This window comes from Helianthus annuus, chromosome 3 (assembly GCF_002127325.2).
Source record: "Helianthus annuus cultivar XRQ/B chromosome 3, HanXRQr2.0-SUNRISE, whole genome shotgun sequence".
In the NCBI taxonomy this organism is placed as follows: domain Eukaryota; kingdom Viridiplantae; phylum Streptophyta; class Magnoliopsida; order Asterales; family Asteraceae; genus Helianthus; species Helianthus annuus.
Window position 1 is genome coordinate 161,151,555 of NC_035435.2, and position 72,089 is coordinate 161,223,643.

A 72,089-nucleotide genomic window follows, 5' to 3' on the forward strand; every position below is an offset into this window, starting at 1 on the left:
TTATTACATTTTAACCCCCAAACTTGACTTTTAAGGACCATAAGTCTTAAACCAACTTCGTTAAGTCCCCGGTTAGTTATACGATCACCGAAAAGTCATGAATTTCAACGTTGATGCTTTTAACCCCTCACTTACGAATGTTAGCGTATCTTTCTCATACGATAGCGAAACCTTGTGAAATTTTTATCACTTATTCTAGTGAGCATAATTAATCGTTACAAAGCTTCGGGTTCATTAAAAGGTCACTCAGAGGTATAAAATAAAGATGTTGATACTTTTAACCCTTGCGTTTTGTAATCTTTCACTTTCTTCCACAAATGGCTTCGTATGATTTATAATTCATTCATTTAAGGGTATAAACATCGTGTAGGGTTGTTGAAAGGTATAATTATCCAATGTTGACACTTTAAATCCTTTTATACACATACATTCTTCGTTTGTCAATTTTAGTCCCTCTAAATTAATTCTTTACACGTTTAAAGTCCATGACACGTGTCGATATTATATTGGACATGAGTTTACGAGGTGTTACAGATTCGGTGTACGAATGAAGGCCCGACTTTGTCCCACTTTTTTTATGCAGATGATGTCATCTTTATTGGAGAATGGTCCATTCTAAATGCGTTAAACCTTCGTAGAATCCTCAAATGTTTTCATTTAACATCCGGCTTAAAAGTCAATCTCTCGAAGTGTAGTTTGTTTGGTATTGGAGTGAGCAATGCGGATGTACAAATTATGGCAGACCTCCTTCATTGCAAACAAGGTTCGTTTCCTTTTAAACACTTGGGCTTAATCGTTGGGGCAAATATGAACCTTGTAAAAAATTGGAAATCGGTAGTGGACATTTTTCGGGATAGATTATCTCTTTGGAAGGCAAAAAATCTTTCATATGGTGGGCGAATTACCCTTTTGAAGTTGGTTCTTAATTCCCTCCCTACATATTTTTTCTCGTTATATAAAGCTCCAGTCCAAGTTTTAGAGGCTTTAGAAAGAATTAGAAGGGTATTGTTTTGGGGAGGCACGGAAGAGGTGTCGAAAATGAGTTGGGTGGCATGGGAAAAAACGATTGCCCCAAGCGAATACGGGGGATTGGGTTTTGGTTCCCTAAAGGACGCCAATCTAGCTATGTTAGCGAAGTGGTGGTGGAGGTTTAAAACGGACAAAAGCGGCCTTTGGAGGAGGATCATCTGGGCGATACATCATAACTCTCGTGCATGAACTGCAATTCCCGCAAAAATATCTATTGTCGGTCCATGGAAACAAATTGCTAATATGCATAGTAGTCTCTCGCAAGTGGGTGTTGATCTTAAAAATTCCATCTTCTCGTATGTGGCGGATGGGACTTCCACTTATTTTTGGCTGGACACTTGGGTAAACAACTCCCCTTTGTTCAATCAGTTTCCCAGCTTATTCGCAATTGAAAAAGAAAAACTTTGTATGGTGGTGGATCGGGTTAAGACGGATGGTACCGGTACATGTTTGGTGTGGAACTGGTCAAGACTAATGCTCAACAACGCTGAACAGGGAGACCTGCACAGCCTCAGTTCGCTGCTGTTTGGGCTGGGTCGTAGGGTCGGGTCGGACAAGTTGGTTTGGAAACTATGTCCGTCTAGCTCATTCTAAGTGGCTAGTATCAAAAGCATTATGAATGGGTATAATAGAGTGGTTCCGGAGCTTTGTTTTCCGTGGAATAATTGGGTGCCCAAGAAGGTTGGATTGTGGGTTGGAGGGCGGCTATGGATAGGCTCCCGACAAGGGCTGCACTGCGAGTGAGAAACATTTACGTGGCTGATGATACATGCATTTTGTGCAGAGATTTTGTTGAAACAAGTGAACACTTATTTGTGGCGTGTCAATTTGCGCAGACGGTCTGGCAAGTAGTGGCGAACTGGTGCAAAATCCCGCTTATCATAGCATTCAGCATTAGGGACCTCCTTAGTCTTCATGACTTCAGTCCTGGTTCAAAAAAGAAGAAAAAAGCTATCCTCGCCATCGTCCAAACGGCGATTTGGTGTATATGGAGAACACGCAACGATGTGGTTTTTAATAGCGCTAACCCGGAACTCACTAAGGTCGTCGAAGACGTTAAATCGCTGAGCTTTTTATGGGTCAGAAACAGATCTAAAGAGAAAACGTTAACATGGAATAGATAGAAAAGTGCTGAGTTTTTTGGTTAGTGTCTTTCTGTTCATAGGCTTATGCCTTGTGGTGTGCTTTCTCATTTCTATTTGGTGAACTCTTGGTTGTACACTTATACCCTTTGTATGTTTGGAGACTAGCACCTTGCTAGTGTTTTTAATTCATTATGTTGACCGTTCAAAAAAAAATATCCAAGGTAAAATAAATATTTTAGTTACAAAGTTACTAAGAATGCCAAAGCCCACAAGTTCTCAAAAGATAAGAAACTAAATTGCAATGTGGTTGTTTTCGAGTTTGAGACGTGACACTATATAAAGAGAGATTTTGCTTGTATGGAAAGTTGTTTACTTTGTTTACTTGCTACATACATGGAAGATATTGTATGAAGATGTGAAATTTTCTTTTTACATGTGGGATCCTTCTGAATGACCGGTTTGGATATTTTAGTTTTAAAAAAACAGTAGATTCTTTTCCATAATTATTTGGACGCTATTGCGGTTATTATTTTTTATTAAAAAGGGAACTCAAGAAAGATATCTTGAAGAGTCTAGTTAGATATTTTATCAATATAATTTAATTTTGTTGAAGTGTCTAGTTAGATATTTTATCAATATAATTTAATTTTGCAACAACAAAAAAAAAAGAAAAAATTCGATTTTTGTATATATCTTATTGAGGAAAGTTAACGTATAATAGCTCTTAACGTGCGACCGGCATGACCTATAATTATGCGCACATTCATTTGTAAATCACGCACGTTATAAGACTCAAAAACCTCTAATCACGCATGTTGAAAACATTAATCACGCACGTTATATACCTATAATCACGCATGCCCTAACTCCCAGTTCAAAATCGCATTCCGTGTTCTACGGTCTGATGCCATTGTTACTAACCGTTGACTCCCATTGAATTAAAGCTTGGTCATGTTTCTGCATTCTCTGTTCTACGGTCTGAATCAAAGCTTGGTCATGTTCCTTCATCCTCTGTTCTACAGTTTGATTCCGAGTTGTCATTTTGATGACACTTTTTCACAATTAACGATGAATGTGAACCCAATTCAATGAAATTGACCGAACAATGGCCAATTTCAACTGAGTTAGGTTTAACCATTTGGTCAGGTTTAACCACAAAAAAATAACTGAGTTAGGGCTAAAGGACATAACTTGCAAGGGTTGGCAAACATCGAGTACGTTTTCAGTAATTATTGAAAACAAACGACACAGTTTGCAATAAATGACATACATAAAGGACAATTTTTGTAATTTACTCAATATTGAATTCATAAAAATGTATATCATGCCTACGTAATTTATAATCTAATCTCCATCGGTCATCATCATATATCTTATATTTCACAAGTATTTAAAACGAAAACACTTATTTTGATTTAGAAATTAAAGAAATAATGTTATTTTGGTTTAAGATATTAACTGTTATAACGGTCTACTTAATATGGAAGATACTTGAGTTTTGAATTTTGATTTGGAAATTAAAGAAATAATGTTATTTGGGTTTAAGATATTAACGGTTATAGCGGTCTGCTTAATATGGAAAATACTTGACGGTTTCTGGTTGTGTAATTTGGTTGAGATCTTTTAATAAATTAAACTGATATATAAGTGGTCAAAAATTTGTGAATTATACTTAGTTGATTTCATGGAAGATTTATTATATTATATAAGATACGTAATGTATGTCAATGAGATTTTAAGAAGTTAAAAAGGTGGCGTGTTTCCAATAGGGAGCGAGTCATGCCTTACCTAGTTGGCTCAACATGGCCTCCAAATGATGAATTGCAATGTTTTCAGGACCGGATCGGAGGTCGACCCGGTCGTCTTACGGGGTCAAGGGTCGGACCGGTCCAACCGGATTTAAGAACCGGATTACGTCATAATGTGTGTGTGTATATATATATATATATATATATAACATATAAAATATTTAGGGTCAAATTTGGACAGAAAATGTTACTTAATATTTATAGGTATTAATTCTTATATGTTTACCAGAAAACGTTACTTAATATTTATCTATCAATAAGCTATATCTATAATTAAATATATAGATAACGTATATGTACAACATCTTGATGCACTAAAATGTAATAGTCTAGGGTTAAAGTTGATAAATCTATAACTTTGAGGATGGAAGATATTTCATGAAGATGTGAAATTTTCCTTTTACATGCGGGATCCTTCTGAACGACCGGTTGGGATATTTTAGTTTTAAAAAAAAGTAGATTCTTTTTCATAATTACTTGGACGTTATTGCGGTTATTATTTTTTCTTAAGAAGGGAACTCAAGAAAGATATCTTGAAGAGACTAGATAGATATTTTTATCAATATAATTTAATTTTGTTGAAGTGTCTAGTTAGATATTTTATTAATATAATTTAATTTTGCAACAACAAAAAAAGATAAAATTTGATTTTTGTATATACCTTATTGAGGAAGGTTAACGTACAATAGTTCTTAACGTGTGACCGGTACGACCTATAATTACGCACGTTCATTTGTAAATCACGTACGTTATAAAACTCAAAAAACTCTAATCACGCATGTTGAAAACATTAATCACGCACGTTATATACATATAATCACACATGCCCTAACTCCCAGTTCAAAATCGCATCCCGTGTTCTGCGGTCTGATACCATTATTACTAACTGTTGACTCCAATCGAATTAAAGCTTAGTCATGTTTCTGCATCCTCTGTTCTACGATCTGAATCAAAGTTTGGTCATGTTCCTACATCCTCTGTTCTACGGTTTGATTCCGAGTCGGGATGACACTTTTTCAAAATCAACGATGAATTTGAACCCAGTACGATGAAATTACCGAACAATGGCCAATTTGAACTGAAACGAAAAGAAAATTGAAACGAATTGGACGAAACTGATCAAACATTTGATCAACAAAATCACGCATGTTATACAACAAAATCACACACATTATATTACCGGTCGTACGCATCGTACGTTAACCCTAATTGTATTTTACACTTTCTCTACATTATTAGGGGTTAGTTAACGCACAATTGCCCTTAACGTATGATGTATACGCGATGAAAATATCACATGCGGATTTAGTGTTATAACATGCGGATTTGGTTCAGGCGTGATTTGTATAACATGCGGATTTAGAAAACCATAACATGCGAATTTGGAAAACAATAACAAGCGACTTGTCGACACAAATAACATGCGTTTTTTGGTTGTTTTCAACATGCGGGTTTTAGTTTGGGAGGATTATAACATGCGGGATCTACATCACGTACGCTCGTCCGTTAAAACCACTTTCTCTACATTATTATATAATCTACTTTAAAGTAATCAAATTATTCTTTTATATTTTAATTTAATTTTTTTAGAACGGCTGTATTTTAATTTAATTAATAATTAATAACTTTAAAATATTGAATTCATAAAAATGTATATCGTGCCTACGCAATTGTATAATCTAATCTTCAGCAGTCATCACCATATATATTATACTAGGTTATAACCCCGTGTATTATACGGGTTGAATAAATAAATTTTATATACTAAATAATAAAACAATATATCTTTAAAAACCTCCTTTATTGCATGGTTTGAATAAATTTAGTTTTATATATATTAAATACTAAAAAGTTATATCTGTAAGAACCATATGTATTGTACGGGTTGAATAAATCTAAATTTATATACCAAATAAAAAAATTATATCTTTAACCATGTTTATTACACGTGTTGAATAAATGTAATATTGTTTAGCAAATAATAATAAAAAAGTTATATCTTTAAAAACTCTCATGTATTACACGGGTTGAATAAATATTATTTTATATACCAAATAATAAGAAAATTATATTTAAAAAAACTAATGAATATACTCGGTACACCATTTATATGGTGATTACGAAGATGATTATTGAAAAGAAATACAGTGGTCAAACATGTTATTCAAAAAGCAAATAAGCAGTTATTTGAGTAATAAAATATAAAGTAGATTATATTTTAAAAACACCCGTAATAAATCTAATTATATATATAAAGTAATATTAAAAGTTATATACAGTTTATTTAAAAATTATGTAAGAAAATCAATATAATAATTTTTTTAATAATGAAAATAAAAATAAATAATATATTATCACAAATTTTGATTTTGTTGATTAAACTAAATAATATTTATTAGGAGAGTTATCTATAACTAATTAGAATAGATTAAACTAAATAATAATTATCCATAAGAGATTAAACTAAATAATAATTATCTATACAACATGGCCTAATATGATGACAAGTATCCCGAAAATGGTTTCTTTTATTATATAGTATAGAATTTGAGTAATAAAATATAAAATAGATTATATTTTAAAAACACCCGTAATAAATCTATTTTTATATATAAAGTAATATTAAAAGTTATATACAATTTATTTAAAAATTATGTAAGAAAATCAATATAATAATTTTTTTAATAATGAAAATAAAACTAAATAATATATTATCACAAAGTGTGGTTTTGTTGATTAAACTAAATAATATTTATTAGGAGAGTTATCTATAACTAATTAGAATAGATTAAACTAAATAATAATTATCCATAAGATATTAAACTAAATAATAATTATCTATACGACATGGCCTAATATGATGACAAGTGTCCCGAAAATGGTTTCTTTTATTATATAGTATAGATTTCACAATTATTTAATAAGAAAACACTCATTTTGATTTGGAAATTAAAGAAATAACTAGTATTAAGCACCCCCCACGTTGCGGCGGGAGCGAGCACTAATGTCACACTACTGCCAGCGACCACCGACACTGAAGTTGCGGTGTTAATGCGAAGAAATTAAACCGAAACGTAAAACAAAGAATAAAATAACTAAGTTGATCTAGGACTCGCGCATTACAATGAACCCGCGTCTATTTTTTCCCGTTTGACAGGTTCATCGTAATCTATATATAAATATATCATTACCACTATACAAACCATAATGCATACATTACAACAATCATTACATCAACATGTTGCAAATTATATTTATACAAGATTTTGGCTAAATTAATTAGATTATTATAAATAATAATAATTTACAAATAAAACAACACAACTTTGAATGGATAAAACCGATTCAATATGGTAAGATAACGGAACCATTATTTGATTAGGGTACAACCACTTAAGTACAATTTACAACCATACATGCATACAAAACAGATTGAATTTCATAAGGTAATGAAACCATTATTTGATTAAGGTACAATCACTTAAACACAACTTACAACCAATATTTGATTAAGGTACAACCACTTAAGCACAACTTACAACCAAACAATTAAGCACAACTTACAACTAATATTTGATTAAGGTACAACCACTTAAGCACAACTTACAACCAATATTTGATTAAGGTACAACCACTTAAGCTTAACTTACAACCAAACATGCATACAAATGTTTCAAATTAATAGTATATAAATGTTAGTTTGGTTTAAGATATTAACTGTTATAACAGTCTACTTAATATGGAAGGTACTTGAATTTTGATTTGGAAATTAAAGAAATAATATTATTTTGCTTTAAGATATTAACTGTTATAACAGTCTGTTTAATATGGAAGATACTTGACGGTTTCTGATTGTGTAATTTGGTTGAGATCTTTTAATAAATTAAAATTAAATTGATATATAAGTGGTCTAAAATTTGTGAATTATACCTAGTTGATTTCATGGAAGATTTATTGTATTATATAAGATACGTAAAATATGTCAATGAGATTTTACGAAGTAAAAAAGGTGGCGTGTTTCCAATAGGGAACGAGTCATGCCATATCTTGTTGGCTCAACAATGGTGGGTCTAGTGGTATAAGTTTAAAATCTACAAGGAAGAGATATAGATGGTTTATAAGAGTATTTAAAAATAAATTTGTTTGTCTTTCTTAAAAAATAATGTATTAGTCAATATAACTTTTATTTAATTTAAAATATCAAATAAAACGATTAATTATATGTTGGAAATTTTATAATTTACATTGGAGTACTGAAACTGTAACGATATGGAAAAGATTAGTGTTTACTATTGTAACGCTTTAGGAAAATTCCATATCGGTCATGATCAGGAGAGTTTCCTGGTTCATAAGGAATGTCCGACCTCTTAAAACATCAAAGCGTTTTGGGCTTATTTGACTGTACGTGCAGCACATGATAACACCATAGTTAAGCGTGCTCAGATAGGAGTGGTATTAAGATGGGTAACCTCTGTGTCACACCCTCAAAATCCACACGCGGAGTGTTGCCACGAGGCGTGTGACTGACCAGGATCTTAACCATTAGTCATGTTGAACCGATTACTTACGTTGTAAAATTTTTCCCAATAAAGTTTAGTCATTATATTTAATTCTCTAAAAACACAGTTTAATTTAGCAGCGGAAGTATAAAGGAAAACCCATTATAGTTTGAAACCATAAGTTCTTTAATTATGTGTTAACACGAAACTTACGTACCACACACTCCAGCCGATTGCAATGTCCATCCAAAGTTGTACCGAGCAACCTGCAAAGCATGCAGTAGGGTGTCAACACAAAGTTGGCGAGTTCACGAGTTTACCATTTTCCAGTTATATTTTCCAAAAACATTTTTGTTTATTAATTACTCATTTATATCATGCCATGGGGAGCTACCCCATATATAAGCTACTAAACTACGTTATACCGAATCCTTGCGACCGTACGTTTCCGTAGTGCCCGTTTGTCAAAGTCTATCATCATTGACGGTTTGCTAGAGTCTATTAGTTCACGACCGATCCTATCCAGGCATGGTGTAAGGCTGGCGAGACCTAAATAACGCTATCAACTAATAACCCGTTCGCCAGGCCCAGTCGACTAATCGGTATATGTAAGTGGGGACTTCCGTGATAGAGTTTCATTTAGTACACTTGTTGCATCTAATATAAATAGTAATTAATAAAATGTCCCACACAAGGGGAAAGTGTTACCCGTATCCCACACAAGGAGATAGTGATACCGTATCCCACACAAGGAGATAGTAAGTAATCCGAAACCAGGGAAAGTGTTGTTGTTACCGTTTAACGTATCCCACACAAGTGTTGTTTGTATCGTTTCCCAAGCACTGGGAACACATGCTTTAAGTAAAAAGTTGTGAATTCACCTTTTCTTTGCTCGGCAAACCATTTACTTGGGTTACGTTGGTCAACCATACCCTATTATGGTTATTAATATTTATTAGGTTCGTATGTAAGTAATGTCACGTATAAATTACATGTATCTAACACATAGTATGCATGTCATACTAGCATATACGGTATTGGGCTTATCCTAACACATGAACAGTTAAACATCAACAGTAACACACAGCCCAAAAACATAACATCAAATTGTGCAGCCCAATAACGAAGTAAATCAGTTCAATTGAAACCATGTGGTCTCGACTCGAAAACAGGGGTTTCGAGTCGCAACCATGGGATTTCGAGTCGCAATCTAAGAGATTTGGAGTTGTGCATCTTTGAATCGCAACCTTGAGGTCTCGGTTCAGCTTTGAGTCGAGATCAGAAGATCTCGAGTCGCAATCGTCCGGTCTCAGGTCCTTGTGTGGCCGAATGGGTGGAATACATGTTACAAATACTTCAAATGGTATGGTTTAGCTAAGGAATGAACTTTTAGATCATGTGGATGGGTAGGCGCACACTTAAGACCATTAATCTTTGTTTAAAGACCGAGGGGCATGAGTGGTAGATCTATCTGGGTGTTGCGAGTCCCACCCATAGGTCCTTGTGTGGCCGAATGTGGTTGGTACTCATCGGGTCAAAATATAATTTCAACACTTTGACGAGGGTCCACTAGAGTTTGAATTGGAATTTGGCATTAAGATATGGATTTCACTCCTAGCTTAATGGCGAAATTTCGTGCAAAATAAGAATAAGCGGAATGAGAGTCGTTTACCAAATTGTGGGTTTCACGCCTATTTTGGTAAACTCGTCTTTTGTATAAAGAGTGTCTTCGGGTGTATTATGTAAAATGTCTTAGGAAACACATTATGTAAATATTAAGACCAAAAAGAAGATAAAGAAGCAAAGTAGGAAGAATATCATTTTAAGTAAGAATCAAGAATGGTCAAAAATATGGTTCCTACTATAGACTAGGTCGAACATGGCAATTCTACCTAATTCCCTATAGTTATGGCTCTGATACCAATCTGTCACACCCTAACCAATGGCGGAATCATCGAAGTAGGACTAGTTCGAGATTGCAAGAGACTTCATAACACTATTTGTGACAATATTTAATTCAACCATTTTCATTTCATAATCAAATTGTCAAAACACTACAAGGAAAATTCAAATAACAACATGTTCATAACATAACAATAACAAAATTGATACAACACTTTAAACCTAAACGTCTAAGTGAGCATCTAGGCATCATTGTTAATCCATTTCATAGCATCATCAATCCTCAACCTGTAACATGTTTAAAATAAAGTTCAATGTAAAAGTAAAGGCAAGTATACAAGTTTAAGAATAAGTTTAAAAGTTTAAAACGAATCCACATGGAAACTTAGTTTATACAAGATCATCATACAATGCATGCAATATTTCTAGTCAACCCTCTGTTTAAGCAAAAATGATATAATTTAACATGACCTCTCGTTCACGAGTGGTGCGTTACTCCTATAGCGCTATACATGTTAAATGGGGGCTCATATAAAGCTAATGACTATAGTATCACATAAGAATCACCCAAGTATAAACATCAAGTATCACAACATAGCATTCATGTATTTGGATTGTTCCGTGCAAGTATAAAGATTAAAGTTTAAATGTGATTTTATAATTTAACATGTTACACCCCAAAAGTGGTAAACATAAAAAGGGGGTTTCGAGTATACTCACGGTTTTGCAAGTCTTCAACTTGTGAATCCGCGAGTGAGTTGTTGTGGGAGGTTGGAACACCAAGTTCTTCTACACGAAGAAACAAAGTGCATGAGTATCGGAGGATAATGGTAGATTAAAGATTTGGAGGTTGAAACATAAGAACATAAGCATATGAAAGTAATCATCTTTTAACACAAAATACTTGTTTGACACTATGAAACCCCAAGGGTTATAATGTTTTCATGAGTAGGACACCCATTAGAATCATAACAAGTTTTAGGTCTTAGATGATGTTAATCTAGTACTTTGACGAATGAACACAAATTCACCATCAAAGGTTCGAATGTTGGATAGTATATGTAAGTATTATATAGGTTATGTTTTATACATTACTAAGTCCAATAGTTCAAGCATGAGGTAGGAGGATGAATCCTCCATTTAGGAACCTCTTAAGTGTCATAGAATTCATGTAGGAGGTAGGAAGAAAAGACTTCCATTTAGGCACCTCTAAGTGTTCACCACTACACTTGATGTTATGAACATTTAAGGAGTCATGAACTTACAAGTAATACAAGAATATGAACCACTAATCTATGAGAAATCATTAAGCAATGTGTGGATTTTATGTAGGATAACCCAAGTTAATCCTAAATCACACATTCATCAAGTTTTGAGCTTGAACATCACTTGTGGGTTAAACCCTTGAACAAAATAGAAAATGTGTGAGGTTATACCTCTGATTTTGAATGTCTCAACCTTGTTTTTAAGCCTAACTAACCATAGAAGTGGTTATAAGCATAAGGACATAGGTTTGAGATGAGTTAGACTCAAGTTTAAACAAGTGTAGTAAAGATTTAATCAAAACAGAAACAAACAGTGAACTTTGGAGCCTTTTTGGCGACGTTCCAGCTCTGATTTTCTAGGGAAAACCCATGGAAACGTAGCTAAGGTCAATCCAAAGTAGTAGGAAAAAGAATCGAGTGAATCGGAAAAGAAATGAGTAAGTTATGCTCACTTTAGTGAAGAGGTATGCTTCTGCTCGAACACTGATTTGCAGCTGCGATTTAGAGAGTTTTAGAGTGGTTTGGAAGTGTTTGCAAAATGAAAATGGCTTGGAGTATGCTTGGTATTTATAGGGGAAGGTTGTGGTTGAGTTAGGTGAAGAATTAAATGCATTAGAGGCAAGTTTACACTCAAAAATCACTAAATCCCGCTCAAAACAGCGAGCTGAACAACTTTTCTGCAGATTAGTGGCTGTGGCGGCCCATGAAGGAATTCTCCTCCACCCGTCGCGGGTGGCGACGCCATGCAGCCGAGAAAATGTTGGATTTTTACCACTTTTGATCCCTAGACTTTGGTATATTGATGTTTTAAGTTGTTTTCAATGTGTTTTAAGTATGAGAAACATATTTAAAAGTTTGTAATGTAACTATATCATGAAGCTAATATAAACGAGTATAAACAAGTATGAACGTCGAGAATAAGTATCGAATTTGCGCAAATTTAGCATATAAGGCACATGTTTACAAGTTTGACGTATTTTGCACATATTGTGATTATAGTGTCGTATGTTTGATAAATTTAAATGTACGAACAAGCATGAAATGTGTGTAACATGAATGCAAAGAAAGTACGAATTTCATTATGATCCAAGTCTTGGATTTTACAATGATTACAACGAAAGAACGATTACAAGAACACAAGACTTCAAAAAATAGAAATACAAACAACACTTTCTAATTATGGAAAGTACGAAAGAGCAGGGTGTTACAACCGGACCGGAGGTCGACCGATCGTCTTACGGGGTCAAAGGTCGGACTGGTCCGACCAGTTCGACCGGATTTAAGACCCGGATTACGTCATAATATATATAAAAACATAGAAAATATTTAGGGTCAAATTTGGACAGAAAACGTTACTTAATATTTATAGGTATTCATTCTTATATGTTTACCAGAAAACGTTACTTAATATTTATCTATCAATAAGCTATATCTATAATTAAATATTTAGATAACGTATATGTACAACATCTTGATGCACTAATATGTAATAGTCTAGGGTTAAAGTTGATAAATCTATAACTTTGAGGATGGAAGATATTTCATGAAGATGTGAAATTTTCTTTTTACATGCGGGATCCTTCTGAACGACCGGTTGGGATATTTTAGTTTTAAAAAAAAAGAGTAGATTCTATTTCATAATTACTTGGACGTTATTGCGGTTATTATTTTTTATTAAGAAGGGAACTCAAGAAAGATATCTTGAAGAGACTAGTTAGATATTTTATCAATATAATTTAATTTTGTTGAAGTGTCTGGTTAGATATTTTATCAATATAATTTAATTTTGCAACAACAAAAAAAGATAAAATTTGATTTTTGTATATACTTTATTGAGGAAGGTTAACGTACAATAGCTCTTAACGTGCGACCGATACGACCTATAATTACGCACGTTCATTAACGTATGATGTGTACGCGATGAAAATATCACATGCGGATTTAGTGTTATAACATGCGGATTTGGTTCAGGCGTGATTTGTATAACATGCGGATTTAGAAAACCATAACATGCGGATTTGGAAAACAATAACATGCGGCTTGTGGACACAAATAACATGCGGTTTTTGGTTGTTTTCAACATGTGGGTTTTAGTTTGGGGGGATTATAACATGCGAGATTTACATCGCGTACGATCGTACGTTAAAACCACTTTCTCTACATTATTATATAATCTACTTTAATTTAATTAATAATTAATAAACTTTAAAATATTGAATTCATAAAAATGTATATCATGCCTACGTAATTTTATAATCTAATCTTCAGCAGCCATCACCATATATATTATATTTCACAAATATTTAATTAGAAAACACTTATTTTGATTAAAAAATTAAAGAAATAATGTTAGTTTGGTTTAAGATAATAATTGTTATAACTTTCTACTTAGTATGGAAGATACTTGAATTTTGATTTGGAAATTAAAGAAATAATGTTATTTTGGTTTAAGATATGAACTGTTATAACGGTCTGTTTAATATGAAAGATACTTGACGGTTTCTGGTTGTGTAATTTGGTTTAGATCTTTTAATAAATTAAAATTAAATTGATATATAACTGGTCTAAAATTTATGAATTATACTTAGTTGATTTCATGGAAGATTTATTGTATTATATAAGATACATAATGTATATCAACTAGTTTTTGCCCTGCCCGCGTTGCGGGGCACTAAACCGAATATTCTCTCTTATAATATGTATGTCTATTTTTCGTTTACTTGTACATCATACTCATAAACGATCTTAAAATTTTTTTACATCGAGTCAACAAATTAAAAAAACACTACAATGCTTTTGCTAAAAAAACTAAAACGATGGAAATAGTATAATTTTAAATTGTGAGTAAAATTGTAATTTTTCGAGAAAAATGAGCGTGTGCCAGACAGACAGCCGCTTGACACAAATAAAAATTAAACCTACTCAAACAAAACACTATTATAGTTTTGTAAAAAAAAAAAACGACGGCATGACCGCAATTTTACATTTGTGGCAAAATCGTAGTTTGGCTAGGAGAAAAAAAAACCAATGGTAAAACTATAAATTTAAATGTGGCAAAATCCTAATTTGACTGGACCAATGGGGAAGTGTCAGGCAGCTGCCTGTCACTATTCCCCTCCATGTAGTTTAAGCACGCATATAAAAAAAGTTAACCAACAAAAAGTTTTTTTTTTCAAAAAACACAGGGGCTAAACACCTATATTAGCAAAGTTGAAGGTTTAAAAGAAGACTACAAAAAGTGACGATCAACTACTAAAAATTATAAAAGTAGAGGGCTAAACACGTATATTACCGAAACTGAAGGTTTAAAAATTAAATAGAAAAATAACAACCAATGAGGGGTGCCAGGCAGCTGCCTGACACTATTCCCCTCATTGTGTTTTGTAGTAGTAGGTAATGAGATTTTAAAAAGTAAAAAAGGTGGCATGTTTCCAATAGGGAACAAGTCATGCCTTATCTAGTTGACTCAACAATGGTGGGTTTAGTGGTATAAGTTTAAATCTATAAGGAAGAGATATAGATATCTGGTTTATAAGATTATTTAAGAATTAATTTGTTTGCCTTTTTTAAAAAATTATGCATTAGTCAATATAACTTTTCTTTAATTTAAAATATCAAATAAAACGATTAATTATATGTTGGAAAATTTATAATTTACATTGGAGTACTGAAACTGTAACGATATGGAAAAGATTAGTGTGTACTATTGTAACGCTTTAGGAAAATTCCATATCGGTCATGATCAGGAGAGTTTCTTGGTTCATAAGGAATGTTCGACCTCTTAAATCATCAAAGCGTATTGGGCTTATTTGACTGTGCAGCACATGAAAACACGATAGTTAAGCGTGCTCAGATAGAAGTGGTATTAAGATGGGTAACCTCTGGGTAGGGTAACTCTTCACCAGGGCAACAAAAAACAAAGTCATGAGTTTCTGTATGGGCAACCCATCGGGGGCAAAGCGAACAATATTGGTGGTGTGAGGGGTCAGATATTACAAATGGTATCAGAGCCACTCCTGTGTCGTGCGGGAAGGTGAGGGCAAACCTCATCGAGGACGATGAGTCCCTAAGGAGGATGATTGTAACATTACCAAAAAAGATTAACATGGATAAGTGTAACGCCCTAGATAAATCCCGCATCGACTTTGGACAGGAAAGATTCTTGATTCATAAGGGATGTCCTGCCTTTTAAATCACTAACACATTATGAGCTTAGTTGACCGTGTAGCACATGAAAAACTGCACAGCAAAACGTGCTTAAGTATGAGTAGTACTAGGATGTGTGAACTCCTGTGAAGTTTCTACTAGGGCAACAAAAAGCAAAGCCATGGATTTCTGAATGAGCAACTCTTTAGGGGTTAAACAGACAAATATTAATGGTGTGAGACACCGAATGTTACATAAACTATTGAGTCTAAGTGACTCAAGCTTGTCACTCATCGAAAGCTCGATTAGTTAATGTTAAGTTTAGTGTAATTTGAAGGTAGAAAAAGGAAAATGTATTATTGTATTATTCTCTGTACTCAAAAGTCAAAAGGACTTTGTGATGTAAAATGGGCCTTATGGGCAGGGGAGGAGCTTAGAGGAGGCCGGACCGGGCCTCGGCCTCTGCGGTTTTTTCGCCTATTAGTGTTAAATTTTAGGTTTTTGAGAATTTTTTTAAATGTGTATTGGTTCGGCCCAGGCTGATTTTATTTCACCAAAAAACATCGGCTCATGCTGAGTTTTAGGTCAAGATCCGCCACTGCTTATGGGCCTCCATGGACCAATATGTTTATATGAAGGATGAGATGTAATGACACGTTTTTTTTTTAATAAAAACTTTTTTATACATAGAAAGATGGCATTGGCACATGTTTTGTTAACCCTAGTCTCATATTGAATTATAAATTCGTTTCTTGTATACGTCAGACATTTGTCATTTATTATCCATCATATTAGCAAGTATACATGTTTATCATCATTTATTATCCATCATATTAACGAGTATACATGTTTATCATCTAAAATGATTGAATATTACTCATTTGGATGCTCATTGTTTTTTCGTCAATATAGTAATCTTAATCTTATAACCACGCTTAAGAGTTATGACTACTCGTCATTTTCTATTTTCAAAATTTTATAACAATGTTAGTTATCTTGTTGGTATAGTTTCATCATATTCTTAATTGTTTAGTATAAGATATGAAGATATTATTCTTCTTGGGAGATCCAACTAACAGGGCTGACCCGTAAGGCTTATCAACCTAGATTAAGGCCTAGGGCCACCAAAAAACAAAGGCCTCCAATTTTATTTTCTTTCATATACTAGACTTGTTTTTTGTCATTTAAACAATGTTTCTAGGCCCAAGATTTAGGATTTACACTAGGAGTCTGCATTGTCCATGCACAACACATCAACCCTCGTTACTTGCGGCGTCTTTTGAGTAACCAGGTGAAACTGATTGCAGATTGAGCGAAATTAAGGCCAAGATTAGGAAAAATCATCGCTATGGTTATTCAATGTCTCAAAACTCAATCTCAATTCCTTTATACCAATTCAATAGGGCCCTGACTTTGTAGTTCGCTTAGGGCCTCCAAAAACGTTGGAACGGCTCTGCCAACTAACGTTCACCATAAGGGTGTCCGGGGTCAATGCGGCAAGGCTAGCGTGGAAGGGTTTTGCCGCACGGTGAATGCGCCGCCAACATGTGCGGAGTGTGCGGTGAAGGTGATGTGCAGTGAACATATGCCGCATGCAGTGAAGATGATGGAGAGGGGGTAGTGATGGGCCCCACTCTCTTTCAACCATTAATCCCTTTTTAAAAAAAATGGTTTAGAGAAAACCACTCCTTGTGTTTTTAGGCAAGAGGGGAGAATGAGAAGGGAAATGACATTGCATGTTATGATTTGGTGGATGAAATTTTCCTCCCAACTCATAAGGCACCCCCTTCGCCCAAGCAAAATTATAGTGGGCTTTGCTAGCATGCTTTTTTTCCTCCTTTTTTTTTTAATTTGCGTTAGTTAAAAACAAAATTCAACTTACACATAACCATACAATTATTTCAAATATTGTTTTTACAAAAATAACAAACATACATTTAGACCATGCGTAGTGGGTAAGATCCGGCGTTTTTTAGAGCCAATCACGCCCCATCACGCCAAGTACCCCACCCCCGTGGGCGTGTTTGGGCGCAAAAAAAACCCCTCCGGCGTGGTTTAAATCACGCTTAAAAGGAAAATTGTTGGCCAATCAGATTTATCCCTCTTTTTCTTGGTCAATTCCCTTTTTTTGGTTATTTTTTTATTTAATTCTTACACCCCTTTTTAACATAACACCTACATCCCCACTACACCCATTTTAGAAAAACGCCCAATAATGCTCCTTGCTGACTGGACTGCCACATGGCGAAAAACGCCCAAGGGTATGGACATTATTCACCCTTACCACTACGCATGGTCTTAGGATGGTTCATTAAACTACAAACTTTAATTTTACCTTTTTTATATTACAGGTTTTATATAAAGGCCGATTTTATATCATTTTGAAAAAAAAAATTAATTAAACGAACTAGAACATTGATTATTAGTTTTGTTCATTGTTTTAAATATGGTATATAAGATGATTATATAACACATAAGAGTTCCACTTTGTGTGATAAGCAACACGTACAAGTGATTACACGGTTCCCACTTCCCACAAATGTCAAATTGATTGTGTGTAGAAAATATAAATGGTGGTCGTATAAAACGTTTGATATGGAGCATGTCATAATCTTGTTTATATTCAAAATTTAGTGAAGAGGATGTTATTTTTATTTTATCCATATGATGAAACAATGGTTAATCGGGCAGGGTTAACTCACTGGTCTCGCCAAGAAGGGTTAATCCTTTCCTCTTGAGGATTGCTGGCTAGATCACCGGTGGGTCGATCTCCTGCACAAGGAAACAAACCGTGACTCGTAACAAGGAGGATGGGGTGGGGCTGGGGGGGTGCTCCTTGTTACCACTCTCCGGCGTGAAAATCAGTAGTCTGTTTGGGAAGCAAAGTATGATAGTAGTAGTAGTGAGAGAGTTGTGAAGAGATCCCTCAAACCTGGTTTGGGGTTAGTATTTATAGCCGAGGAGTGAAGGAGGAGGTGGATGGATAGACTGACGGCATGCTGCACCTTTGCAGGTGTGTCAGTCATGTCGGCCGGGGAGGCGACACCACGTCAGTCTGCTGCTTACATAGTCCTGACAGGCGGCTGCTGTCACGACCCCCGACCCCATCCTGGCCGGAATCGGAAGCCGCGAGCAGTCAAGTGGTACCGGTGATTATTTTGAAAAATATTGCAGCGGAAATTTCAACAGGACCGTGAGTTAGGAAAAATATCAGAGTTTAGAAACACCGGATTTTATTTAAATAGATGGAATAAATTCCATGTTTTACAAAGGTAGCTTTTAATATGGGATAATCCCAAAAACAATACTTCTTAAGTTGATTTAATTAATAAATTAAGCCACTTCTTGAAGTCCTTCAGTGCTGGATCCAATCCTTACTCCAATTTAATGTAATTACCTGAAACGCGTTTTAAAAAGGTTTTGTCAGCGGGAAATACTGAGTGAGTTCATTCAGGTTTTATACAAAACAAATTTGTTATAATTTACAGTATTAAGGGTGATTACAATGTTTCTGATATCAAACCAACTACCCACAGTATTTGTCACTCGACCATCCATTGGCTAGCCCATTTGTCCAATGGTGTCTGTGACTGTGGTCAGATCACCCCTTGGCCACCCGTTTGTCCAAGTGTGACGGGAAACAAGTAATGTATACAAAACCCCACATACCGGCTGTAATTTGGTGATTACATAGACTTAATCCCTGTAATTATAACATTGGAAAATAATTTGGAGTTTTGTAAAACAGTTGATAAAAAGAGAATGACTCACTTTATAAACATGCAAGATTGAGTTAACAAGCTTCTTGATTCTACTTCTTCCGATAATTAAGCATGCACTTTATTATTCTGGATCTTCTGATGATTTAATAGTTTGTTTGATTGTGAGTGTGTAGTGGGAAGTATTTTCGGTAGTTAAACATATAGTTTAACAGAATGGAATACGTATTTGTGTAAAACCCAAATCAAACCTAACGGTAGTCACGAGATTCGAACCTTAACAAAATTTACAAAATGTAATACTTTGGATTCCGTTTATCGAAATCACAAGGTATAGTACTTTGGATTCCGTTTATCGAAATCACAAGGTATAGTACTTTGGATTCCGTTTACCGAAATTCACAAAGTACAACACTTTGGCATTCGTTCGTTGGTTCTTGAATCAATCGGACAGAACTTCGCTTTGGTGATTATTGGTTATAACACCAACGTATAGAGTAAAGAAGAAGAGAAATGAGCAAAGAAAAATGAATCCTAAGCTTCCTATTTATAGGTAGGAAGTATGCAACTTCTAGGAAGTTTCCTATAGCTTTTCTAGGAAGTTACTTATGCATCTTCTAGGAAGCTTCCTATTCACTTATATCTATCCTCTTACACCTTCTTAGCACCTTCCTTTGATACTATCTATTATATATATGTATATTTATTTATTTAGGTGTTTAATAAATCTTACTTAGCTGATTATTGAATCTTGCTTAATCTTAATTAACTGTACTTAGCTTAATTAATCTAGTTTAGCTTAATTAATCTAAATTAACTTAATTAATCTTGATTAACTAATTAATTAATCATACTTAATTTAATTAACAGATTAATTACTCTACTCAGCTAACTTAACTGCTAAGTTTATTTAACTATTAAGTATTCTAGCAGTTTCCGATTACGAGTTCTAATTTCTAGACACAATGGAACTCGTATTAGTGTATTAACTCAATTCAACTTTAACGATAATCACGAGATAGAAACCCTCACAACGAATGACAAAGTGTGATACTTAAACATCCAGCGGATTCGCAACGAATGACAGAGTATAGCCCGAGTTCGGACAACACTCAAACATTCAAGTCGAAATCACGATGAATAACAAAGTATAACTCAATTTGAGCAGCACTCAAATAATCGTTGGATAGTTATAATCGATCGGATAAAGTATCGTACTAGTGATTAGAGTTATTACCCTAATAACGGGCAGAGTTTAGGGATTTAGAGGGTAAAATCCCGAGCTATTATTTACAAAAATAAAAGCTGACGGAAAGAAAAGAATTGAACAGCGATCGAGTTAATACCCGGTATTGTAGCAGCACCCTGCTACACTAATTAGTGATCTGTGTGTTGCAAAGTGAATAACTCGACGTCAATTTAGAAATTGAGCGTCGTTTGAACAGCAGAAATCGAATGCCAATGTCTGCTATTTATACACGAAATTTGGCAGGCTTACGGACCGTAAGCCATATCCCTTACGGTCCGTAAGGGAAGCAATCTAATTTATAGGCTGCCTAGGTTCGGGACTAGCTTTGCTGAGTTGACACTTTTCTCAAACGAATTTTAGACAGCGAGAATTGTTGATAATCGTCACTAGGGTTTACCCCCCTTGAGTTTTAGGGGCCCTGATCCTGATTCCGATTGTTCTGAAAATTTTAGGGTTTATGCAGAATCACTTGGGTGTCTTAATTAGGGTTTCCATAATAGATAATTATCATCCTAGTTATTGATTTCAGTGAGAGTTGTTACATCCTCCCCACCTTAATAAAAATCTCGTCCTCGAGATTTGGACTATGATATTTTCTTGGGGTTATGTTTCTTCTTTTAATTAAGAGAAATAATGTATCGTGGAATGGAATCAAAAGATATTTCGAGGGGTATGAATTTTGAAAATAAAAATGATTTATAGAAACAATTGGATTCAATATCTGAAATGAACTTACTTTGATCAATTGAGGAAGATTCCGAATTGATAAATATCTATTTGTGAATGGAAGTATGGAAAATGATTTGTTAATGATTATCCGAAAATCAATATCGTTTGGACAATAGAATTTAGTGTATCGTAAAATTGTACCAAGAATATGACAAATCAAACGAATGGCGTATGAATAGGGTTTAGCACAGGCTACAAATTTATTCGGATGCTACAAAGTGTTTGTAATGATTGAAAGAATTCAATGATGACCGAATAAATTTATCGTTTTCGGATTTGAGAGTTTTAAGGAGGCGAATCTGGATATTTCAAACGATAAGACATTCCGATGAAATGATATAGTTTCCAAGGTGATTATGTTCAAGCCAAAAGATATATGATCAATAGATTTTGTGAAGAACGTTTTGGAATTAATAAAATTCTTTGTCAGAAGAAAACTTACTTGATTGGTACCTAAGGAAGACTTAAGATTGACAGGTTCAAAATGAAATGAAAACATGAAAATGATTCGTCAAATATTGAATTATGATATGAGAAATGTGCTGTGATGGGTGATTTGTAAGAATACATGAAAAGACAATAAAGTTAGTGTATTTTTGTCTTTATACATAATTGTATTCAGATGATTTTAATCAAAATGTTTGATTAAAGATAGGTGATATTTTGATTTACTAAATACCTTTTCCTTTTTATGTTATCATAAAGTAGAATAATAAATAAATATAGATAGGTTTAAAATATCAAATCCGTGGTAAATTTTGATAAAATAATAATATATGTTTTATAAATAGGTTTACCCAATATTTTAGAACTTACAAGTATCATTTTTAAGTGTGTTTAACTATAAGATTTTATAATAGGGTATTTTAAATCATAAAAGTAAAATAAATGTTTATTTTAATATCAAGCATACTTAAATACTGGCTTGCGTAAATAACATTTGATATTTTAATATATATATATATATATATATATATATATATATATATATATATATATATATATATTATAAAGAATATTTCTAGTTGTGAAATATTAATCAAGATGAACATTTATTTATAATATGTCTCGTTCATGAATACTTAGACAATTATTTAGATAATTTTATTCGTCCCTTTGATTGTTTTATGAAAACATGTCTTCTCTTTATAGTACAAAGTATATATGTTTCTATATATATAATATAAAAATATTTTTATATATAATTGAAATTTACTAAATAAGTATGATGACTTTTATATACATTAAATAGTTATTATCATGGTTGGATATTGGTTAGTGCTGCCTTGTTTAAGCATAGGTGGCCAGTCCATGCCTAACTAAGGCTAGTCTATCCACTACCTGTCCTTGACAATAATAATATTAACACCATTATTATTAATATTTTATTACAAATAATAATAATTACTAGTCATAAATTTAAACGAGATTAGCGCAATCTTCAAATTTGTGAAAAAGTTACTACAAGGTGTGATGTCAAGAAAATGATTTAATGAAGTTGAAGATCAACAAGCATGTTATGGTTCAAGAGAATTGAAGTGCTTGTTGGGACTATTTTGAATATGAGGGCTTCAATTTATCATATGGGACCTTGAATGGAATATGTTTTGCGAGCAAGTTCAAACAATTGAACTTGGTGTAAACAAAATGAGTTCATGTATCAATAAGAAATTTTGGATATGGTTACAACAAAAACCATGTATGCTAAAGGAAATTGAGTTTTTCAAGAAACTTATTGACTCGATATCAAAGAGTCAACGTTTTGCAATAAACGTGGTTTATAAATGCAAAGATCAAGTATAGTGACACGATATTTAAACTTTTGATAAAAATAACAAATTGGGTTGAAGCCCTCCAGTGGTCTTCATAAATCAAACGAACCACATGCTCAACAAACAGTGCATGTGTAAAGTATGGATTTATCAAGAAATGAAATGGATCAATTTTTTTTTGTTACTATGAAAGAAATCTTTATGGTATGATGATCATTAAAAGAAATAGAAACATGAAAGTCAACTTATTTATAGGCAGAAGTCAGAATTGCACCGAAAGAAATATAAGAACTTTATCTGGAACTTCGCGTGATAACCTTTGTTAAGTGACATTACCAAGGAATGTCGAATGAAATGAAATAGGGGATTTGCAAAGGTATATGACTTCTTTTGTAGTGCCAATGATTAGACAGTGTACCGATGGTTGTGAAATATTGTTCCAACGTACCTCAGCGATATTTTGATCGTTTGTAAGATCAGGTGGCAAAGTGCCGCTTTTTGATTAGGAGTTCTTTTACTGATGGAATTAGTATTGGTGTCATCGTGCTCAAATTTATATTTTTCAAAGGTCTTGCTTTGGAAGTCGAGTGTGATAACTTTGACGTCTGTGGACATATCATTTAAGTTTCATGTGTTTTCTTGTGTACTAGCACAACTTTATATGCTTCTTACTTGCGTTAATAGTTTATGGTAACGCATTGGAAATTCATATATTTTTGATGGTGTCCCAACTTAATGGGTGTCCAGTATTATTTTGTTGCACAAGTTACGAGGGAGATGATCAAACGAAAGAATGTTTGACATCGAAATTAAAGATATATGCGAGAGATTCCTGATAAAGAAATCTATATTTATTATTGCCACATATGCTTGTGCTTTATTCTTAATTGACTTTTGGAATTCCTTATAGATATATATATATCTATATTATATATTTCACATGTTGTAATATACATACCTTTCATAAGGTTAAATGTATATAATAGATTCATATTTCCAAAGCAAGTCAGATATCAGCTCATGATATTATTTAGGGAAATCTTGTCACTTGTTTGACATACTATATACCCCGTCTTATCCGGTTCGCGCCGGAGAGGTAATCTCAGTATATCCGGACAAGCTGGAGAGTCTGCTACTCTATACCCAGTTTTTGCCGGAGAAAATTTTCTATTTCCCATAAATAGTATCTTTTCAAGATTTTAAAAGTGCCTCTTTTATTAGGGCTTTTATCCAGAATTAAGGAAATTTGTATTCCCATAACATATCTTATTCTAGACCAAATAATTATTAATAAGCAAGAAGCAATTAAGTGCTATTGCCTGCTAATCGTCATTCTTATGGAATACCAATATCCATTATATTATACTTATATAAGTAATTTACCTTAAAGTTTATTTTAAGGCAAAATTCTTAAGTTCAAGTCTAAATATTATTCAGAGTACTATCAGATAATATTAAGTTTCTAATTCTCCGTTTAAACTTAGGTATTATTATAACACCTAATTGCGTAAACAAGTGGCTTAGCTTATACTAAGGCATCTTTTCTTATGTTCAAGTCTAACTCCTATCAACTGTGCTACCATTTAACAGTAATCTCCTAACTCTTTTTATTTAAGCTTAAGTATTATTATTATCATAACACTTACAGGCTTAAAGCAGTGGCTTAGCTCTGATACCACCTTCTGTCACGACCCCCGACCCCATCCTGGCCGGAATCGGAAGCCGCGAGCAGTCAAGTGGTACCGGTGATTATTTTGAAAAATATTGCAGCGGAAATTTCATCAGGACCGTGAGTTAGGAAAAATATCAGAGTTTAGAAACACCGGATTTTATTTAAATAGATGGAATAAATTCCATGTTTTACAAAGGTAGCTTTTAATATGGGATAATCCCAAAAACAATACTTCTTAAGTTGATTTAATTAATAAATTAAGCCACTTCTTGAAGTCCTTCAGTGCTGGATCCAATCCTTACTCCAATTTAATGTAATTACCTGAAACGCGTTTTAAAAAGGTTTTGTCAGCGGGAAATACTGAGTGAGTTCATTCAGGTTTTATACAAAACAGATTTGTTATAATTTACAGTATTAAGGGTGATTACAATGTTTCTGATATCAAACCAACTACCCACAGTATTTGTCACTCGACCATCCATTGGCTAGCCCATTTGTCCAATGGTGTCTGTGACTGTGGTCAGATCACCCCTTGGCCACCCGTTTGTCCAAGTGTGACGGGAAACAAGTAATGTATACAAAACCCCACATACCGGCTGTAATTGGGTGATTACATAGACTTAATCCCTGTAATTATAACTTTGGAAAATAATTTGGAGTTTTGTAAAACAGTTGATAAAAAGAGAATGACTCACTTTATAAACATGCAAGATTGAGTTAACAAGCTTCTTGATTCTACTTCTTCCGATAATTAAGCATGCACTTTATTATTCTGGATCTTCTGATGATTTAATAGTTTGTTTGATTGTGAGTGTGTAGTGGGAAGTATTTTCGGTAGTTAAACATATAGTTTAACAGAATGGAATACGTATTTGTGTAAAACCCAAATCAAACCTAACGGTAGTCACGAGATTCGAACCTTAACAAAATTTACAAAATGTAATACTTTGGATTCCGTTTATCGAAATCACAAGGTATAGTACTTTGGATTCCGTTTATCGAAATCACAAGGTATAGTACTTTGGATTCCGTTTACCGAAATTCACAAAGTACAACACTTTGGCATTCGTTCGTTGGTTCTTGAATCAATCGGACAGAACTTCGCTTTGGTGATTATTGGTTATAACACCAACGTATAGAGTAAAGAAGAAGAGAAATGAGCAAAGAAAAATGAATCCTAAGCTTCCTATTTATAGGTAGGAAGTATGCAACTTCTAGGAAGTTTCCTATAGCTTTTCTAGGAAGTTACTTATGCATCTTCTAGGAAGCTTCCTATTCACTTATATCTATCCTCTTACACCTTCTTAGCACCTTCCTTTGATATTATCTATTATATATATGTATATTTATTTATTTAGGTGTTTAATAAATCTTACTTAGCTGATTATTGAATCTTGCTTAATCTTAATTAACTGTACTTAGCTTAATTAATCTAGTTTAGCTTAATTAATCTAAATTAACTTAATTAATCTTGATTAACTAATTAATTAATCATACTTAATTTAATTAACAGATTAATTACTCTACTCAGCTAACTTAACTGCTAAGTTTATTTAACTATTAAGTATTCTAGCAGTTTCCTGATTACGAGTTCTAATTTCTAGACACAATGGAACTCGTATTAGTGTATTAACTCAATTCAACTTTAACGATAATCACGAGATAGAAACCCTCACAACGAATGACAAAGTGTGATACTTAAACATCCAGCGGATTCGCAACGAATGACAGAGTATAGCCCGAGTTCGGACAACACTCAAACATTCAAGTCGAAATCACGATGAATAACAAAGTATAACTCAATTTGAGCAGCACTCAAATAATCGTTGGATAGTTATAATCGATCGGATAAAGTATCGTACTAGTGATTAGAGTTATTACCCTAATAACGGGCAGAGTTTAGGGATTTAGAGGGTAAAATCCCGAGCTATTATTTACAAAAATAAAAGCTGACGGAAAGAAAAGAATTGAACAGCGATCGAGTTAATACCCGGTATTGTAGCAGCACCCTGCTACACTAATTAGTGATCTGTGTGTTGCAAAGTGAATAACTCGACGTCAATTTAGAAATTGAGCGTCGTTTGAACAGCAGAAATCGAATGCCAATGTCTGCTATTTATACACGAAATTTGGCAGGCTTACGGACCGTAAGCCATATCCCTTACGGTCCGTAAGGGAAGCAATCTAATTTATAGGCTGCCTAGGTTCGGGACTAGCTTTGCTGAGTTGACACTTTTCTCAAACGAATTTTAGACAGCGAGAATTGTTGATAATCGTCACTAGGGTTTACCCCCCTTGAGTTTTAGGGGCCCTGATCCTGATTCCGATTGTTCTGAAAATTTTAGGGTTTATGCAGAATCACTTGGGTGTCTTAATTAGGGTTTCCATAATAGATAATTATCATCCTAGTTATTGATTTCAGTGAGAGTTGTTACATCCTCCCCACGTTAATAAAAATCTCGTCCTCGAGATTTGGACTATGATATTTTCTTGGGGTTATGTTTCTTCTTTTAATTAAGAGAAATAATGTATCGTGGAATGGAATCAAAAGATATTTCGAGGGGTATGAATTTTGAAAATAAAAATGATTTATAGAAACAATTGGATTCAATATCTGAAATGAACTTACTTTGATCAATTGAGGAAGATTCTGAATTGATAAATATCTATTTGTGAATGGAAGTATGGAAAATGATTTGTTAATGATTATCCGAAAATCAATATCGTTTGGACAATAGAATTTAGTGTATCGTAAAATTGTACCAAGAATATGACAAATCAAACGAATGGCGTATGAATAGGGTTTAGCACAGGCTACAAATTTATTCGGATGCTACAAAGTGTTTGTAATGATTGAAAGAATTCAATGATGACCGAATAAATTTATCGTTTTCGGATTTGAGAGTTTTAAGGAGGCGAATCTGGATATTTCAAACGATAAGACATTCCGATGAAATGATATAGTTTCCAAGGTGATTATGTTCAAGCCAAAAGATATATGATCAATAGATTTTGTGAAGAACGTTTTGGAATTAATAAAATTCTTTGTCAGAAGAAAACTTACTTGATTGGTACCTAAGGAAGACTTAAGATTGACAGGTTCAAAATGAAATGAAAACATGAAAATGATTCGTCAAATATTGAATTATGATATGAGAAATGTGCTGTGATGGGTGATTTGTAAGAATACATGAAAAGACAATAAAGTTAGTGTATTTTTGTCTTTATACATAATTGTATTCAGATGATTTTAATCAAAATGTTTGATTAAAGATAGGTGATATTTTGATTTACTAAATACCTTTTCCTTTTTATGTTATCATAAAGTAGAATAATAAATAAATATAGATAGGTTTAAAATATCAAATCCGTGGTAAATTTTGATAAAATAATAATATATGTTTTATAAATAGGTTTACCCAATATTTTAGAACTTACAAGTATCATTTTTAAGTGTGTTTAACTATAAGATTTTATAATAGGGTATTTTAAATCATAAAAGTAAAATAAATGTTTATTTTAATATCAAGCATACTTAAATACTGGCTTGCGTAAATAACATTTGATATTTTAATATATATATATATATATATATATATATATATATATATTATAAAGAATATTTCTAGTTGTGAAATATTAATCAAGATGAACATTTATTTATAATATGTCTCGTTCATGAATACTTAGACAATTATTTAGATAATTTTATTCGTCCCTTTGATTGTTTTATGAAAACATGTCTTCTCTTTATAGTACAAAGTATATATGTTTCTATATATATAATATAAAAATATTTTTATATATAATTGAAATTTACTAAATAAGTATGATGACTTTTATATACATTAAATAGTTATTATCATGGTTGGATATTGGTTAGTGCTGCCTTGTTTAAGCATAGGTGGCCAGTCCATGCCTAACTAAGGCTAGTCTATCCACTACCTGTCCTTGACAATAATAATATTAACACCATTATTATTAATATTTTATTACAAATAATAATAATTACTAGTCATAAATTTAAACGAGATTAGCGCAATCTTCAAATTTGTGAAAAAGTTACTACAAGGTGTGATGTCAAGAAAATGATTTAATGAAGTTGAAGATCAACAAGCATGTTATGGTTCAAGAGAATTGAAGTGCTTGTTGGGACTATTTTGAATATGAGGGCTTCAATTTATCATATGGGACCTTGAATGGAATATGTTTTGCGAGCAAGTTCAAACAATTGAACTTGGTGTAAACAAAATGAGTTCATGTATCAATAAGAAATTTTGGATATGGTTACAACAAAAACCATGTATGCTAAAGGAAATTGAGTTTTTCAAGAAACTTATTGACTCGATATCAAAGAGTCAACGTTTTGCAATAAACGTGGTTTATAACACCAACGTATAGAGTAAAGAAGAAGAGAAATGAGCAAAGAAAAATGAATCCTAAGCTTCCTATTTATAGGTAGGAAGTATGCAACTTCTAGGAAGTTTCCTATAGCTTTTCTAGGAAGTTACTTATGCATCTTCTAGGAAGCTTCCTATTCACTTATATCTATCCTCTTACACCTTCTTAGCACCTTCCTTTGATACTATCTATTATATATATGTATATTTATTTATTTAGGTGTTTAATAAATCTTACTTAGCTGATTATTGAATCTTGCTTAATCTTAATTAACTGTACTTAGCTTAATTAATCTAGTTTAGCTTAATTAATCTAAATTAACTTAATTAATCTTGATTAACTAATTAATTAATCATACTTAATTTAATTAACAGATTAATTACTCTACTCAGCTAACTTAACTGCTAAGTTTATTTAACTATTAAGTATTCTAGCAGTTTCCTGATTACGAGTTCTAATTTCTAGACACAATGGAACTCGTATTAGTGTATTAACTCAATTCAACTTTAACGATAATCACGAGATAGAAACCCTCACAACGAATGACAAAGTGTGATACTTAAACATCCAGCGGATTCGCAACGAATGACAGAGTATAGCCCGAGTTCGGACAACACTCAAACATTTAAGTCGAAATCACGATGAATAACAAAGTATAACTCAATTTGAGCAGCACTCAAACAATCGTTGGATAGTTATAATCGATCGGATAAAGTATCGTACTAGTGATTAGAGTTATTACCCTAATAACGGGCAGAGTTTAGGGATTTAGAGGGTAAAATCCCGAGCTATTATTTACAAAAATAAAAGCTGACGGAAAGAAAAGAATTGAACAGCGATCGAGTTAATACCCGGTATTGTAGCAGCACCCTGCTACACTAATTAGTGATTTGTGTGTTGCAAAGTGAATAACTCGACGTCAATTTAGAAATTGAGCGTCGTTTGAACAGCAGAAATCGAATGCCAATGTCTGCTATTTATACACGAAATTTGGCAGGCTTACGGACCGTAAGCCATATCCCTTACGGTCCGTAAGGGAAGCAATCTAATTTATAGGCTGCCTAGGTTCGGGACTAGCTTTGCTGAGTTGACACTTTTCTCAAACGAATTTTAGACAGCGAGAATTGTTGATAATCGTCACTAGGGTTTACCCCCCTTGAGTTTTAGGGGCCCTGATCCTGATTCCGATTGTTCTGAAAATTTTAGGGTTTATGCAGAATCACTTGGGTGTCTTAATTAGGGTTTCCATAATAGATAATTATCATCCTAGTTATTGATTTCAGTGAGAGTTGTTACAGCTGCCATTGGTGCTACTTGCTCTGTGGTGTCAGTCCAACTTGGTGAGTAGATATGGTGCGGTGCAAGCCGCATCGCTGTTTGCGGTAACTGTAGACGTTCACGCGTCTTACTCTTTGATCAAGAAATACGCGAGATGCGGTGCCAAGCCGCATCGTCGTCTGTGGTGAGTGCTGCTGTTATCCAGCTTCTCTGTATTGATAGAAGTGTTAACTGGATGCGGTGCCAGGCCGCATCGCTGTGAATACTTCCGTTTTCATACACCAGATGCGGTGCCAGCCGCATTGCTATACCGTTCTCATATTCCAGGCAAGTCCTCCTCCATCGCTGGACAGATTGGACTCAACCACTGTGTCGATGCGTTCCCGCATGGACATAAGTAGGTTGTTAGCTAGTGGGGGTTTTGATAAGGGTAGTGGTCACTCGCGGTCGACGCTGACGCGAGATCTAGGACCATACCCCTTCAAGTCCCCCCAGTCTAGTGTTGCTGCCATATGCAAGTTGCATGTGGGAGGAGTACTGGACTATGGTGTTTAGAAGGTAGTCTGGAGTCCGGAGAAGATCCTAGGCCATGTAGATGGTCTTTGCTCTTTGTAAATCAAGCTGGAGATCTGGAAGGGTCATTTGATGCCTCTTCCGTACCGGTGAGAATGTTTCGTCTGATGCGAAATTCTCAGCCTCGGGTTGGGTGCCACCTGTTGGTGTGTCAAACCAACCTTGAGACCTTGTTGGGCGGATGCACAACCTTCGAACCAATCTCTGAGATGGTGGTTGAAGGTGTGCACAAACTTCGAACCAACCTTTGAGGTGGTGAATGAAGAAGAGAGTTTTCTTCTGTCATGATTAGACATCGAATGATGATCCCTTTTGTGGGGTGTTCATGTTCTTCCAATTAGCTCTCTAGTAACCGCACGTCCTTTGCGGTTACCTCGTTGCTTGACATTGTTGGCCACGGTTGTGGGAACAATGTTGGGTACTTGCGTCATTGTTGGCCATGTTTGGTCGAACAATGTGAATCTGGATAATGGTCAAATAAACATGGTCATAGGCATGGTAATGCCCACCATTGTTTATTCTATCCGTCTTACAAGTAGGGTAACAAAGTCATAAGCAGACTTGTTACCGCTGTTCGGCCGCTTGTTGTTTGACGAGATCTCGTATGATAATTGGGGATCTCGTCCGCATCTCTTCCTTAGCCACTTTCCTTCACGCTCCAATACCGAGGAATATGGTCTCAGATCTCGCGTCAGCGTCGACCGCGAGTGACCACTACCCTTATCAAAACCCCCACTAGCTAACAACCTACTTATGTCCATGCGGGAACGCATCGACACAGTGGTTGAGTCCAATCTGTCCAGTGATGGAGGAGGACTTGCCTGGAATATGAGAACGGTATAGCAATGCGGCTGGCACCGCATCTGGTGTATGAAAACGGAAGTATTCACAGCGATGCGGCCTGGCACCGCATCCAGTGAACACTTCTATCAATACAGAGAAGCTGGATAACAGCAGCAGTCACCACAGACGACGATGCGGCCTGGCACCGCATCTCGCGTATTTCTTGATCAAAGAGTAAGACGCGGGAACGTCTACAGTTACCGCAAACAGCGATGCGGCTTGCACCGCACCATGTCTACTCACCAAGTGGGACTGACACCACAGAGCAAGTTGCACCAATGGCAGCCGCCTGTCAGGACTACGTAAGCAGCAGACTGACGTGGCGTCGCCTCCCCGGCCGACATGACTGACACACCTGCAAAGGTGCAGCATGTCGTCAGTCTATCCATCGACCTCCTCCTTCACTCCTCGGCTATAAATACCAATCCCAAACCAGGTTTGAGGGATCTATTCACAACTCTCTCACTACTACTACTATCATACTTTGCTTCCCAAGCAGACTACTGATTTTCACGCCGGAGAGTGGTAACAAGGAGCACCCCCCACCCCACCCTCCTTGTTACGAGTCACGGTTTGTTTCCTTGTGCAGGAGATCGACTCACCAGTGATCCAGCCAGCGATCCTCGAGAGGAAGGGATTAACCCTTCTTGACGAGACCAGTAAGTTAACCATGCCCGGTTAACCATTGTTTCATTACCATCCTTTTAAGATTATTTGGAAAATATGTCATAATTTACTGATGTTAATAAGGACTTGTGTATTATGTTCAACATTAATTACTTTTTTCATGTTGTTTATTCGTTTTTCCTTCATTTAGTTTGAAAAGGTAAAAGGTAAGTCAAACCACACGTAAATCCAATTTACCATTCCAATTATATACTTTTATGTCCCCATCAAGGCATCAATTTGACTGCAAAGTATACATATGGACCGAAATTTATTTTCTTCTATATGTTTTAGTTTATAATTTCCTTTTCAAGCCTTCTGTTTTTTCAAAAACTAATTAGATTAATGATTTAATCATGTCTTGGATGATATTCGGGTAGACAATAAATGCACAAGTAAGAATAGTCCCAAAGATTGGTGTCATCACTAGGACCATGTAATAAGAGTTGTTTCGTGTCAAAAGGGCCGGTTTAACCCTTTTTATTAATTTTGAAAAATATAGAAATAAAGAATTGAGTTGTTACTATCTTATACACTTTAACTTGACCTTTTATAGCCGTATAATTTAAGTGACCAAATAACACTTCTTACTATTTTTCTATCTATCTCGGTGTAAATTAAAAAAAAACAAGCAACATTGAGTTATAATATGTTTTTACATCTCAAGGGTCCAAAGTCGGCAAAAGAAATACACTGAAAATGATTTTGTGTAGAGAACCTAGATGGACAAGTATTTGAAAAGTTAAGAAATATCAATTTGTCAATTAGTTACTAAAACTTTCAATTTTTTTGACTTGAAGTGTTTGTGTTTAACCTCTATGATTTTTACCGTGTTAATTTGATTTGCGAGTTTAATACTTGAATTTACGGCAGAGCCCTTCGACTTTTCTAATTTGATTTTGATATCCAACTAAGAGCATTAATTACGAGTTTGAGCCCTTTCATATTGTGTGGCCTAAAGCCCTTCTGAGATAGACTTTATCATACATAAAGTCGTTCATAATTCATCTCTCACGCTCAAGGTATTTAAAGCAGTCACGTTATCGGTTTGGTTCGCATGTTATGGGCCGACAGGCCACCAACGGTTGAACCGCTAGTTTTTTCTTGTTTTCTATTAAACGACTGAACCAGACACCAATTATTTGGTAGGACTGTTTTTTAGAGGTTCAGAAGTTGAAGACTTGAGCTGGAAGAGATCTTCGGTGGAAGAGGACCGGCGATGCTATCTCAAAATGGAAGATATCTCCGGTAATATCGGACCAGGGATGGTGTTGGCAAAACCACTCAAGCTTTTTAGGGGCTAAAAACAGATTAGCAGATAATAAAAGTTGGTGCCCTTTTTATTAAAAGTAAAATAAAGAACCACAAACCTTATCGTGTCCTAACAATTTCGAAGCACTTTCTTTATTTCATTCTCTTCTTGAACTGTCGAAATGTTGGTTGTTTAAAATAAAAGTGAATATTTAAAATTCATAATTAGATAATTGAATGGTTAAAACCATTTATGATAATGTATTACTCCTTATTCCAATTTGATATGTTGACCTAAATAATAAAAACATAATTACTTTTACCCAATAATAATATTATTATATTTGGAGAAAACAAGACAAAAAATTAGTAAATGCACACAAATCATAACCAGAAATAATTTGATGATACATCCATAGTGAATATAAGTTACTACTAAAAGATTAGTAAAAAAAAACATTTTGTCTATCTTTGATAGATGAGTCTAAAATACCAAATCAAAACACATAATTACAAATCTGGACATGATCCCATCCCAAAGAGTGAAAAATACATGATCTTTAACAAAGAAGAGGGTAAAATAGTAACTTCACCATGTAACATCTTATGATCTAATCATCTCATGATGAACCTCAGGGGTCTCCATAATACTCTCCAAAGAAGGTTTCCATCCTGCAACACTTTTCCCACTAATCCTACTCTTTTCTATCTCCCCCAACACATCTTCAAATCTTTTCCCTTGTTTGTTCTTCATTTGCATCAACAGCCACTCAAGCTCATCTTTTGTTAATACCAATTTTACCCTCATTCGACTACGTTCCATGCCGTAGTTACCCCTTACTTTTCCTGGATCTTGTTTGATATCTTCCACCTTGTCTTGTTGTAGTTGTGGCTTTTCCTCTCTTTGAATGCATGTCTCCATGTAATTCCCCATTATCAAAGATTCAAAGATTCAAAATCAAGAAAATGATATTCTTGAAATTGGAACACAACTAGCTAGCCCTTTTTGTTCTGTATTCAAGAAATTGTGTTTTTTAGGTGAAAACACACACAAAAAGTTATAATGAGCCAAGATATGTGGAGAGAGATCTGAGGAGTTGTTAAGAGTATGTCAACTAATGCATGTGGGGAACATATGGTTGTATGCAGGTGGCAAACTTAATTGCCTTTTTTAATAGGCCAATGACTTGCTAAAGGAAGGTTGATATTTTACTCCATTCTTCAAAATAACTGTTTATTATTATTTTAATATATAGCATACTGTTTGAATGTGCTCTTTTGATTATTCTTTTACTTTTTTATAGGTTTTTGTAATATAATGCATAATTGAAACACCGTCTCTAAGACTAAAGGGTATGGAGAGGATGGGTTTAGAGGGGATGAGCCGCCACGTAGGCTCGGCTTGAAGGGGATGAATCCAGGGGGTGGGGGTTGAACCCCTTTATATATATATATATATATATATATATATATATATTTCTAGCGGCTCCCTATATATATAGGGGGCTGCTAGAATGAGAACCACCCCGAGTTGTAAGAACCGCGAGAACTACACCCCACGGAGCGCCGTTCGCCGCGATTTTTTTTTTACAAGTAGATGTGTGCATTATAAACACGGCCGTAAAAAATCACGGCGAACGGCGCTCCGTGGGGTGTACTTTTTTACACCTCAAGTTTGGTGTTTTTTATTTTTTTTTCTTTTTTCTTTTTTTTTTCACCAAACTTGAGGTGTAAAAAAGTACACCCCACGTAGCGCCGTTCGCCGTGATTTTTTACGGCCGTGTTTATAATGCACACATCTACTTGTAAAAAAAAATCGCGGCGAACGGCGCTCCGTGGGGTGTAGTTCTCGCGGTTCTTACAACTCGAGGTGGTTCTCATTCTAGCGGCTCCCTATATATATATATATATATATATATATATATATATATATATATATATATATATATATATATATATATATATATATAGGAAAAGGATCATGTGAGAAGTTATAGGCTAGTTGAGAAACTTGAGAAGCATTCTGGACCACACATTTTTCTAAGCCTTTCGTAATATACACATATGTATAGGTTAAAATTGACTATATACATATGTGTATAACTCAATATACATATATGTATATAGTCAATTTTAAACTATACATATGTGTATATTACGAAAGGCTTAGAAAAATGTGTGGTCCAGAATGCTTCTCAAATTTCTCATATAGGGTGGACTTCTCTTAGGAATAGGGTAGGGATCCTAAGAGAAGTCCACCCTATATGAGAAATTTGAGAAGCATTCTGGACCACACATTTTTCTAAGCCTTTCGTAATATACACATATGTATAGTTTAAAATTGACTATATACATATATGTATATTGAGTTATACACATATGTATATAGTCAATTTTAACCTATACATATGTGTATATTACGAAAGGCTTAGAAAAATGTGTGGTCCAGAATGCTTCTCAAGTTTCTCAACTAGCCTATCACTTCTCACATGATCCTTATCCTATATATATATATATATATATATATATATATATATATATATATAGGGTAGGGATCCTAAGAGAAGTCCACCCTATATGAGAAACTTGAGAAGCATTCTGGACCACACATTTTTCTAAGCCTTTCGTAATATACACATATGTATAGTTTAAAATTGACTATATACATATATGTATATTGAGTTATACACATATGTATATAGTCAATTTTAAACTATACATATGTGTATATTACGAAAGGCTTAGAAAAATATGTGGTCCAGAATGTTTCTCAAGTTTCTCAACTAGCCTATCACTTCTCACATGATCCTTATCCTATATATATATATATATATATATATATATATATATATATATATATATATATGTATATGTATAGATGTATGTGTGTTAGGAGAGAAGAGAGAGGATGGGCTAACCCGGCTCTGGAAAGCCGCTTGAGCCGGGCCGGATATGAGGGGGGTGGTGTGGGGGACCGGCGCCGGTCCTAGCCGGGCCTCAGCCGGCCCCCATACCATTAGTCTAATCGGTCATGAAAGGGGTTCTGGGTAGAGGTATGCATGGTCCGGTTTGGTTTCTTAGGCAAAATCAAAACCGATACCAAAATGTCGGTTTTCAATTTCAGTTTTTTCGGTTTTGATTTTTACACCAGTTTGATTAGGTTTTTCAGTTATTTTAGTTTTTGGAACAAAATTATGTAAGATTCAAAAATTAAAAAGTATAATTAAAATTTAAGAATCTTTGTTTACATTTAAGTTATTATATTTAACCTTTTTAATGAATATTGTTCACATAAACCGAAATTTCTAATCTATTTTTATGTTTCTTTAAAGTTTTTATTAATACATTTTCTTTTATAATATCTCTAAAGTTTTATTAAGACATTTTCTTTTATAATACTTTGAAGATCATTTAATTTTATATTATATTTTGTTATTTATTGGAAGCAATAAATAAATCATTTCAACTGTAAATAAACATGTTAATGTATTTATCATCAATACTTAACATTTAAGAATAAAATTAATAATTTCTACTAGCATTGGTTAAATACTTAAACAACTTAAACTTAAACATAAAAAAATGAGTAAATTACAAGTTTTGTCCTTTATGTTTACATCAAATTACAGGCGTTGTCCTTTTGGCCAAAAGTTTACAGGCGGTGTCCTTAGTCTTTCAAAATCTTGCACGTTTTGTCCTTTAGGCCAAACCTGGTTTGAAATCTCAGTTAAAAACTGTCATGTGCAATGCACATGAGGGTAAAATGGTAATTTCCCTCTCAACCCTAACACTTTCCCTTCTTCAATGATTTAAAGCTGCAACAAAACCAAAATCCCCTTGTATCTCTATGGTTCATCAATTAGGCTTCTTGGGTGTTAACCCTTTTGGTGAAACCTGATTGATTTGTGTTTAGCATTGTAATAAACTGTTTGTGTCATTCCAGTGAACTGGGCTTTGGGGTTTTTGCATTAGGGAATGTTATAAACCTGGGTTACCTGTTACATCCCCAGATCTTGAATCCGATTATCCGAGGGCTATGTAGTTATGGTAAGCTCTATCAAGTAGTCAACTTTTTTTTTATCAGATTGTAAAGAACGAGTTTGATCCGAATAAAGATAATTATAATACATTGATTAATGGTCAAGAATTCGATGGTACCTTTTTTTATATATAGCAGAAAGAGGCTTGAGGCCACCTGAGAACCATCTCTTAGAACCCCTTCGTAAACAACTCTAAAACCACCTCTGTCGATCTTATTTACTGGGTGTGGGTGGTGGTTTGATGATTGTGGTGGGTAGATTGGGTGGTAGTTTTAGTGGTGATTGATGTTAGTATCGGTGGTCACCGTTCAAGCATGTGTGTGTGTGTGGTGTTTATAGCAGCGGCAGGGGAAGGGATGGGTCGTTCAAACAACTAACCTTTTTCGACAAATCAACAATATCAAACTGAAAATCTGCAATTTTTGTCTTCTTTGTTCAAACAGCAACAAACAATAACGACAGATTTGCACTTTTTCATTTTCACAACCAACAATATGCTGCAACTAAACTTCGATCTCTACAAAGACGGAGTGGTCGCCAGAGCTTTCTCTCTCTACAAATAGCTCTGATTCTCTCTCTAAATTTCAGATTTGTTTCTGAATAATGCCCTAAACTTCGATCTCTACAGCAGGTTTAAATAACTGAAGAAGAAGGGAAAGTGTAAGGGGTTGAGAGGGAAATTACCATTTTACCCTCATGTGCATTGCACATGACAAATTTTTAACTGAGATTTCTAACTAGGTTTGGTCTAAAGGACAAAACGTGCAAGATTTTGAAAGATTAAGGACACCGCCTGTAAACTTTTGGCCAAAAGGATAGCGCTTATAATTTGATGTAAACATAAAGGACAAAACTTGTAATTTACTCTAAAAAAATATATGGATTAGGCCTACTATTGTAACATATCGGTTCGGTTTTTTCAATTATAGAAAATGGTTATCCGAAAACCGAACCGAAATTTTCGCTTATTAAAAATCCAAAAACCGAACCATCAGTTTTTGTTTCAATTTGCTTTTTTCGATTATTTTGTTTTTCTGCTCACCCTTAATTCTGGTCTAGCGGAATGGCTAGTATTATAGATGTTTCGAGTGAACGACAACATAGAACCCATTATCTCAGAGCTCAAAATTTTAAAATTTGTTTTCGGATCAAGAAAGTTAGTTGGGAGTTGTCAAGCTTAAGCATTTGATTTAGTGAGTTTTTTTTTTCTACACCGTCTAATTTTGTGTACACTTTATAAAATGTTAGCTTTGTCCGATTATTATGTTAAAGTACCCGTTCGCCGGACGGGTATTAAACTAGTTATTGTAGTTTTAAGAGCTTTTGAAACAATGCACTCTCGTTGCTCTAAGACCATGTGTAGTGGTAAGTTTGTATAATGCCCCTACCATGGGGCATTATCCGACACGTGGCATCCTAGTCAGCGTTGGGGCATTATAGCAAAAGTGGCGTACTGGGGCATTATGCCAATAACCCCCATTCAATCATTTGAAAAAAAAATAAAAAAAAATAATAAAGCAAAGAGGCTAGTCAAACAATGGAGACATCCCATTGGCCACATGCCCCTTCAAGTCAAACATGGCAGGAAACATGGCAGGTTCTTGGGCGTTTTCATTATAACGCGAGCAACATTTTTTTCAAAAAATAACGCCTAATAACGCCCCGTGTAATGGGGGTGGGGGCGTTTTAGGGCGTTTTTTTTTTAAATCACGCCCCACTACGGGCGGTTTAACACTTTGAATAAGTAATCTAGCAGACTATTGAATTAGGGTGCTACTTTCTACACCCCCCTATTTACTTTTTTCACCCCCCTCCTCTCACATACTTACAGGTGGGGCCTGCATGGGACCGACAGTTTTCCTCTCACAAAGGGGAGTGTAATCAGGAAGAGGGGGGTGCGTATAGAATGATCCTTGAATTACTCACTAAAATAACGCCTTGAAGAACAGGAATATGTTCATGGTAATTAGAATCTAATACAACTCTTCACATAAAGTAATAACTTTAATTTCTTTTAATTTCAGTCATTTTCAAAGGTAAAATATTCTTAAAATGAAGTCCTGGGTTCGATTTCTACTAACTTCTAACTCTTTCGACGACCTTGTTTTCTAAAAAAAAATCAAATATATATTATTATATTTCTTAAAAAATGGTGAAGCAAATCCACTAAACCAATAATTGAATACGACGAGTCAATGACTCGTATATGATATACACACAAATGATCACAACTACCTCATATCTACTCTCTACTCGATCTACATTAGGGTCACGTATAATATTTTTTTTTTTAATTATGGGTCACGCATAAAAAAAAAATTGTAACTAAGTTAAGAGCTACTCAAATATTTATTCAGTTAATTAATATTATATCCAGCAAGACCAAGTTAAAATATTTTGCATAACAAAATCACGCTAGTTTTCTTACGTTAAATCATTGTTTCTTAAGAGTTTGATATTTGTATTATTATTTTTTCTAAATCTATGACTATTTATAGGAACATTTTAGTTTTAAGTAGAAAATTATGTAAATGTCATACATGTTTATATATTTTGCTTAAAATGTGATGAATAAGACGATTACGTAATCATCTATCTCACTCTCTTTATAACTCGGAAGCACTATGTAAGGGTGTAAACGAGCCGGGCCGAGCCCGAACTCAGTTCGCGAGTAAAACCCAAAGCTCGACTCGGCTCGAGCTATTTTGAGAACAATCTCAAACGAGCTAAAAGCTCGGATTGAGCTCGTTTCAATATTGCTTAAACGAGCCAAGGCTCGGCTCGCCAATGTTATCATCATTATTATTATATTATATATAAAAATATAAAATTTTGTTTTGGCTCGTTTTGGCTCGCAAGCCTAAACGTGCTTTGTATTTTAGGCTCAAGCTCGGGCTTGATAACAAAACGAGCTCTATTTCAGGCTCGAGCTCGGGTCGTTAAAGCTCGGCTCATTCGAGCTTTTAACCGAGCCGATAACGAGTAGCTCTCGAACCTCGGGGCTTGTTTACACCCCTAGCACTATGTATGTCATTCTTTAGTTAGACTATCGTTGCATTTGTCCCTTCTGTTACTATGTATGTTTTTTTTTTTCATATTTACTGTAGATAAACTTTGATACATACTAAAAAATAACTGCTAATATAGTTTAAATAAATATATGAATGACGTTTACATACTTGAGTTTACTATGTATAATAAATTAACGTAAAAGAAATCTGTTTATATATATAGTTTTTAATATTAAACTTTTTATATCAAAGGGTGAGTGACCAAATTGCAACCTTAATCGGTTGTGGATACATATATTTAAAAACAGAAAAATATAATAGTGATGTCACGACATGAGTTTTAGCATATCAGGAAAACAATAATATATATAGTCTTCAATGTTTGAGGGTTTTGCGTGTGAGATGTTGAATATTATGTGAGAAAAAAAAAGTTCAGTGTTGTCATAGCCCATTTTTTTTTGTCAAACAATTAATATTATAATTTTAAGATGAATTTTAATTTAACTACTTTTCTAATGCTACTTAACAATCATGAACCTCTGTGATTAATTTATTTATAGGTAAAATCAGTCTGTTTGAGTTAACTAAAGTGTTTATCTTTCATCAAAGGGTCGTTCGAACAGCTAAGAAGCTCATAAAGTTCAAGTTTTTGTTACTTATTTTTAGTAAACTGCTATTTTGGTCCCTATGGTTTGGGTAGTTTTGTCATTTTAGTCCAAATCTCAAACTTTTTAAATCTGAGTCCCTGTGGTTTGCATTTGTTGCCATTTTAGTCCAAATCTCAAAAACTCTCATTTTTTATTGTTCCAACATGTCTTTTTTGTCTTTTTGTGCAGTGATATATTTGTCCAAGTACATTTCATTAAAATATTTTCTTAATTAAAAACCCCTCAAATAAATATCCTCCGTTACACACCCTCTCTCACTCTCTGGTACCTCATCACACATCCAAACCCCCTAAACCACCCCTCCCTTTGATTTGTGTATCGGCCGACCCCCACCACCACCGTCTGGTGGTGGCACGACGAAGAAACGGAGAGAGAGAGAGTGACGGCGAAGAAAGAGAGTGACGACGATGAGAGAGAGACTGGGGCAGGGGAGACAGCGGAGCCACACCGGCGACGGCGGCGGCGACACGGTTTTTGGTCCGACGAGTTGTTTTACCGGTAACACTTCTCTCTGTTTCTCTCATCCTTTTTCATTTTTTCTGAAGATTGATTTCGGTGTTCTGCTGGATAACAGGTTAATGATGATGTTAGGCTACTGGAGGTTGAAGATGGTGGAGGTGGTTATGCACGACGGCCGGGGGGTGCTCTGGCGACCGAAGGGTTCTGATCAGATGAGGGAGAAAGGGTGTGCGACTGATGAAGGATTTTAGGGTTTTATCTTTTGACAGTTTTTGTATCGGATGCGGTTGTTTTGATGCAAAATCATATGTTTCTGGTGTGTTTTCAAGTTTTTTGTGGTAGTTTTCACTCTGTGAGGACTCAAGAAATCACAAAGCATCTCCGATTGTAGCCCACACCGTAGATCTGAAAGGTGTCGCTGGGTGTGACGGGTCATTGCAGGCGGTTAGGTTGTGACGGGTGGTTGCAGGTGCCGTCGACGGTGGGGATGGTGATGGTGCAGTGGGGGTGCGGTGTGGATGGTGGTGGTGCAGTGGGGGTGGAGAAGATGATGGTCTGGTGTGAAGAATAAGTTGGTCTGAAGAAGAAGATTATGGTATTTAATGTATTATAATAATTCCAAATTACCAAAATGTCCCTGCACAAAAAGACAAAATAGGCATGTTGGAACAGTAAAAAATGAGGGTTTTTGAATTTCGGACTCAAATGGCAATAAAAGTGAAACCACATGGATCCAGATTTAAAAAATTTGAGATTCGGTCTAAAATGACAAAACTGCCCAAACCACATAGACCAAAATTGCAGTTTACTCATTTTTTAACCTTCTTTACCCCCATAGAGATTCCGTTTGTCTAAAATGGGTACTTTTATTTTTTTTTAAAGGTCAGGTTGGTCAAAGTAACAAAATAAATTAGCTTAATTGTGGTTGTAAAATGGGTCAAAAAAATCATCATAACAATATACTCACATATCTAAAAATTCTTTACAAAGAATTTAGAACGGTTATCAATAATTAACTGGGTTAGGATTCAATTAATTTAGGAATGACACAGTAAAATAAGTTGAAAGTTGAGAGTTGTTGATGACAAATCGTTAGTTAAGAATCTTGGTAGCCAACATGTGAAACTAGGGTTATTTAAATCTAATAACCCTTAATATATTTGTAAATTTTGTAGTTTTTATTAACAAAATATGTTGTAAAAATATGTGAGCTGGATACAATTTGATTGCTTTAAGAAAACAAACTTTGCTTATGGTGCCACTAATTACTCCAGACTTTCACTTTACCCTTTTTAGATATTTTTTATGATATGCTTTCATTATTTAAATAACAACATAATTTAACTTTTATATATAATGTTGTTATTACATAGACTAACATGTTATTTAAGTACGCTTTGAATGACTTTTTGAGTTTATGATTAATTCACTTGTATCTATTTAAATTAATTTCGTTTAAATTTATCAATCAAGAGTGTTGGTTTATCAAGAGTGAATGTGAGAGAAATATACAAGTGTGTTAGAACCTAGAAGGTAAAACATAGTCCAACTGATTATTTGATTATATGATATTATCAAAATTGTGTAGGAAATAGGTTCACCTTTTGTAAAATATAATTACAAAATATATCGTAACGAGACTCTCGTTATTCTTAGGAAATATCATGGTACAATACTGGTTGCAATAACTAAATAAAAGAATATAAATATAATTATATATACCAATCTTAATTCAAGCCGCATCTCTGGTGGGTCCTTCACGCGCACTTGATAGCATCCTAGACTCGAGTATTCATCATCTTGAGTCTTGAAAAATACTCCTTGACTGCAACAAAGAGCACACTAAAACGTTGACGAATTTGGTTGAGGCACGTGTTCAACACGCTTCCCTTAAAACAGATTGCGCGCCTCTACTAAAGATGACGCGTCTGTCTCCCAGGGTACAACAGCCGAAGCAGTCTGTACTGCCGGAGATGGCTCACGGGCCCAAGGTTACATCCGGTAATTGTAGTGTTAGAACTTGTGGAAAATTATGATACAAAGGTGATGAAATCGTATAGAGAAAACATATTTCTCTAAGTACCCATCACATGGGTCTCCAAATATTTCTCCTTTCCAAGAACTCTCCATATATTCATGTATATTTCTTGTATCCCTTCTCTTGTATTTTTCTAGCATTTTTCTCTATCTCAAAATGAGGCACAAAGCCTACTATTTTTACAAGAGATGTGAGTTATGAAAAGATTCTCTTAAATGGTGATTTATTAGAGACATAAAACTCTAGTAAAGTTTCACTTAATTAGGTATTTAATTAGAGAAATAAAAACTCTAATAAAAGGTAATCAAGTGACATAAAAACTCTACTCAAGAGTTTGTCACCATGAAGAGTCCCATAAATTATCACTAAATTAATTTCCATTCACATTATTCTAATTTTCCAACAATCCCCCACATGAATGGAGATTAATCAAAACACACAAAAATCCAATGGAACCTCGACAGTTGAGTTTTGCATACGATAGGTAGGTGTTACCCTTTGAACCTTCGCTCATGAAATGCACTTAGCCCACTAGCTCTGAGTAGATCTCGATGTCTTTGAACTCGTCTGCCGTTTGTGTAGACGACAATACACTTCACACAAGACTCTCCCTAGCCGGGTCATCTCCTCATAGTCGTGTCCAATAATGGTCGTGGAACACTTTCCTGGTTCTGCGAGAGCTCTAGGAATTGTGCCCTCAATTCCATTCGAAGCGACCCCACTTCTCTCTAACATAGGTGATTCTCCTTAGATCATTAAAAGCATTGTGGTTACCGTGATCTATCCAAATCATTTACCACATATTATGCTTAGCCTCACACTTGTCACTTTTAGGAATGGACTAGGAAGTTTATTAATCTTTATAATAAACTACCTTATTAAATGCGTAGGGTTATTCCCCCACAGTGACCTCGCTTATTCATACAATTAGGTTTTCCTATTGAACTCAATTCTTGGGATCTCCAGTCTACTGAGTTAGGTTTCCATCATATGAACTTCATTTTTTAAGGGCTTCAGTCCCATTCCACAACTTGATCTCTAATAAACCCTCAGGTTGTTGGATCCATAACATTAGCAAATAACTTTGCGTATTTGAGATCAGTTGTCATGATGTGTTCTTAACTCATAAGTTAATTTTGCCTATTGTCAACTTCTAAGACTATAACCTCAGTGGCCATCTGAATCTGGTTATAACATATGTCTTCGTAAGATACGTGTATCATTTAAGGCAAACACATCTCCATTATACACTACGACCTTTGTGTCCTCCACTTAGTCGTCTATTTGCAATGTTAGATTGGATTACAAAATCCTTATTGCTAAAAACAAATGCAAGACACCCCCCACATTTAAGTGTTATTGGATAACATTTAGATGTGTTAATGAGAACCATTTCTACATACCCTTATAGGGTTGTTTCTTAAATGGTTCCTCCCCCACATTTCTTGCCATTTGATAAACATTTCCGTAACACCACTTATGGCGACATTTATACACATATGATTGAACAAGACCAACCTTATTGTATTAGTGAATTCAACTCATATTGCATTAGCTTACACAAGCTTCCGAGCTGACCAAAGCAACACATGCCATTGTCATAAGTTTGTCACCAACTTAGAATAATTCTAATTTAACATCTAGAATAAGCTTAGACAATGAGTTCTCCTCATTAGCTTTTCGAACAAACTTTTAAAAGTTACATGTCATTTCCTTATAATGAATGAAAATTCTCTCTCAACTTTGTCCATACACAAATTCTTTTTGTGTTCATACACATTTGAATGTTTAGAGTTAATTAGTCTCCATCAAGACCCATAATTAACCAAGTACTAGTCTAGCATGCTTTAGACTACAATACTTTAGCATGTGAACAGAAGATGCATCATTCTGATTCTTCACAGCCCTAAGGATATCATAATATCACTTTGCAACATTCATCCCTTGTTAAGACAAAATAATGAGACTTATTCATAATCCTAAAACATCAATATTTAGGAAGGTCTCACAAATTATTGTATATAGCACAAAGCTAAATTTCATCATTCATTTAAGGAACATAATTTGATTACCTTTGATCTCCAACAATCTACCATTGACTCGTAAGTACTTAAACATAAGTCTTAATCCAAGTCACTTGTTGAACACATTCACCACCAACAAGATGAATGTTTCTTGTCTACAATCACTATTATGTGTGAGATAGAGTTAACTAGATCGACACTCAACAACATGGCATTCATAATTTTGCCATAAATGATTTGCACACATCTATTGTTATTCATTAGGAGATATGTATATTTAGGATGCTCTCCTAATGAATGTAAAATCTCCATATAGATCTAACAATAATCAAGTGGTAGACGCATCTACTTATAAATCTCGCAAGATTTATTAAAGGTATACAATAACATATAGTACTTTTACTTTCATATGTTAGAATTCACACTTGTGAATTTTTCAATGACTTCTAATGAAGTATGCGACATGAATGTCGTTAGTGTATTTCATCTCAATACACTCACTACGTTCTTTCATTACTCATTCATGATGTGGTTATACATTTGATGTTTCATCTTTGACTTTTAGTCAATGTAACAACTCTCAAGTTGTTTATGTCCAAGTATTTTTCATGTGCTATCCGTTTAAAATCATATTCTTTTAAACAATGTATAACCGACGATATAATTATTTTCCACAAAAATAATTTATACGTCACAACCATTAGTGATTTATTTCTTTGTAAAAAATTGCATGTGTTATCCGAAGATATTGAACATAAAACAATAAAATTAATACATTGGAAACTAAATCATAAGTGGCAATCACTTTTGAAATTTAAACGGAAGCATAGACAATATGTAGACATCAAATAGCAAAGTGCTTTTATCTTCAACACTTTATAATCTGACCGAAATCTTCTCAACAATATTGTCCCATGGCGTGTCTTGAGGTACTCCCTCAATAAGACTCCATGCATTTGTAAGTACAAGTTTCCCATTTCATCTTGAAACTTTAAACTTGGACAATTATGCTTAAAACAACACCAAGTTGTTACAAATACTACATTTAAGTAGTAAACTTGAACAATTAAATTTGTTCACAACAACACCAAGTTGTTTTCACCAAATAACATTTTTTTTTTAACACATGTTAAAAAAAATGTTATAACAAGCACATTATAGAATCGAACGTTTACATAAAACGTTTTCCAAAGATATAGTTTATAAAATAAACTGTTTCTCATCAGTTTTAATGCACACATAGGCAATTAAATGTTTACATAAAACATTTATGTCCATTATGAACAATCTCTAACCTCGTATTGGTGATACACATTTTCTAACACACATGTTAGAAAACTTTAAGTCATTATATATATAACATGACCAAATTAAAGCATCAAATTTCATCACTAAAACTCTACTCAAGAGTTTCACCATATGAAGAGTTAAGAGTCTCAATAATTATAGACTTAAACTCTAATAAAACTCATCAAATGTTATCATTAAAACTCTACTCAAGAGTTTCACATATGAAGAGTTAAGAGTCTCAATAATTATATATTTAAACTCTAATAAAACTCATCAAATGTCACCATTAAAACTCTAGTAAAAGTCTCATTTTATTAGAGATTTTATTAGAGAAATAAACTCTAATAAAAACTAATAAATTGACTTGAAACTCTCCTTAAGAGTTTATCTTCCATATGAAGAGTCTAGTAAATGATTTTAATTTCATTAAATTCATATAACTACCACACCATCACTTTATGGTGATTTAATTCCTTGAAGCCAATCAACCATTAACTTCAATGTATGACATTTTATTTCTAAATCATACAAAGCATTAAAACAATGCTATAACAAATTGCTTATATAAAATGTCAACATAAAACATTTCAAAGCATTTGTATTTTAACCATTTTCAACAATCATGTTAAAATGAAAGAAATTCTAACGCGCACGTTAGAAATATTAACATTTCCACAAAATGTTAATTCGACTTGCTAAAACACATATATGGTTCAAATAAATAAGTCATTTCTAATACACCGTTAGAAACAAAACAATTAAAAAATTGCTTCAAACTAACGCGTTTCATGAACGTTTCTAACACACATGTTAGAAGACAAATGATTACAAAAATCATTATAAGACTTATTTGTTCATATCAATCCATGGGTGGATGAATAGTCTACTTTAAATAGAGACTTAATTAGAGACATAAAACTCTAATCAACTAACATAAAACTCTTATTTAAAGTAATAAAAAAAAACTCTACTTATGAGAGTTTAACGTTTACAAAAAACATATGGTTTACACCAATAATTCCGGTCTAACACACATGTTAGAGAATTTAACGTTTACAAAAAACGTATGGTTGACACCAATAATTCCGGTCTAACACACATGTTAGAGAATTTAACGTTTACAAAAAACGTATGGTTTACACTAATAAACCCGATCTAACACAAAAGTTAGAAAAATTAACGATTCCCAAAATCGTTTAAAAACCAAACGGTTGAACCAAAACCATTCGTTTTGTACTGCGGTATAGGATTTAAGATTGTATCTCAATCTCAAGAAATCCAAACACAACAAGTTGTACCACATACATATTTCCCAAAAGCAAATATTTACAAGATCATAATCTTTAAAAAAAAATATATTTTTTTATTATTATAAATCCTTTTGTGAACCCAAAATCCTTATAAATAAGGTTTTAAGATTGTAGCAACAATCTCATGAAATCTGTTTTAAGTTTGTAGGAAATAGGTTCACCTTTTGTAAAATATAATTACAAAATATATCGTAACGAGACTCTCGTTATTCTTAGGAAATATCATGGTACAATACTGGTTGCAATAACTAAATAAAAGAATATAAATATAATTATATATACCAATCTTAATTCAAGCCGCATCTCTGGTGGGTCCTTCACGCGCACTTGATAGCATCCTAGACTCGAGTATTCATCATCTTGAGTCTTGAAAAATACTCCTTGACTGCAACAAAGAGCACACTAAAACGTTGACGAATTTGGTTGAGGCACGTGTTCAACACGCTTCCCTTAAAACAGATTGCGCGCCTCTACTAAAGATGACGCGTCTGTCTCCCAGGGTACAACAGCCGAAGCAGTCTGTACTGCCGGAGATGGCTCACGGGCCCAAGGTTACATCCGGTAATTGTAGTGTTAGAACTTGTGGAAAATTATGATACAAAGGTGATGAAATCGTATAGAGAAAACATATTTCTCTAAGTACCCATCACATGGGTCTCCAAATATTTCTCCTTTCCAAGAACTCTCCATATATTCATGTATATTTCTTGTATCCCTTCTCTTGTATTTTTCTAGCATTTTTCTCTATCTCAAAATGAGGCACAAAGCCTACTATTTTTACAAGAGATGTGAGTTATGAAAAGTTTCTCTTAAATGGTGATTTATTAGAGACATAAAACTCTAGTAAAGTTTCACTTAATTAGGTATTTAATTAGAGAAATAAAAACTCTAATAAAAGCTAATCAAGTGACATAAAAACTCTACTCAAGAGTTTGTCACCATGAAGAGTCCCATAAATTATCACTAAATTAATTTCCATTCACATTATTCTAATTTTCCAACAAATTGTTCTTCCTTTTATTCAGTATACTTATTAAAATAAGTTGAAATGGTCTATAGAGTCTAGAATCCTCCAAAATGATGTCAACATGATAACGGAGTGACATAATTTGTAACGGGCCTCTTAACTTATTATAATCAATAAAATGCTGCTTACAAATAATTACGGAAAGAAAATCACTAATATAGTTTTTTTTCAACAATAGATCATAGTATGTTATGGTGGAACAATAAGATAATTTAGACAGGAAATCTCCACGTGGGTTGTATAATTTAATGGAGTGAAGTTATACAAAGAATTTTTCAGAGTAAAGTTGTTTAGCATATGTAAAAAATAGGGGTGTAAATAAGCCCAGAGGCTTGAGAGCTACTTGTTATCGGTTCGGTTAAAAGCTCGAACGAGCCGAGTTTTAATGAGCCCGAGCTCGAGTCTGAAATAGAGCTCGTTTAGTTATCGAGTCCGAGCTCGAGCCTGAAATACAAAGCTCGTTTAGGCTCGTGAGCCTAAACGAGCCCAAACAACATTTTATTTGTTTATATATAATATAATAATAATGATGATAACATTGGTGAGCCGAGCTCGAGCCGAGCTTTGGCTCGTTTAAGCGATATTGAAACGGGATCAAGTCAAGTTTTTAGCTCGTTTGAGCTTGTTCTCAAAATAGCTCGAGTCAAGCCGAGCTCGAGCTTTGGGTTTTACTCGCGAGCCGAGCTCGATCTCAAATAAGTAGGCTCGAACCGAGCCGGGCTCGAGCCCAATCGAGCTCGGGCTTGGCCCAGCTCGTTTACACCCCTAGGAAAAAATCCTTTTGTACTAGCCTCAAAAACTGTTTTTTTTTTTCTTTAATTTTTGTATAACATAAAACCCAAATGAATTCGTATTTGCTTATTTCTAACGCATGTCCAATTACTTTCGGATCAACACTAGAAATAATTTATTTACTCCCAAAAGAAACAAAAATATTCGATCTAGTATGGAAAGCTTTAGTGTCAAGCCACTTGATTACACTTACGGCAAGTGGGTTCACCGGCACAATATAATTATTTCTATCTAGGTGATTTTTTCATAAGCAAATAAATATAAAACAATCTACAAAGTTATAGAAACTCCATTTATTAGTTGGGCATTTAAAAGATTTTAACAGCTGGGCCTGCTGGCTGCTGTTAGGCCGGGACTATGTGGGCTGACATACTGGGCTTAAAATGCGAGTGAAAAAAAATGAGAAAAAGGAAAGTGGGATTTACATTTTTATACTTGTTTTTTTAACTGCCAACGAATACTTAGAAGCCCGGCCACCCAGGCAAACACATTGGCGAAAGACCACCCATGACCTACGTACATAGACAGCGCTGGTGACCAAGCCCACCCACAATTCCAGGGGAAAGAAATCTACCGCCTGAAGGCCCATTGCGGTAATACCCCAGCCCACCTGAAACAAATTATCAACTCTTATAACACATTATTGTTTATATATTAGAAAACTATACATTATTAACCTATATGTATTAGAAAACCAAATATGACAAATATAAGTCAGTATTAGTCATTCTACCAAAATACACTCATTAAGACACATTATCAACTCTTATAACACATTTCAAGCAATTATAAGTCAGACACCCCAAAATGACACTAAGACTCATTACAACCAAACATGACTCTTTATTACATGTTTTTAAAAAAAAAAAAATAGCTTATGGTTATTGAATTGCATCATGCATCTGACCAAGTAATACCAGTTTCTCCCCAATCACTTTGAGACACCCCTAGTGCGACCCACACGGCAGAAGATGCATCCACAATATCATCACCACACCCGCTACACTCGTCCACCACCATAGCCTGTGTACTTGCTTCTTTGTAATATATATTAATATAGTTTAAACACCTTTGTCCGTGATTGTACCACCTACTCGATAATGCCACAATAAGGAGGTTATTTGAGTGGTACTCTCCATCACACTCAGACGGCCCTCCACCATCTCCACCCTTCTCAAAGTTGTTCAACGTCATAACAGCATTTGTATTCGTGGACGCAAAGAGTGGCCGTTTGTAGTGTTGGCTCATACTTGTGTTTTTGCCTTCGCTTAGCTTGTATCGAGCCTCGATACATGAGATGAGTAAGGTGATAAGTAGAAGAAAGACAACTCTAGATGTCTTCATACCCTATGTTTTTGTCTTTTGATGCTGGATGTGAAGAATGGAATTGTAGGAAATTTGTTTATATAGTGAAGGGTAGGTGTTCTTGTCTCAAACATTGTTGAATTTGTGGAAGAAATACAAGGCAAAAGCCGAATGCAAATACATGAAAATAACAAAGCTAGGTTGACAAAAAAAAAAAAATCCAACAGCAAAGACAAAAATCTTAAGGTTGAGACTCGAGGTTTAACTAATTTTGCAAAAATATTATCACAATCAAAAAGTGCTATAGCATATTCTAATTTATTATATACCTAAAGAAAAGACCATAAATTTGGTGTTTTCAGAAATTTATTACATATTTATAAGCTTGAAAAACAGAAACAAAATTTATGTGTTTATAATCTCGGAAGATAAACAATATACACATATCTTGGTTTTAAAATGTGTGCATCATGGTCGCATTATGTGATGTAGTGATATGGATGCAATTACATAATGTGTGCATCACATGATGCGTTTTAAAGTAGCGGTTTATGCAGTTGACTAGTATTTGAACAAATTGGACCTTGATTTCATTGTGTCTACATTTTTCAATTTTGATTGAACTAATCTGACAATCGATTGAGCAATTGGTTTGTATTTAAACAAATTAGACCATTGTTTTTTTAGGTGTAGTGTACGGCCGTAGATATGTAACCATGTGTATAGGCTGTTTTGTGTTGTCATATTTGTCTTGTTTTACTCTTTCGCATCTCATGTTACATTGGTAGCTTCATACACACATACACACCTCATGTTCTATTTATTTTTTTCCTGAGTGTTTTGGAGCCGAGGGTCTCACTGGAAGCAGCTTCTCTATCCCTAGGGGTAGAGGTAAGGTGTGCCTACATCTCACCCTCCCCAGACCCTACAAATAGCTTTGCTGTTTGTGGGATTTTACTGGGTATGATTGATTGATTGATTGATGGTTGAACAAGAACATATATGACTAGAGATGAGATTATCATATATTTTAGTGTTTAAAAAGTAAACAGGTTAAAATACTACCTATAAATAGTATTTTGGTATTTTTTTTAATAACGAACGCCTTGCATATCTGACACATGTGCTTCACACATGGCACATCACGCATCAGCTTTGGAATCAAAACGCATCAGATCACTACGCGCTTTTTAAAACCAAGGTACTTATAATTATGAAAATCACTAAAAATAACTACAATTTATTAAAAATACATAAACAGTTCGTTGGCTATTGTATTTTCACAATATTGAAAACAAATAATTATCTTGATCGCCGTCTCTACGTAAGAACACTCGTGTTGTTTCAAAAAAAAAACTTATAGAAAGAAATTATTAAATTTTTAATGTTCATAACAATTATTAATTTTTTAAATGATGTTTCTGATAAATAAATAATCTCAGATGTCATAATAGAAATTACTGCAAACCTGTAACAAGATTAGAAATACTGCTAATGTAAATACACGAAAAGCAGATCAAAGTCAAAGTTTTTAACTTGCAAGTCAAGAACACATCCAACAAACATAGCATGTCTGAACAAGGATCCAGTCCAGTCGTTATAGATACGAGAAACGACTTAAAAACCTTAGTTTCAAAGTGCAAATTAACATTAAGATTAACATTATCTATCAACCAAACCAAAGAGACCACCCATGCATTTGGTTGCTGCCTGCCACATCACTCCATTCGTCGACGTTTCTTAAGGTTGTCAAAGACTTGGTGGATGTCTTCAGATGTGATCGGTTTTGATCCATCAAAGGATTGCTGTAAACATTTAAAAAATAATAATAATCAGACCAATAATAACTCAGCCGTAAACTATATTTGTAACTCTTTAAAAAATAAATGAGAAAGTAGTGTCTATCTGACCTTAAAAGTCAAACTGCATAACTAAACCAGACAACAATGTAATTCAAGCTTACATGACATGGTACTCGTCTACTCGATCATTATATGCTATAAAATAAATTAATGGTTTGGAAACATTAACATACCAGGAACGAACGGATCTCATCTTTCATGTCAGCAATACCGGAAAGTATTTCCATTTTCTCCACATGCCCAAGATTGCTGAGAAAATTCAATTCCGCCCCTTCTTGTTGCTGCATTTTCTCATCCCGTTTCTGCTTCGCTATTTTCTCGTATTCCGCAATTGAATCTTCCTTATCAAGTAAGAAACTGATCCCCTTCTTAACATAGAAATCCGAACACTTCTGACATCCACATAGCACCTCCCTCCAATTCTTAACAAGAAACATCGGTTGACTTTTCTCCGAGGTCAACTCAGCAGACGACAGGTCAACACCAAGACGACATGCATCAGACTTACCCTTATCATCAACACCCACACTTTTGGAGTTATTATCAGGTATAGCAGGCTCTACAGTAAGAGGCTCTGAACATGCATCTTCAGGCATAGTAGAAGATCCAGCGGCAGAAGGTGCGGTTTGCATAACGCCTTTTTCTTTGGAAGGAGTTGCGGAATTTGGTTCCTGATGTGCGGCAAATATTGTTTTCGGGTACAGGGTCAGAAAAGAACAGATTGGCGAGCACATATGGCAAATAAGATCTTCATACAGAGGCTCTCCGTCTTCATCTCTCGGGATCTGTAACTAAAAGTTAAATAACCAAACACGTATTTGTAAAGCGATGTAATTAAGAATGCTGACCTTAATAGTGGAATCAAGACCGAGATGTTCTTCGTGAAACCAATCTTCACACATGCAGCATTGAATCATCTCTACTTGCTCCTCAACGTCTGGATCGGGATACGGGCGACCACAGGTACAGTACTTACCCTTGAAGTTGTGATTGTACGAGTTTTCTTCGTTTTCGATATCTTTGCTTGCTAACAGTTTGCAGTAGAATTCTCCGAATTTTGAATTGCCGCAGTCACACCTAAACTTTCTCTTGGTCCAAAGTTCAATAATCTAATCGCGTTAAAATAAAATCAAAGCAAAAGTTACAGTTCAGAAACATATATGTCATAAAGATATTGTTTTATTATATTAAAATACAAGGTTATCAAATATAAATGTTAGAAAAAGAGAAAGAACCTCGTGTCCATCATGGCAAGACAAACTACATGCGGTGCAAACACCGGCATTTCCTTCTGGAACGCATGTTAAGCACGAGAAAATTGCCTGCCGCTTCATATAACCTTTGACATACGTGCACTCCTTTCCCTCATCGCCACCCAAAACTAGATCTGCTTCCTTTAGTGAGAAACCAAAAGTACAAAAAGTAAGTCAACAATCATGCATAACTTATTATCCAATGTGATTAAATAAACAATAGTTTCATAGAAGATAGTCCTTGATTCGTAAATAAGATAACAACACAATGAAGAAAGTTATTAAAGTTATGTAAATCAGTTTCATCATTTAAAATGTGTAACTAGGGCTGTAAACGAACCGAACGTTCAGCGAACAGTTCGTGAAGCATTCGGTGGGAAGTTCATATATGTTCGTTCTGTTAGTTTAACGAACGAACAAAAAAATTCGTTCGGTTAGCTTAGTGAACGAACACGAACACAGGCCTCATTCGTTCAACTGCGTTCGTGAACGTTCGGTAATATGTTCGGTTACGTTCGTTCATATTCGTTCGCGTTCGTTTGATTATATTAAAAAAAATAATAAATATAAACCTTTTATCTATTGAAAACTTGAAACCCTATTTTTTCTAAGTTAGCTAAAATTTGGACATTCTAAACCATTTTTTGGGATAATTATGTCTAAGTTAGTTAAACTTGATTCATTGTTTGGTAGTGTAGTAGACTTCTTGTGTTTTGATTTATCATTTGATTTGATGGTTGTGTTTAACTACTTATATAATGTTTAAGGATACCAATGTTTTTATTTTTTATTTTCAAGTTAAATGTTCGTTTTCGTTCGTTTTTATTTGCTTGTGTTCGTTTGTGTTCGAGACCAGTGTTCACGAACTGTTCGTGAGAACTGAATTTCCTTAACGAACGAACACGAACATAAACTTATGTTCGGTATGCGTTCGTGAACAGTTCGCGAACATGTTAATTTCCTTAACGAACGAACACGAACATGACCTTGTTCGTGTTCGTTCGGTTCATTTACAACCCTCTGTGTAACTGTATCAAGTACTTCTTTAGAGTTATTTTTCCTCTATGTTTTCAGATGGAATATGTGCTCTGTCAAAACTTCACTAAACCTTCAGTATCCAACCACTGGGTCAATATCAACATTTAGATAACCTACCCAATACAGCATCACTGTTCATGCTATTTTGTTGTAGACAACCATAGTAATAGCTTGCTACCAGCGATAGTAAATACTTTAATTTAACAAATTCATCTAAAACCCACTAAATGCGCCCCGCTTGCTTTACTAATTTTAAATGATGAAACTGATTTACATAACGTTAAAAACTGAGGAGGGTTAATCATGCATCATGTGGTGGCGTTGATATCTAAAAGACAAAAGGGTACATGCACTATATGTTTAAAGACAGAAACTCATGTTCCAAAAGGTTCCTAAAACATCCGTACCAAACATACCCTAGAACCCCTAATATCACAAATTTGTTGCTTGACATGTAATTTCCAACAATTTTGCAAAACCTATGCTTATCAACCATTTACCTGTAATTAAAAGCAAATGCAATAAAAAAATCGTAAACATTTTTGCATAAATTTGCCCTAAAAATTAGGTTTTCACAAAATTCCATAAATTTTGACGTATGTACAAACAATAACCTAATCTCATACTAATACCTCATCATCATCTACACCAAAACTAATTATTAATCACAAAATCAAAAACACTTACAAGTTCCTGATCTTCAACTTCATCAAGGTACTCATTCAGTGAAACCGTCTGCTCATTTTCCTCTTCAAACGCATCAGCCATGTTCTACAAACAACAAAGATCAGAAACCCTCAGTTGTAAACCAACAAGCGGTTACAAAATTAGCAAATGAACTGATGAATTACGTACGGTATTCGAATAAAACCCTAAGTACTTTAATAAAAAAGAAAAAAAGTAAACTTGCTTATGGAATAAAGGAATCTAGCGTTGGCGTGTGGATGATCTGGTACGTGAAATGATCGATAATCTGTACGAAACTGGTGAAGAAATACCGTGAATTTGAAGATACCGAAAGCGTGAGAAGATAAGTAAGAAAGATGAAAATTAGGGCTTGATATAAAAAGGGGGGTAAAGTGCAATTTTCCCGCCATAAGTAAGCCCAATCCAAATCGGTTTTTGGTAGACCGTTTAAAATTTTTGGTCCGGACCGATTACGTCAAAAAGTTGCTAATGTCATAAACTCGTAATACATTTACTAGTAAATTTGATTCGTGAAACATGTAGTGGTACACAAAGATTATGTGGTACGGTATCCGTATTGGTTCGGATTTACCGAAACTAAAAGCTATAAAAATAAATATTTGTAACGATACCGACGTCCAGAGGCGTAGCTTCCTTTAAGCCTGGTAGTGCGCTAGCTCTCACCAATTTTTCGCTTGTAGTGTTAAATTTACAAAAAAATTTTGAAAAATAATTTTTTTAGTGTAAAATGTTGTATTTTTAAGAGTATGACCCCACTGATTTAGATTTTAAGAATCCGGCCCGCACTGAGTTTCCGTTTAAGCTCTGTCACTGCCGATGTCGTTCGGTTAATATTGGTTTTGTATAGTACCGGTACTCAGTAAATGTTTATCCTTTGTTTATGATCTAGTAAATCTATGTTTTGAATACAATTTTGTTTTCTCAGTAACAGTTTTTCAATTTTTTTTTTTTTTTGTAAATACTGTTGGACCGTTGTTTGACCCTGAAAAGTCAGTCAAGGTAGTTCATCTTCACGTACGAAAGCGGAATCAACATAAATGAAGTTACAACAGCTATTCCTTTCTAATTTCTTCTCTTTTATTGCTTTCTGATTACAATTTAACAGAGTTCCGTTCCACAAGCAATCATTCAGGTCCGCTCTAATGAACAACATCATCAGGTATATATATTGCTAGAGGTTCGCTTATAAGGACTGACATAAAAGCGAACCTACCAGGTTGACACAAAAGCGAACCCAACTGATGACTTAAAAGCGAACCAGACTTAATGACCTAAAAGCGGACCTGCTTCTAATATACATAAAAGCGAACCTAATCAACATAAAACATGATTTCGACATTCTAAACCCTATGTTGACCCATATTGACCTAAAACTTGATGTAGACGAAGTCAACAGACATTCCGTGCATCAACAGACTCCCCCTTGGATGTTGACGTAGTCTTCAGCAGTCTTCAGCTCCTGAGTCTTCGGTCTTGGTCTTTTCTCCAACTCTCTGTCTTCTCCTCGTAAGCATTCTTCACAGGTTTTCAGATCACAACCTAGCTCTGACTTCCATCTTCCCTTTGATTGTTGATTCAGACTCCCCCTTTCATTGACTCCCCCTTTCAATATGCTAGAATCTGAGATATCTGATTCAAACTTTGACAGTTAGCCTCCGTTGGGAATGATGAAGTTCAAACCTGTTTAACCTGTACATTCTCTACCTCAACATAAGTTTTACAAATTTATGACAATTGAATTTAGTAAACTTATTGATAGACAACATTTTCAACAAACACATTAGTTACATCAAGTTCAAATGAATGACCTCGATTAACTAAACCCACAATCTTTCAATCAAATTTATATATGACATTCAAAGAATTTTCAACACAATTTCCCAATCCTGTTCATCATGTTTAGCACTCAAATTTTGAATATCAGCTCTTCAGTATCAGTTGTCGAAAATCTTTTTGGATTTTTCAAAAATATGAAACACAAATGCAATAACAACAATTAAAATGCATAAATGAACTTTAAACAAACATATTTTTGTGAGTTTGTGTAAGAGGATCATATCAGTTCATGAGACAAATCACTAGCACCGTTAAGCTTTAATCATTTTAAGTTCTAAACGATTCACGTCGATTGTCGATATAGTTGTCCTCTTAAATTTTCACACAATTTTCAATCTATCCAGGATACAATTTAAGTGTTTTATGAACTTAGCTCAATTCATGTGTCCCACCTCTTGAATATACTCCCATATCCAGAATCTCAATATTCAGTCTTACAGGTGAGTATACTACAATGATATATGTACATAATTTAGGGGTTAAATGCGAGAACTGAGGGATCTCAGGTCAGAACTTCCGTTCAGCAGAGAGATATCAGTTTCGACTTTGCAGTATGTCCCCTTTAGAGGATCTTTTAGCTACAACAGATGATTATCAATTTTATTGTCTAATCAATCTGAGGGCTATAATGCTATGTTTCAAGCATTTCAGGCAAAGCATTATCCAAGGACTAGGTCAGAACTTCCGTTCAGCAGAAGTCCCCGAATAATACCCCAGACATCATTGAGTATAAAAAACCTAGTATATCAGAATACGAGACCTTTCAAACGAGATTTCAGGGGTTACCTATATATCCAAGTAGTGTTCCCCACGAATTTCGCAAGTTTGAAATTTTAGGTTTATATCCCGAATAAATCTACTAAATGTGTAAAAACCTATCGACACATCATCAGTGAGACCGTTTATCACATTTGACATTTCATTTCTTTAGCATGCTGTGATAGTCCACTGATTTTCTATCATTTCCTCTCGTCTCAACAAAACTCATTTTTGATTTTCCAATGTTTTTGAAATTTTCTAATTTTCTAATTTTTTTTAAAAATTTTTCTCCCCTTAAAATCAAAATATGTTTCAATTTTGATTTTCAAGGAAAATTTGGAAACTGTACAAATAAAATGACAAACTGATATCGAATCACTTCAATTCGCCATTCATTTGGCATAAACAATCAGAACTCCCCCTGACAACAAACTATTTTCCCATTTAGATTTCAAAACACTTAAGTTTGTTTTAATCAAAATGGTTTTTCCGGAAAATTAGTTTTGTGTGTCATTTCACAAATTCGGGGTTCTTTCATCACATTGTTTTCCTTTAATCACTTGACAAATTTAACAATTTCAATTTTAAATCTCAAACATTACTTGTAGAAAATCAAGTAAAAATTAATGTCCCTGATTTACCACATGTAAGACAAAAAATCACAAGAGTGAAATTTCTCAAGAAATATGCCGATTCATGTTCCACGCTTACCAACCTGGGAACTCCGGCAAGTCAGGGTGTAACACCCCAAAATTCGAATTATTAAATTCGTTAGCATGTTGCCATGTTTAATAAAACGAGATACAATAACTAGGTTAATAAACCTAGTTAAATGCCTATTAGATAAGCTAAATGATGAAACTTGTGGCATATATGATAGTAAGTTAAACTTGAGGGACTTGGAGTGCCAAACTTGGAAGTTTGGTTTACTAAAACAAAAATCACACACACACCCACACAAGGGTGCGTGAGATCGAGCAGGAGAAAAGAAAAAGGGGTGAAACCCTAGTTCTCAAGAAAGCTTCAAATTGACAAGGAAATTAGGCTCAAATCCGATGCATGAACTCGTTTTCTTGATGATCTAGCCCTAACAAACATGTGGTAAGTTGTATTTTATGATTTGATGATCTTGCTATGAAGTGGGTTATGGTCAATCCATGAAATTGTATGAAATTGATCATGTAGATGTGTTAGAATCACATTATAGAACATGAACTATGCAAGATTCTAAGTAATTTGATGATTTTGGATGAGACCCACTTGTGGTAGTGAAGATGATGATATGGATAATCATGCATGTTCATTAGTTGTGTAAGATTGATGTATGATGTTGTATGTAATGAGTAATGGTCAGTTAATTTGGGTATAGTATGAAAATTACATGATTCTAGTGGAATTTGATGATCTTGATATGAGTTAGTAAGAATTTGCAAAGAATGCTTGTACATAATGTTTTGTTAGTAGTACACCCGCCAAGTGTTCGATAAAATGCCTAAGAGAGCAAAATTTGTGAAATTGTATGAAAGTTATGTAGAAGGTGCTTATGGTGTAGCCGTTAGCAAAATAATAAGTTAAGTATGCTTAAGGTGGAGTCATTAAGAGAATTCGGGTTGAATGTATGTGATGATCAAGATTATGCATTAGAAGCTTGTACGTTGTGCTTGAACGGGCGATGCTCCCCATGTGTTTTTATTAATCACTTAATTTCAAACAAGAAGTGAATGTGTACTAAATATATAATATATGACCATGCTAGTAAAGGATGATGTTATGAATTACGTTAGGTTGTCTAACTGAACAATGTGGTTGACAATTTATGTCGTATGCGTGTTAGTGAAAGTCAATGTAGATAAGAGCTGGAAAATGTGTATTAATATGAATAAGCATGAGTACTAACATTATTATGGCATGACGACATGAAAGGATAGGAACCACACTAGCATGGACCAAGCATGAAAGGCTAACGGGTCGAAATGAGGCAAGGAAGCGGTTACGAACATGGATGCACGAGGTAAGTGATTTCCGTAATCACTTCTTATTTTGTTTAAGTAATGTAGTGTTAGTTAATTGAGCATGATGATGATTGAAAGTTGATATGGTTTTGGTTGTATGAAATCGGTGAAGACATTACCATTTGGCAATATTGACTAATGAATTGTTTGTCAAGTATTATGCATTCACAGGATGATTAGCGAAAGGGATTATGTTGCTATTACTTAGTCAATTAGTGCACGAAGTATTAAAACGGGTCATAGCTTTGATCCGAGCCAGGTATGTGCGATTAGAGTTGTAGTTAAGTCATGGGAGTAGTCAAATGTTTAAGGAAGCCCTTTATAGTAAAGGATGGAATAAAGTTGACAAAAACGCCCTTGGAGGGTAAATTGGGCTAACGATCTTAAAAGTAGTTTAGAAACAAGCTAATCAATTTGGTGTAATGTTTTGGTCAAGTATGAAAGTGAGAAGTATAGGGTTTTGTATGTTGTAGACCTTTTTATGCACGAATACCCATGACATGTAACACCCCAAAGATAAAAGACACAATAAGTAATATGGTACCTAAATGTGGGATCCTAAAGAATATGTAGCAATAAGGTACCTAAAGTGGGATTCTAAAGGATACATAGTAATATGGTACCTAAATGTGGGATCCTAAAGAATATGTAGCAATAAGGTACCTAAAGTGGGATTCTAAAGGATACATAGTAATATGGTACCTAAATGTGGGATCCTAAAGTATATGTAGCAATAAGGTACCTAAAGTGGGATTCTAAAGGATACATAGTAATATGGTACCTATATGTGGGATCCTAAAGAATATGTAGCAATAAGGTACCTAAAGTGGGATTCTAAAGGATACATAGTAATATGGTACCTAAATGTGGGATCCTAAAGAATATGTAGCAATAAGGTACCTAAAGTGGGATTCTAAAGGATACATAGTAATATGGTACCTAAATGTGGGATCCTAAAGAATATGTAGCAATAAGGTACCTAAACGTGGGATTCTAAGTTAAGAATTTCCTTAAGTAGATACGTATGAAGGTATGTATGTATGTATGTATGTGTGAATATAAGTGGTATGTATGAATGAAGGTATGTATGTATGTATGTATATAGGTGTGTATGTAGGTAGTATGTGTATGTGTATATATATATATCCAAGTGAGTATGTACGAATGTGTGCACGTATGTAGGGTTGTGAGAAGGCATGTAATAGGTACGTATGTAGACATGTATGCATGTATGTATGTAGGTATGCACGTATGTAGGAACGTACGTGAGAATGTAGGTACGTAGGTTTGTAAGTAGTTATGTGTGAACGGATGCATATATGTAAGTACGTATGAAAGTATATACGCATGTATTCAATGAAATTGAGTACTGACGATAATAATAGTGTGCCTTGTGAACGAAGTGTAACGCAGGTACAATGAGAAAGTCTCACCACGGATTGTACGATCAGATGGGAAGCTGGGATGTAAAGAGTTAACGGAACAGAAAGTAAACGTGAATAAATCTTGTATGTTTATAAAGCGTACTAATGTTATGAATTTTATGTGGTGAGCGCAGGTAGTACGAGTCATGAGGATCATCAAGGAATAGAGATCGAGGATCGAGTCACTAGTGGGATTGTACGGGAACGTTGATGTATATAATGTAGTAAACATAAGCTATGTTTTTACTTAGTAAATAAGTCGATTGATGGATTTATGTGAAAGAGTTATGTTAAACTTAATTTTTAAATAAGTTAAGGTGTTTATAATGAAAGAAAGTTTATGGCTTGAACTTCCGCTGCGACTTTTAGTCAAATACGTATTAGGGTCTTACAAGTTGGTATCAGAGCCCTGGTTTGAGGGAATCAAGTACGAGAAGGTAGGTACTTGAACTCAAACCTATGTGCTCTTGTGATAAGGAACCTGTACAATCCATGACTCGATCAAGATCCAAAGGTAGAAATGGAATGAAAACGTGTATGTATGTATTCATATGAAGAAGCTAACGGTTTGCTATGTGCAAGGTAAGCTTAAAAGTTTGGAGAGGATGATCCGTGAATGCAGTCTAAGGTGGATGCTAAGGCAGGCAAGGATGCGAATGGACAGACGGACCCCAGGTACACAATGTTGACATGTATGGGTACCGTTGTTAAAAGAAAAAGGAAGAAGTCTCCTTGGGAGGGTAAGTACTAAACGGAAGACAACGATATTGTCTTGGTAAAATTGTAAAAATGTAGCACGAACTGAGACCCACTAATGCGGACATAAGGCGATGATTACCTGAAGGCACGGAATTAGTATGTGAATTGCGCACCTGGCCAGTACGCAAGAAGCATATGACGTTCGTGAGACCGTGGTAATTATCGCAGGTATATCTGTAGAATTGGGTAGCAGGTGGGCGTGCGGGTGAAGTGGGTAGTAAGGCTCTCGGGAAATGGAGAGTACTATGTAGGAATGAAATGCAGAAAATGATATGTTTGAATCTGTGAGACGGATTCAGCACATGTAATGAATGAAAGATGTGAATGGGTAATGTAAATGAAATGTTTAAATCCGCGAAAAGGATTCAAAGCACGAAAGGAAGAAAATGTATGAATAGTATGTTTGGAACCGCTAGACGGATTCAAAACATGAAAGCAATGAAAGGCATGAATGTGACGTTTGAGTTCGCGGGACGGATTTAAAATATAAAAAGGGATGAAATTAATCCACATCACAATGTGTCGACAGTTTGACCATGGTTGTGTCAAACGAGTCATACGGGTAAATGTAAAGTAATAAACAAAAGAATGATCGTAATGGGCATGCAAACCTAAATTTTAAAGCGAAAGAAAGAAGTTCGAACAAGTTATGTGTTAAATGTGTTAGTAATGGACTCTTAGGAGTCATAATGAATGACGGGCTACGACCCGGACAATGATTTAAGTACGAACAGGTAAGTTTTGTTAAGAATACCGAAATGATGTAATGAATGTCTTTGCAAGAAAGCATGAATGGAAAGAAGTACGAAGAGTACCTCAATACATCTATGGTAAGTAAGAAATGACAGTCTGACCTGGAAAGGTCAAACTGCAAAGGTTGATGAAATGAGGAACTAGAATAAAAGAATTGCAGGTAAGGAATGAAATGCGGAATGTGTTAAAGTTTGTACGCAGGACGTTGAAAAAGGAAATATAGGTGAGTAATCACCTAGTATAATGAATGCTTGAATGAAATGTGCTAACCGCTAAAATTGTAGATTATAATGTTAGGAACTCTTGATGTGATGAAACCAAACGAATTGGTGGAAGGATGTGCACGAGCGAAAGCGCATTACGCGGATGAATGAAATCTAGCCTGGTATGGCTAGTACTCGTGAAGAATGCGGATCGATCTGGGTTGCGGATCGTCGATTGATGATATGAGATGAGGTCAGTAAAAAGTTTAACTTATGTTAGATGAGTATGAATTGGTTAATTGGGTACGACCTACGAAATGAATGATGGGATGGGTATGGTATAATATGGGAAGTTTGATTTTTTTTTAGTTGACATAAGAAGAAAACTATGTCATCAAGAAGCGAATCTCAAAGGTTTTGAGTGAAAAGTTCGAGTATTGGTTAAACTCTCATGAAATAAATTGCACGACACGTATGCTTATGCAAAATAAGTAAGACCCGAAATAAGAGGTTAGTAATGTGAAACAAATGATGTAAGTTGAAGGTAAAGTATGAGAAATATGGACTTACTAGTAGAGAATGGTGTTGAGATTATGTCAAATTTCTAGTTTTTGAATATGATTGTCAACTATAGTGTTTCGAATATGTTAGTATGAGTTGAAATGGTGATACATGTGCATATATGTAATTAGTTGATCATGTACTTATGTATATGAATGTCTTTCACCATGATAATGAAATGTAAATGGTATCATTGGTATGGCCGACTAGGTTTTGATGAGCACATGATCATATGACGAAAGTATGTAGGTAAGCTGATTGACTTTCTGAAAGTCAACAATGTATGAACAACACGACTAGGTCTTTGGATGCACTTTCGAGAATAGAGACGACAAGTATAGTTAAGAAATACTAACCATGATGCTCGGCTTGTTGGCCATGTTCATTTGAACAAGACATTGTAGAAAAGATACGCATGGCATAAATAACAAAAGTGACCATGGAATTAATGCCTAATTTTCGTGTTAAGTATGGATAAGTGGGTTTAAGAAGGGTGATTATAAGTAAGAATTGGTATATCGAAAGTCTATGATATGCGTATAATGATACGTCGACCTTTTTATGAATATGAATGTAAGTAGAAGAAACGTTAGTGATGATATGTGTTAAGAGCTAGTATTATAAAGTAAAAGACACTAATAAGAGCTCTGGAGCAGAGTCTAACATAAGTATAACTATGAAAGTAATATAAGTAATATGAGGGCATAGGAGCGATGTGTACAATTACGTTCACGTATGAATAACACCTTTGCCAAGATCCCGAATGCGTTTAGGTGGTAGTAAGTATTGTGAATGAAGCAACCTGAAAGGGGTAAGAGTAGAATCGGTCTAGTTTGAATGAGAAAGGTTTCGGGGACGAAACCTTCTTTAAGGGGGGTAGACTTGTAACACCCCAAAATTCGAATTATTAAATTCGTTAGCATGTTGCCATGTTTAATAAAATGAGATACAATAACTAGGTTAATAAACCTAGTTAAATGCCTATTAGATAAGCTAAATGATGAAACTTGTGGCATATATGATAGTAAGTTAAACTTGAGGGACTTGGAGTGCCAAACTTGGAAGTTTGGTTTACTAAAACAAAAATCACACACACACCCACACAAGGGTGCGTGAGATCGAGCAGGAGAAAAGAAAAAGGGGTGAAACCCTAGTTCTCAAGAAAGCTTCAAATTGACAAGGAAATTAGGCTCAAATCCGATGCATGAACTCGTTTTCTTGATGATCTAGCCCTAACAAACATGTGGTAAGTTGTATTTTATGATTTGATGATCTTGCTATGAAGTGGGTTATGGTCAATCCATGAAATTGTATGAAATTGATCATGTAGATGTGTTAGAATCACATTATAGAACATGAACTATGCAAGATTCTAAGTAATTTGATGATTTTGGATGAGACCCACTTGTGGTAGTGAAGATGATGATATGGATAATCATGCATGTTCATTAGTTGTGTAAGATTGATGTATGATGTTGTATGTAATGAGTAATGGTCAGTTAATTTGGGTATAGTATGAAAATTACATGATTCTAGTGGAATTTGATGATCTTGATATGAGTTAGTAAGAATTTGCAAAGAATGCTTGTACATAATGTTTTGTTAGTAGTACACCCGCCAAGTGTTCGATAAAATGCCTAAGAGAGCAAAATTTGTGAAATTGTATGAAAGTTATGTAGAAGGTGCTTATGGTGTAGCCGTTAGCAAAATAATAAGTTAAGTATGCTTAAGGTGGAGTCATTAAGAGAATTCGGGTTGAATGTATGTGATGATCAAGATTATGCATTAGAAGCTTGTACGTTGTGCTTGAACGGGCGATGCTCCCCATGTGTTTTTATTAATCACTTAATTTCAAACAAGAAGTGAATGTGTACTAAATATATAATATATGACCATGCTAGTAAAGGATGATGTTATGAATTACGTTAGGTTGTCTAACTGAACAATGTGGTTGACAATTTATGTCGTATGCGTGTTAGTGAAAGTCAATGTAGATAAGAGCTGGAAAATGTGTATTAATATGAATAAGCATGAGTACTAACATTATTATGGCATGACGACATGAAAGGATAGGAACCACACTAGCATGGACCAAGCATGAAAGGCTAACGGGTCGAAATGAGGCAAGGAAGCGGTTACAAACATGGATGCACGAGGTAAGTGATTTCCGTAATCACTTCTTATTTTGTTTAAGTAATGTAGTGTTAGTTAATTGAGCATGATGATGATTGAAAGTTGATATGGTTTTGGTTGTATGAAATCGGTGAAGACATTACCATTTGGCAATATTGACTAATGAATTGTTTGTCAAGTATTATGCATTCACAGGATGATTAGCGAAAGGGATTATGTTGCTATTACTTAGTCAATTAGTGCACGAAGTATTAAAACGGGTCATAGCTTTGATCCGAGCCAGGTATGTGCGATTAGAGTTGTAGTTAAGTCATGGGAGTAGTCAAATGTTTAAGGAAGCCCTTTATAGTAAAGGATGGAATAAAGTTGACAAAAACGCCCTTGGAGGGTAAATTGGGCTAACGATCTTAAAAGTAGTTTAGAAACAAGCTAATCAATTTGGTGTAATGTTTTGGTCAAGTATGAAAGTGAGAAGTATAGGGTTTTGTATGTTGTAGACCTTTTTATGCACGAATACCCATGACATGTAACACCCCAAAGATAAAAGACACAATAAGTAATATGGTACCTAAATGTGGGATCCTAAAGAATATGTAGCAATAAGGTACCTAAAGTGGGATTCTAAAGGATACATAGTAATATGGTACCTAAATGTGGGATCCTAAAGAATATGTAGCAATAAGGTACCTAAAGTGGGATTCTAAAGGATACATAGTAATATGGTACCTAAATGTGGGATCCTAAAGTATATGTAGCAATAAGGTACCTAAAGTGGGATTCTAAAGGATACATAGTAATATGGTACCTATATGTGGGATCCTAAAGAATATGTAGCAATAAGGTACCTAAAGTGGGATTCTAAAGGATACATAGTAATATGGTACCTAAATGTGGGATCCTAAAGAATATGTAGCAATAAGGTACCTAAAGTGGGATTCTAAAGGATACATAGTAATATGGTACCTAAATGTGGGATCCTAAAGAATATGTAGCAATAAGGTACCTAAACGTGGGATTCTAAGTTAAGAATTTCCTTAAGTAGATACGTATGAAGGTATGTATGTATGTATGTATGTGTGAATATAAGTGGTATGTATGAATGAAGGTATGTATGTATGTATGTATGTATATAGGTGTGTATGTAGGTAGTATGTGTATGTGTATATATATATATCCAAGTGAGTATGTACGAATGTGTGCACGTATGTAGGGTTGTGAGAAGGCATGTAATAGGTACGTATGTAGACATGTATGCATGTATGTATGTAGGTATGCACGTATGTAGGAACGTACGTGAGAATGTAGGTACGTAGGTTTGTAAGTAGTTATGTGTGAACGGATGCATATATGTAAGTACGTATGAAAGTATATACGCATGTATTCAATGAAATTGAGTACTGACGATAATAATAGTGTGCCTTGTGAACGAAGTGTAACGCAGGTACAATGAGAAAGTCTCACCACGGATTGTACGATCAGATGGGAAGCTGGGATGTAAAGAGTTAACGGAACAGAAAGTAAACGTGAATAAATCTTGTATGTTTATAAAGCGTACTAATGTTATGAATTTTATGTGGTGAGCGCAGGTAGTACGAGTCATGAGGATCATCAAGGAATAGAGATCGAGGATCGAGTCACTAGTGGGATTGTACGGGAACGTTGATGTATATAATGTAGTAAACATAAGCTATGTTTTTACTTAGTAAATAAGTCGATTGATGGATTTATGTGAAAGAGTTATGTTAAACTTAATTTTTAAATAAGTTAAGGTGTTTATAATGAAAGAAAGTTTATGGCTTGAACTTCCGCTGCGACTTTTAGTCAAATACGTATTAGGGTCTTACACAGGGTTTTTCATTTGAAAAGATTCACCCAAGCTTGACCAGTCTTGGGTGTTTTTGACAATTTTACCTCAAAACTTGGCTCTTCTGGTTTCGTCACACCATAATCATTGCCTGAGTGTGGCTTGTCTGACTTTGATCTGTCAGATTCATCGCCGACATGTGGCTCCTTTGTTTCTGAAGAAACAGAATCATTGCCACCAAATTTTACCTTCTTCTTTATCTTTTGTTTTGTCCTCAGATTTGCATCTGACGAACTTGACTTGCTTGACTTTGCAATCGAAGAAGTTGATTCATCAGAACTCTTATTCAATCTGTTCGGTGAACCCGAGGACAAAATCCTTTCCAGATATTCTCTGGCCTTCTTCCTCTTCTTTCGCAGTCTGTCTTTTTGCCCCTGAGAAAGTTTTACTTTTGCTTCCTGAACTTTAGGTTCTTGAACCTTCTGTTCTTTGGGCTTGACGTTGACTGTCTTCTTTGCCGTTCTTTGAGACTCAACCCTCGATCTTCCCATCGATCTCCTTGGGCAATCTCTAGCAATGTGGCCTTTGATTTGACAGTTAAAGCATCTTCTTGTCTCATAATTCCATCTTTGGCAGTTAACAGCGATGTGTCCTTGATAACCACAGTTGTAACACACCCTGTTATCTTACCTTGTACCACCTTTACCCCAAACGCTCAGATCACAGCATTGTCTGGCTTTGTGGTAATCATCACTCCTTCGAAAAACTGGATTTGGCTTTGAAGCACTGTGGTCAAACCTGCACCACTTATTACCATCATTTTGTGATTTTTCATTTTTAAATTTTTGTTTTTGATTGGATGATCGATCTGATGAGCTGTTATTCTCTTTTTGAACATTTTTCTCATTTTTAATTTTTTGTTTCTGTTCCACTTTCTTCTTCAAAGGTTTTTGTTTAGAGCATTCACCTTTCTCAGTAGAATGTAAAACAGTATTTTTAAATTTTTCTTGTAAATCTAAAAATATTTTTCTTTTCTTTTCTTTTTCTTTTTCATCATCAGATATTTCATCACAATCTTCAATTTTGACCTTGTCAAAATTTGTGACCTTGTCATTTATTGGAACAGAGTTGATTGGTTTTGGACAAGGAAAATTCAACCTGTCTGATGAAGTCACAAAACCTTTCAACTTCTCTTCTAGTTCATCAATCTTGACTCTTGAATTCTCAGCTTCATTTTCAAGCTGAGATATTCTTTCAAGATAGAACTTGATTGAATTTTCATTTTCAACCTTAAGATTTTCAAGAACAGATTTTTCATTTTCCAAACCATTTAACTGTTCTTGAAATCTTGTTTCATTTTCTTTCAGATTTTTGTTTTCCAATTTTATCCAGAAATCTTCATTATCTGAAGATTTTCTTTTGCTTTCATAATCTTTTTCAAACTCAACAATTTTCTTTTGAGCATCTTCAGCTTCATGCTCAAGTCGAATAATTTTAGCAAGATGAGAGTTTATTTCGCTTTGTTTTTCCAAATTATTCTTGCCAAAAATATCTCTCTCATCTTGTAAAATCTTTATTTGACTTTTGAAATCATTTTCCAAATTTTTAAAATTGTTGTTTTCGAATGACAAACTCTCAACAATCTTTAAAAGTTTGTCATTATCATATATCAATTTTTCACAGTTTGAACGTAAACCCAGAATCTGTTCTTCATCAGCTTTCTTCTCGATCTTCAAATTTTTGTTTTCCAATGTCAAACTCTCTACATCCTTCAGAAGTTTGACATTGTCTGATTCTGATTTTTCACATTTCAAGCAATCTCCAATCATTTTTTCATATGTACCTGCACAAAAAAGTTTAACAAAATCAAGAGGATTCGAATTTTTATCAATATAACAACCCCTCTTAATATCGTATCTCATAATCTTTTTTGCAGCAAGACACACATCAATTCGTTTTCTTATTTCAATGATTACATTCAAATCAATACTTTTTGATTCTTCTTTTATTTCATCCAATAATTCCCTTTTTCTTCGATAATCATAACTACTCTGATTTGTAACTTTGTTGAACAGACTTCTTAAATCAGTACGTGATAACCAAGAATCCCGTTTCAGTTCATTATTCACAAACTTATTCCATTCCAAAGGTAACGCATCAACAAATTTTAGCTTTCTTTCATCATTTGAGTACCAAACCTTATGTTTTTCTAATTTGAGAATTAAATCCCAAAATCTTTCTTTCAACATCTCCATCGATTCATCCTTCATACACAAGAAATTTTCGTATCTTTTTATATAAACCTCTTTATCATATCTCGTTTCATTCCAAGCTTCCTTTTTCCAGTTATTCAGATTTTCAAGATTCTTGTTTTCTTGTTCATCAAACATTTTCGCCAAATTTTGTGCAATCAAACAAGTTTTCTCAAAAGAAACTATCAGTGTCCGAATAAGCTAAATCCAGATAAGCGAACCTATACTGTCACTAAAAGCGAAACAGACAATGTCTTTCGAGCGAACCAAAAACTGACTTATAAGCGAACCAGAAGATGTCTTATCAGCGGACCAGACGATGTCTTATAAGCGGATCTGATGATGTCTTATAAGCGGATCTGATGATGTCTTATAAGCGGATCTCAATTGTTCGTAAAAGCGAACCTGTTATGTCACTATCAGCGAACCTAGCTTGTTCGTAAAAGCGGACCAGAAATTGTTCGTAAAAGCGAACCAGAAAGTGTTCGTAAAAGCGAACCAGAAACTGTATTAAAAGCGGATCTAATGATGTCCGTAAAAGCGGACCTATGTTTTTACACAATTTTAACCAGTTTTAGTCCGAATTTCAATCTAAAACTTTCTAGGGTTTGTTATTAGTATGTTTTACACTTTATACTCAAATTTCAGACAATTTCAACCGTAGGAACCACTTCAAATCGAAAAAGTATGCAAGAAAGATAGTAGAAATCAGAGATTTTTGTAGATCTAAGCTGTAGTAGTATGAACTCCTCGTCCTGAGCTCTGATACCACTTGTTGGACCGTTGTTTGACCCTGAAAAGTCAGTCAAGGTAGTTCATCTTCACGTACGAAGGCGGAATCAACGTAAATGAAGTTACAACAGCTATTCCTTTCTAATTTC

General features: G+C 34.5%; 2 protein-coding genes and 1 long non-coding RNA gene across 6 annotated transcripts; all 3 read right to left on the reverse strand.

Moving 5' to 3' along the window:
• Nucleotides 1-34,253: 34,253 nt before the first annotated feature.
• On the reverse strand, nt 34,254-38,531 carry LOC110930241. The gene is made up of 2 exons (XR_002587721.2): nt 38,046-38,531; nt 34,254-34,898 (listed from the first exon to the last, which is right to left on the reverse strand). It is a non-coding gene; the product is annotated as an uncharacterized LOC110930241 (long non-coding RNA).
• A 12,909-nt stretch (nt 38,532-51,440) lies between these two features.
• LOC110932318 (putative ripening-related protein 1) lies at nt 51,441-51,740 on the reverse strand. Its single transcript, XM_022175662.1, has one exon. It carries the CDS (start codon nt 51,738-51,740, stop codon nt 51,441-51,443), a length of 300 nt encoding a protein of 99 aa, XP_022031354.1.
• Nucleotides 51,741-53,337: 1,597 nt separating this feature from the next.
• Nucleotides 53,338-57,068, reverse strand: LOC110930242 (putative E3 ubiquitin-protein ligase UBR7). Of its 4 annotated transcripts, none has more exons than XM_022173518.2 (6): nt 56,911-57,068; nt 56,692-56,775; nt 54,949-55,107; nt 54,562-54,822; nt 53,887-54,498; nt 53,338-53,656 (listed from the first exon to the last, which is right to left on the reverse strand). In XM_022173518.2, the coding sequence occupies exons 2-6, from the start codon at nt 56,770-56,772 to the stop codon at nt 53,570-53,572; spliced, it is 1,200 nt and encodes a 399-aa protein (XP_022029210.1). In that variant the 5' UTR covers nt 56,773-56,775; nt 56,911-57,068; the 3' UTR covers nt 53,338-53,569. The 4 variants fall into 4 exon arrangements, with proteins under 4 accessions (XP_022029210.1, XP_022029208.1, XP_022029207.1 ...); XM_022173516.2 differs by having other exon boundaries at nt 56,915-57,064; XM_022173515.2 differs by having other exon boundaries at nt 57,003-57,059.
• Nucleotides 57,069-72,089: the final 15,021 nt, after the last annotated feature.

Excerpts from the sequence above, each read along its gene's own strand:
- LOC110930242 (XM_022173518.2), bottom strand. The coding sequence starts at position 56,772 with ATGGCTGATGCGTTTGAAGAGGAAAATGAGCAGACGGTTTCACTGAAT. Across the intron at positions 55,108-56,691 it reads AAGTTGAAGATCAGGAACTT|GAAGCAGATCTAGTTTTGGG; the intron begins GTAAGTGTTTTT and ends TTCTCACTAAAG. Across the intron at positions 53,657-53,886 it reads ATGAGATCCGTTCGTTCCTG|CAATCCTTTGATGGATCAAA; the intron begins GTATGTTAATGT and ends AAATGTTTACAG.
- LOC110932318 (XM_022175662.1), bottom strand. The coding sequence starts at position 51,740 with ATGACGTTGAACAACTTTGAGAAGGGTGGAGATGGTGGAGGGCCGTCT.